General features: G+C 42.7%; 1 protein-coding gene and 1 non-coding gene across 2 annotated transcripts; both read right to left on the reverse strand.

Moving 5' to 3' along the window:
* Positions 1-841: 841 nt before the first annotated feature.
* Positions 842-31,782, reverse strand: LOC148842019 (putative carboxypeptidase X1). Its single transcript, XM_088921601.1, has 13 exons — positions 31,320-31,782; positions 22,105-22,214; positions 20,904-21,043; positions 20,424-20,508; positions 18,433-18,583; positions 18,215-18,303; positions 16,189-16,312; positions 11,281-11,477; positions 9,259-9,438; positions 5,743-6,037; positions 4,150-4,289; positions 3,313-3,415; positions 842-2,784 (listed from the first exon to the last, which is right to left on the reverse strand). Exons 1-13 carry the CDS (start codon positions 31,741-31,743, stop codon positions 2,504-2,506), a joined length of 2,319 nt encoding a protein of 772 aa, XP_088777727.1. The 5' UTR covers positions 31,744-31,782; the 3' UTR covers positions 842-2,503.
* A 34,629-nt stretch (positions 31,783-66,411) lies between these two features.
* Positions 66,412-66,575, reverse strand: LOC148842020 (U1 spliceosomal RNA). The gene has a single exon (XR_016091684.1). It is a non-coding gene; the product is annotated as a U1 spliceosomal RNA (small nuclear RNA).
* Between the last annotated feature and the right edge of the window lie 5,514 nt (positions 66,576-72,089).

A 72,089-nucleotide genomic window follows, 5' to 3' on the forward strand; every position in this document is an offset into this window, starting at 1 on the left:
ATGACCACAGAGAGTCAGGACCTTGGTTTTACGTCTCATCTGAAGGACGGCGCCTGTTTACAGTATAGTGTCCCCGTCACTATACTGGGGCATTAGGACCCACATGGACCGCAGGATGAGCACCCCCTGCTGGCCCCACTAACACCTCTTCCAGCAGCAAACTTAGTTTTTCCCAGGTCTCCCATCCAGGTGCTGACCAGGATCACACCTGCTTAGCTTCAGTGGGTTGCCAGTTGTGAGTTGCAGAGTGATATTAAATATTAAAAAAGAGTAGGGATTAAACAAGATTACTTAATCGATACAGGTTTTAGGAATTCATATTTCAGGATGTGTGCAATTAAGCACTTGGTATAAAATAGGGTATGCACAGTGTCAGAGAGGTTGGATATTTTGTGCAGGCTGATTTTATCTTTGGTCTTTTATAGCCTTGAAAGGCTGAAACCTACAGCCTCCAGCACTTAATTTAACGTCTCGTTGCCATCATGAGATTTTATACATGCAAACACTGGGACCGCCCTGGTAGAATAAGGGTCTTTCACAGTATGGATCTTCCACGAAGTACAATATTACAAAGAATGACAGAAACCTATTAAAGATATGATTTTAAAGATTTTATTTTTAACAGCTACAGGCAGGAGTCTCTGTTCAGGGTGCAGTCCTGACTATGTTTCCTGAACAAGCCCCGGGTCGCTGTGATCTTGAGCAGAAATAAGCTGAGGTTGGGTGGATGTAACTGTAACTCTTGAGAGTCTCTCTGAGTTAGTGTCAGCTGAACAAACAGTTGCATTAACCATTTTCTCTCTAAAGTAGGCACATGACACATGACAGACACAATACGACTTGTTTCACATAACACTTTTTATTTTTTCCATACAAAATAATAACCCCCTAAAGCAGGACTGACTTGGAAAGATAAATGCTTAAGGAACATGGTTGTATACGCTACCAAGCTCTATTAGTGATTCCTTTATAATACGCCACTTGACTCGCAAGGGACTGAGAATGCCAGCATTTTTATTTTTACTTGCTTAAAGTAAATGCACACACTAAAGTAACACAGACCTGTGCTGTCTAGTTGTTAAAAGGTTATATCCCACATTAAATGTTCTTACTAGTTCCAGACTGTAAGGATCGAGCACTCTTCTTCGTGTGTGCGAATTTCACATCTTTAAACAGACTTTGCTTTCTTTGCAACCACCTCGCATCTCTTTTGATTCACCAAATACCAATCTGTCACACTGGGACTTTTTCAGAGCGACAGACCGGCACAGTTAATCTTTCCTCCCACATTTTTATTCAATAAAAAATCAGAACTTCTACTAATTCTGCTATTCGATTCTAACTCTCCACTACCCTCTCTTTAACTCTTTCGGGCTTTTCTTTTTTAAAGTGGAGAGGTTTATGAATCATGTATCATTCCTTAATAAAAGGCCTGGGATGTTTTCGAGGAGACAGATGGGACATCCCAAGGGAGCTGTCCACTTCACATGAGTCCGGATTCAAGCAATATTTTTGAAAGGGATGAGGACTGGTGCTAAACTGTGTAATTAAAATGCAACATATTTCACTGTGTTAATTTTATACCGCTCTTTGAGACATGACATCATGGTTTGAACCATAATCATTTGCAGGGCTTAGTTTAGAGCTAAGGCCTGTTACTGAGGAAAGTCATTCCTTGTGGTGGCATGAAGAGCAGAGACAGACCCACAGGGACATGTGGTTCATGCAATCTACAGACAGTACCAGTAGCTGGTTGAATGTGGTGGTATTTCAGTGGAAGCTTAGCTAGGATGTCTCTTTGGGGACTGCATATCGCATCCCTTGGCCGAATCCCCCTCCTTCTCACACAGAGCTCTTGCTACTCTTCCTTCATCAGAGCCCTTTACATCTAATTAGCCTTTAGAAGGTTATTGACTGAACGATGATTTGGGGCAGGAGTGGGGGGGGGGTGGTGTAAGACTTTTGTCAGATCTGCCTCAACCAAGTGGGGCAGGAGCCCTCCTGGGTCTGGCCTCCACTTTGAGGACCGAAGGGCCGCTGGGACGTCCTACGCAAGTCTCCTTGGAAAAGAGGCCTACTAGAAAGGAACTCTACATGATTTCAGCTTCTTTTTTTTTACAAAAACAAAGTTTACAAACGAGACGGGGCCATTGGGCCCATCTAGTCTGCCAGGGTCTGAACCGAGGATCACAATGTTCCTTCCTGAGAGAAGCCAGGGTATCGGCTTCCACAACATGACCAGGTGGCTTGTTCCAGGCCCCCGCTACCCTTGGTGTAAAGAGGCGCCAAGGAAACGTTGGCCGCTGGGGAGTTCCCCTGCGTACGCGAGAGCCTCGTAGCTCACTAGCTGGTCAGGTTTCGACAGTGCATCCCATTTGATATGCCGGATTAAAGGTGTAAATTCCATAGCCCAGTTTCTGGTTCAATTTAAAAACAAGTAGTGGATGAGATGCAGCGTGAAGGTACCGTCGGCGTGTCCTGGGATCGGTCGGGAGGAGGCTGGCTACTGCCGGCGCCGCCGGTTTATGGCCTTGGTGGAGGCCCTCAGCTTGCGCAGCCGGAGCAGGCGCAGGCGCAGCTGCATGTCCTGGGGGACCTTCCCTCCCTTGGCCAGGATCTCCCGCAGCCGCTGCTTGAAGGTCTTGCTCAGCTCGAAGTCGCAGATGGTGGGGCGGCCCTCGTAGTTCACACGGCACATCCTCTTGGCGGGGATGTAGCCCTCCGCCCTGACCGTCACCTCGTACTCCCCGGGGTTCAGCAGCCGCCAGTAGTCTCCGTCGAAGGCTGGAGGAGAAACAGCAGCAGCAGAGAGGACAACATCCGGGCTCAGTGATAAAACAAACAAGCGATACGACAACCAAACTGACAAATACAACTGTTCCCTAAAGTTAAATCGGATGATAACACACATTACAAAAACTTATGAAAGACATGGTTTAAGATAAACAGTATAATAACAGTAGGACTGGCAATATACAGTACGTCTACAACCATATTATGTACTGTACAGATTCCATATAAATTCACTATACAGTAATTTCCACGAGCATGCTGAAGATGACTACATGATTATGTGTTTATTTTTTAATAGATCTGCATCTTAAATAACCAATGAAGCCTTAATATACCCAACCCTGCAAGAATCAGAACCAGTGCTGGATAAAATACTAAACAGGGTCAGGAAGCCTGTAAATTTACCTTAACTGACTAGATGCTAAAATGCTAAAAGGAAAGGGAATTTAGGCTGGTAATGTGTCACGGCTGTAATTTCTGAGACAGAAAAAGAAAATGAGAAAGATTATGACAGCGCACCGGTCCTGATGTCGTGGTCGATGTCGTCCACAGAAACGATGGCGTCAGCAATGCCAGCCTGCGTGTCCTTGTCTCTCACAACACCCTTAAGGCCCCTGTGCACCTGGGGGACAAGAGAGAGGGGGACAGAAGGGGAGAGAGGAGGAGAGAGGGGGAGAGAGGGAGGGAGAAGAGAAGGAAAGGGGAGGAGAGTGAGAGGAGAGAGGGAGAGAGCAGGAGAGGGAGAGAGAGGAGGAGGGGGGGGAGAGAGGGGGAGAAAAAGGGGGAGGGAGGGAGGAGAGTGAGAGGAGAAAGGGAGGGGGGGAGAGGAGAGAGGGAGAACTTGCCTCAGACTACTGCTGTAATCCAGGGAGAGACAGACTGCAGGACACCAAACTGACCATGAGAAAGACATGATCGATATTGACCACTTACTCTTTCCGCAACAACAAGAGCAACTCTGAGCTTCTCTCACTGCTGCAGAACAACGAGATTTATATCTAATTTATATCTAACGCGTGTGTTTCTGACCAAAGGTACTGCCGTCAACCCTGGGCAGAAGTATGTTTAATGACCCATTCTGTCTATTGTGGTAATAAAACTAATCAACAGGTAATTAAAACCCAACACTTTAAATAAAGATCTAGTGTGGAAACAACTGGCACAGTGGATGAATGAAGAAGCTAAGCTGCACTCGCTCCTGCCTCAGGTAGCTTACAGGAGGCTTCCTGAGCATCTAAATGTCGTGGTTTTCGTTCTAACTTTACTTTGCCTTCTGTGTAAATGCTATTGCGCCAGCTCTGGAAGGACGCCGCAGCCCGCGTTACGGCGCGACTCCAGCCTCTGTCCCAGGCCCACCTGCTCCATGTAGATCAGCAGCGACTCCTTGTTGTTCTCCCACTCGGTGGGCAGCTCGCTGGCGTGGGGGAACTTGTCGCAGGACAGCTCGACAGTCACCTCAAAGCAATTGGTGTGCAGGTAGCTGAAGTCATTCATACCTGCACGACAGCACAGGAGCAGTAGTGTGGACACCTTCCACTGGGCGCGAACATCCCACAGCACCAAGAAAACCGCAGAGGATATTTCAATTGCACAATACTGTAATACAGGGCATTCATATTTCTCTTCGGGCCAGAAAAGCTCTTCATTTTGACATGTATGATGATTTATTTCATTTACAGTATATCTCATGCATGTAAACTGTGCACATGTTTTGATTTTGACATATAATTCCAGGCTCAAGAACATATAATCTAAATAATATATACTGTATTCATATTATTAAAAGATTGGCACGGTGGCACAGTGGTTAAAATAGCATTGGGACCCTGGGTTCAATTACGGACCTGGGTGCTATCTGCATCCTCCCTGCGTTTCCTCTGGGTGCTCATTTTCACCAAACTTTGATGTGAATTCTTCATAAAAGTCAATAACAAATGTGTAAAAAGCATCCCATTATTATTTAGTAAAGAATCTATAGACTTTAGGAATAATAAACTATAAACACTAATGCAAAAAAAAAGGATTTAGAAAGTTCAGGGCATCCTAGATTTCCAAAAAATCTCTTTCTTCAGACCACTTTTGTCAAAAACAGCTGCAACACATCTTTATACCAAAAACATTACAAGATTGCATAGTGAGCATCAAAACAGATTAAGCTCACTGTGCATTTATATTCTCTAAACAAACTATGTGTTTGTGTGGGTTTCCTCCCACAGTCCAGAGATAGTGGAAGGTTAATAAATGGCTTCTGGGAAACTTGGCCCTGGTGGGTGGGTGGGTGTGTGTGTGTGTGTGTGTGTGTTGCCCTGCAATGGACTGGCATCCCGTCCAGGGTGTACCCCATCTCGTGACCACTACTTGCTGGGTTAGTTCCCTTTGAGAAGGCACCTTTATAGGAGCTATAAAATAAAGGTTTATTTTTTATCAGAAAATGGATGGATCACATACTTTTTCCAGCCTGGAATGAATGTTAAAACAATGTGTTCAGTACTGACAAGAAGAAGTACAAATGTTTGTGTGTGATTAGTTTAAGCAGATTGTATTTATCTATTATTGAGACTTAGCTGAAGATCAGACCACATTTTTCTGAGTAATTAATGCAGAAATCCAGGTAATTCCAAACTTTTTCTTGCAACTGTATAAAGTAATATGTGAAGTTAATATGTCCAACGGTATCTGATATGTATAATGTGACTGTACTGCCTGCATGTATGTGGAAGTGCATTTAAAAAAAAAAGGACAGAAGGCACTCCTTTACCCAAAGGGTTGTAGGAGCATGGAACAAGCTACACATCCGGCTTGGTGAGATCCTTGGATCAATTTAATACTAACTACCAAACCAGCTAGACAGGTCACAGGGCCTCCTCTCATTTGTAACCTTCCTTATGTTCTGTAGCGCTGCTGCGGATGCTGAGATACTGCAGGCAGGTCCGGTCGAACGGTACTCACTGCCCGGCACAGTGTGCCAGTTGGCTCCGTTGATGATGTTGTTGTACTGCTTGAAGTCCTCGTAGTGGCAGTCCCGGCGGTCTGGGTTGGCCATGACGCGGTTGGTGGTGGCGTAGACAGTGGCCAGCCAGCGGAAGAAGCTGTCGTCCGCAGTGGGCGTCAGCTCTTTCGGAGCCCAGTCGCGGGTCATGTCGAATGGGTAGGTGACCACCAGCTCTCCACCGTGAAGGTTGGCACTCAGGACGAAAGGAATTTTCTCCATCCAGTTAATCACCGCGCGAGTTTCTGGGGCAACCTGTGTTACAGAGGAAGACAGCCGCTGGTTTGGTTCCCACTGCAGTGGGGTGGCCTGTCACATGAGGTGCAGTGTTGGCTTAATTAGTTAATTGGTCAAGGGTTACGGGCCACATTCTAAAATGGGGATAACAGAAGAGTGGGATGTAAAGGGACTCATGGTGGCGGATGGCTGTTTTAAGCACTGTAAAAAGATCACCTCAGCCACTGTTTTTCCTTTTTAAATTTCCACATGAACTATAACTTTGAATTTGTGTTTTTATACTTCACACTACTGGCTTGTTTGTTGCATCCTGACTAACCGCCCTTCAGTGGAAATGCACGCAGTCATCACTGTAGCCCTGGTGCAGTCCTCGTTGTGACAACCCTAACAGCAGGTGGCACTCAAGAGTTCGTTTCCACATGCTGGCCCTCCACCAGACTTCAGGTCACAAAAAACGAGGGACAATTCTGGTCTTTTCAGAATTTATGCTTATCAAGAGCATACTTCACTAAACACTAAGTTGGCATCGTCTCCCAGTTCACCAAACACCAGAAACCCATGGATCTGACAAGTAGAAACTTCAGAATTTGCTGAACATACAGTTGCATAGTTACTAAATAGAACTGGCTCCAGGATGCAGTAAGGATGAGAAATGAATAAGCTTGATCAGATTCACAAAAGCCTCTCAGTGTGTTACAATCAGATCACAATATCCTAATGAAGGAAAATAAAGGGCTAGCAAGGGTAACATATTGGCTAATACAGTATATCATAGGTTTGAGTGAGCTGCTGTAGTGTGCAGACTGCAAAGGGGGAGGACTCTCTGGCCCAAATGTGGTGCTTTCTTTCATTATGGAATTAACCCTTTACTTATTCCTAATGCATCACATGCTGGTCAAATGTAATTACTTACAATAAATGTAAGTTGAAAACTATGCTCATATCATGTGTTTGTGAACCTTAAAGATTATCCTGCAATCTCTGACACAAATTCAGAGACATTATTAAAACAGATGCGCAGATGCGTTTTTGAAAGACAATTCCCCTGCAAATTAAGAAATGCTCCGCTCATGGGATTTGCCGTAGAATACTGTATGTATTGGACAATGGCATAACACATACTGGAATTACTAGGGACTATTTTCCTAATTATTCTTTTTAGTTTGAGTGCCGTGGTCAACTGTTTACAGATAAAAGTTAAATTCCAAGTTATTTAGGATAGACAGGGCCCCGTCTACAGCTGCAAGTTACTGTGCAGAATGGAAATAAGTGAATGCACAGATACAGCGACTGAGGCCGAGCCGAGTTAGTCGCCACTGTTTGCAAAGCAGACAAAAATATTGTTGTACAATTCTCAGAGAATGTAAAAGGGAACTATTTAGTGCTAAGCAGCTAGTGTGCACTACAAAATAAATCTTAAAATTACTTGAAACAGTTACAACAGATATTGCACAGACATGTAATTTGCTGCTGACCTAGGCACCACTTTAAAAAGCTCTATGCATTATATACAGTATGAAGTGGGGTTTTACTGCATAGGGAACTCACTTTGTCCACGCAAACATCCATTTCCTAACTGCTTCTTCCAATTCAGGGCTGCGAGGGAGCTGGAGCCTATCCTGGCAAGCAACAGGTGCAAGCCAGGTCGTACACCCGTGAATGGACACTCACTGTTTTGTGTAATGTTATATTCAGCCCTCAACACCACCCATACCGTGCTGGTTTTGGTGGCAGGTTGTCTCATTGAAGGACAGTAGTAACCATAGATCGGCCACTAGAGGTCGCCAAAACACAATCTCATATACTGCATATGTAGTTTCATCCTGGTGTGCATTATTCACTTATTGTATAATTGAATACTGGTTTGGAATGTGCATTTTTTTGAAAATGTTTGGAAAAGAGTGTCACTGTGATTGTGGCCATCAGGTTTAGCCTTTGTAAGTATATTGTCTTTAAGGTGTCTTTGTTTTTATAAGAGAGTAAGAAGACCTTTAAAATCATGCCAGTAAAATACCCCAGCCCATTATAAACTGCAGTCTTTTTGGTTATTTATATGAACAAATCCCCTGAGTTGTGCTCCCTAAGGATGGGATCTATCACAATACCTACACTTATGCTATACTTCCATTTTGCACATTTTCTGGGTAGAGCTGTCTGACCTTAACAGCAGTCTGTAACATTAGATTAAACCATTGTGTACGTGTCTTCAGTAAAAAGCAAAAAACAGATGCCAAAACAAAACACATCTTTGAAAGATGTGTGAGACCTCAGTTGCCCAGAATATTTCAAACCCGCCCTGCCTCAGACACACACACACAAACCTGATCTTTCTGGCAGCAGCACACTACTAACAGCCTGTACACATGGCACAGAAAAGCGAGTGGCTAAAGGTACCGTGCCAGCACTGCAGACAGGAAATGGGCCTTTATATACTACAAAATATTAGATTCCTGGTGTTGTGCACTTGGACTATAGTTTCATTAAATTTTAATGCAGTCCTTGCAATGAAACACAGGATACTTAGCAATAAAAAAGCATATAAAATGTGTCCTTGCAATCTTTAACAGTTTGTTGACCCCCAACATGTCTTTTTAAAAAGCTTTTTATTGGCAAATAAAAACATAGTTGTTGGCTGGCGATGACTCAGAGAGTATCATATGGTCTCTGTTTCACTTGGTTAAACCGCCTTTCAATTTCCTCACTGCTGGCACAGCATGCAGCTCGTTTCAATACGGTTATTAAGCAGAGCACTTAGGAAAACTGGATATTCTTTCCACTTCATCCAATTCTTCCAGCACTGCAATTCAGCCTCAGTGAAAAGATGGCTTACTATCATTTTCACATGTGTTCATACTCAGAAGCACTTCTATCATTATAAAATTGGTACCAGCAAATACCTTTTACCCTCCCCTGCAAATGAACATGACAAGACAGTGGTGTCATTTCACCCTTCAGCTGGAGCTGATCCAACAGCAGGTACGGTGCTGAACTCTGCTGGCTCAGCAGATACTCAATGTCCAGGAAATGCAGTGCCTGTAACGCACCAGTAACTTAGAAATCTGTCACCTCTCTGATGAATCATACACAAGTAATGAGAAGCAGAACACCGTGAAGGGAAGAAAAGAGTTCAGTGATTATTTACTTCATTAAAAGAGTTTAGCTAACGAATCAGAGTTTTAAAAAAATGCCCCTTTTTTGGCTTAGTGCCTTAGTTTTTTTCAAACCTCTAAGCTACTTACAAAGGCCGTCTCCGAAGTGTAGTATTCGGGAATGGGAATGTAATGATTGACCGCTTTCGTTTTGTCCTGCTCCCTCTCCTGCGACTCCCACATGACCGAATTGAGGTCCGCGAAGTTGTGGTTCATATCGATTCCCTCGACGCTGTAGCGGCCCAAAGCCCAGCCGGCCAGCTCTGAGCCCTGGAGGGTACAGTAGGAACGGAGAGCAGGGAGTCACTCAAGGGTCAGGAGCACCTGGCAGCAGGATCTTAGCTTTCCACCCTGACATTTCCTCCACAGTGTCTTCATATTTCCCATTGTTCACCTGACTGTCTGTTTCGTACCACTATGATAAACTAGATAGCCGCTTTCAGATTTTTTTTCTGATGAAAAAACAAAACAACCATAAAATCCGAGCAGCTGTGAGAGTTGTGTTAACAGAATTGAGGCCTTGAGTAGTGAAACCAGGAACTGAGTAATTCTTCTGGTTTCTCTTCTCTTGGTGGAAGATACCCTTTCTCTTCATGGTTATGCATACTGTCTTTTGTGCTCCACTAGTACTGACTATTACTAACTAGTAATAACTATTTTTGGACTTTATTTTCTGGTCTTTAAAATGAAACTAAGAAGATAATAGCACAGGAATGGAAATGAGAGGAGACCATTCAGCCCATCTGACCTTTAAGAGGTTGTAGCTTATTGGTCCAAATATTTCTCCCAGCTGCTCTTTAAAGAAAGCAGAGTTTCAGCTTCACCTACACTGTGGGTATTTCGACCAAGGCCAGTGACATTTCAGGTATTTTACTTAGCTGCCTTAATCACCAATAAACAGTTTCAAGGTACTGTAAATTTTGGGAACAATATCAGCAGTGTAACACCAGTTGGTTTCAACACAAGCTTCAAAATGAAGGAAAAGGTTTCAGGTTAAAGGCTGAGATGAACCATTGAGATAATGAAATAAATTAACTGATAAATAAAAAGCAATTCTGAAACAAAGTCATCTATATAATACAATGTTTCCCAATTCTGCTCAGGAGGAACACTGTGTCTTCTGGTTTTTGCTCCTGACATGTTCTTAATCAAAAGCTGATGGATTTCAGTTTTCTATCTGGAGCATACTGTATTTATAAATATGCTTCCAGGCTTAAGAGGTCAAATGGTATTTTTAATAAGCCTCAACTCTGTTCAAAGTTCTGAGTATCAGAGCTGCCCTCATTCAGGTGTGCTGCCTGACATGTATCCAATTCTGCAAAAGAAAACAACTTTAACTTTACAAAGAAAACTGTAAGTGTGTCTGATGCAGAGTCTCTCCCACTGTGGGTGTGGGTGTCTGATGCAGAGTCTCTCCCACTGTGGGTGTGTCTGATGCAGAGTCTCTCCCACTGTGGGCGTGTCTGATACAGAGTCACCCCCACTGTGGATGTGTCTGATACAGAGTCTCTCCCATTGTGGGTGTGTCTGATACAGAGTCACCCCCACTGTAGGTGTGTCTGATACAGAGTCTCTCCCTCTGTAAGTGTGTCTGATGCAGAGTCTCTCCCACTGTGGGTGTGTCTGATGCAGATTCTCTCCCACCATGGGTGTGTCTGATACAGAGTCACTCCCACTTTGGGGTATGTCTGATGCAGAGTCTCTCCCACTGTGGGTGTGTCTGATATAAAGCCACCCCAACTGTGGGTGTGTCCGATACAGAATCACTCCCACTGTGGAGTTAATACATCATTCCCACCTGATGTTCCCAAAAGAACTGTGTCTGTTCATCAACTGGTCATTTAGCAAGAGTTGTTTGATCAGAAACCACAGCGAGCAAGTTGAGGACATGCTGTGAAACGTTCCGTGTGCTGAGGTTATTGGAAGCAGCACCCTTGACGTCCGGTACATCTGACACTCAGGACTGACTGAAGAAACAAGGTAAATAAAAGCCTTAACATCCAAGGAGACCAGTCAGCACTGGGATGGGGCCAGCAGACACATGCTGTCCCGGAGCAGGCCCAGGAAGCTCCTGCAGGATTATCCCGGAAGCCCGAGCCGTCGCTCCCTTGCCTTTTCATGAGCGGCCTCGTAGCCGTCGGGGTTCATGGAGGGCAGGAGGTGGATGCGCGTCTCCTCGACCAGCCGCACGATGCGCGGGTTCCCCCTCTTGTACTCGCGGCACATGTACTGCATCAGGTTGAGCAGGAGCTCGCGGCCCAGCGCCTCGTTCCCGTGCATCCCGGCCACGTAGCGGAACTCCGGCTCTCCTGCAGGGACCCAAACACAGAGGCAGCTGCTCAAAACCCAGGACAGCAGAGCTTCAGGCTCAGCCCTCATGTCAGACCCCAGACACAGGGAGCGGGACTCCAGGAATAGTGTCTTTACTCCGTTATCAAAATCCTCACATAAATCTCTATCATAGATGGGAAAGAGATACTGTATATCCCTCCTGCAAGAAGACAGCCTTGGACACTATTGGGAGTAATCTGAATTTGGCTTCGAAGAATAGGACTTACTTAAGACCTCAGAGTCGGTTTCTAAAGCGTATTTCTGATGCCCCGAAGTATATTCTGTGTTCCCAGGGAGCCACAGACACATTGTTTCAGCTGGTCTGGGAATGAACAGATATTTGAGAAATATACCTGGTGGCACTTGCTATATCTTTTTTTGTGTCATGGTGAACAACATTGTTCACAAAATTCTAAACAAGAAGTTAGTAATACATTGTACAATTTGAAGATCTCATGCTTTGATTTAAATTCTGCACTATAATAATAATAAACTTCATTTTAAATAGCGCTTTTAAAGGTGGCTTCTCAAAGCGCTTTGCAGAATGATCCTAACATTTTGTATGCCTATTTATTGCTTCCTCACATTGACCAGACGATGAACATGGTGTGACAACATAAACATAAGTCTTTATGTTTATTATATTATATTATTATATTATGTGTGTTTATGTTTATTAATTCTTTATGCTTACTATACCAGAATCTAGGTCATTGATAAAAATTGGGAAGAGCAGTAGTCCTAGTACAGACCCCTGTGGTACTCCCCTAATTGTACTTTCCCAGGTGTAATATTCACCCACTAACTTGTACTCTGTTTTCTAATAATTAACCAGTTCTAAATCATTGCAAATACACACATTTCTTTGAAAGCCTACTGCCTGCAATTAGAGAATTAGAATTATTTTTAGGAGAAACTTTATCTTCTGAAAAGCTACACTAAACAACATATCCTCTGATTGTATCCATTACTGTTTGGCTTATTGAACAGGGGCAGAGCACAGCTCTTAAGCTGCACCAGAGTTAAACAGCTAATTTCTGTTGGTGTTTGATCACAGAAAGTTATTTAATGAAAGCCTGCATTTTCTAAATCTTTGTTGACAAACCCCCAGAATCTAATTTCTATATGAATGATCCTGTAGCTTAAGTAACCTTGTCAGTTTGGTTGATGTAATCATTGATACTGTACCACATTTTCTATTAATTTGTTTTCTTGCAAAAGTATAGTTGTTCAGGTCCTCGCAAGGGAGTTGGTTTTTAAAGGGAAATACATTTACTATATTATTTCTTATTAAAATTGTAATCCACTTTAATTTATATAAAGCCAAATATATTGTTCCACCAGAACCAGCCCACTGCCCTCAGTGTCTGCAGTAGGGTTTGCACAGAAATGTATGTCTGTCCCTTGTTGAAGCAATGAAAACTATGTTAGTCCTGTATACCCGAGATGGGTGAAGCTCATGCTGTTGGGTCATCACAAGGCAGTAGTGTGATACTTTCTGTTTGGAGTTATTTTTGGATTCAGAGGCCTGAAAGTTGCAGGTTAAACACTTTTTTGCTAGGGCCTCCCAAGGTTTGACTGCCAGCCTATATTCAGAATCAAAGCTCACTATGTATTCAATAGCCTTTTTTATTAGTTGGTTTTACACTAATCTCATTCCTCCACTGGCTGGCTGTTCTCAGGCTGGTTGGACAACTGGTTATGAACACATCTTTTCCTGTCTGTTTCAAAGGATGAAATACATTCATCCAGCTCAGTGAACATACAGTAACCCAGTTTTAAAAATAAAAGTTGTTTTTAAACCATTCTCTCTTCAATTTAAAGCCTATGCATGTTAAATAATAACTTCAGTGTTATCCATAGCTAAGATAACTTTGCTAGCCAAATTCAGCCTTTCCAGCAAGGCTAAAATCAAGATTCCTGTGTATTAAGGAGGGGAGTGCTTAAAAGCTTGTTTTCAATCAGTGTTAAAGCACACATGACTAATTCATGTCTATATTTTGACTTCATCTGGAACTGCTTAGAAATGATGTTGTGATAAACCTCCAGAAAGCTTGCAGCGGCTTAGATGAGTTCAGCTCAGCTGCCAGGGCACCCTCTTTCTGATCATGCCTGACAACACTGCCTGTTAGGCCTGCTCACGGCCATTAGCAAAAGGCACCATGTCCTCTGCTCTGTCAAACCATGTCCACTGTGGTCCTGACTCATTACATCCAGACAGGAGTATTGCTTGATAGTAGTAGTAATAATAATAATAATTCCAACAGCAATAACAGCAGGAATGGACAGAATTCCTGGAGACTGGACAGTGGGTTGAAAGTTTTGCTATCTACTGTACGTTTTTTTCTAACGGTTTTAAAATTCAGCTCCATTTCTACTGTATATGTTTGCTCCAGAAAGTGTTTGTGTATGAAGCAATACAAAGTAGCTTCTAGCAACCTAACAAGCACAATCCTCTCATCTGTAACCATTCTTATGTGCTACAGCACACCAAGGACAGAAGGAAAGCCTTATTCTGCAGTACCTGGATGTGGTTCATAAACCTATATTAAAAAAAACCTATATTACATCCGACAGAAGCTTCTTAATGCTGAGTATGAATTCTTCTTGGAGACAATGTACATGAAGCAGGAGTCGATACGCCATTACTGCACCACAGTCACTGCACCATGGTGGCGAAGAGGAGGCCCAGCCCGCACCTGCGCTGCAGTGCCCATGTGCAGGACGCAGGCCTCACCCACTTCTGGCTACCGCCACCGGCGCAGGGATGGCAGTAAAGACAGAGCCCGCATTCATCACAAGAGGAGAAAGTGCAAGCAAGAGGAGACCATTTGGCCCTTCTAACTCATCTGACCACTCGTAGCTAATTGAGCTGAACATTTCAACCAGCCGTTTCTTGGAAGGAGCCAGGACATCGGCTTGTTCCAGACTCCCACAGGTCTTTATGGCAAAGGGTTCTATTAATAAATCATACAGCAGGAGGTACAGACTTCTGTATGCCTGTATAGACCAATAGGCTGTCTATACAGGTTTTTCTCTTACAGATAAATGAAAAAAAAAGTTACTAGAAACTAACATAAATCTTTCAGCATGCAAATTTAAGAGTCTCTTACAACACTTCTGTCTACCCTTGGGACATTTTAATATAATAAAGAAAATGCACCAAGGAGGCAGCCAGACCCAGATTTTTATCATCTTGTCGTGATAAAACTAAAACTTCATCCACGAGCATGTACAGTAGAATCTGCCCCAGTCTTCTCCACAGGGACCTCCTCCGTGTACAGCTAGCTTGCCAGCCTCCTGCTTCTCTCTATTGTCTGTTCTGGCAAGGGGATGTGTTAACCGCTGCCAAACTGGCAAGCGGATTCTGCTCATATGCCAATTTTAGTTTGTACTGCAGCCAACAAAGACATGAGCTAGCTGGATTAGCGTGTGCATGGAGGTGTGGTGAGCTCACACGCAGAACAGAAAGGGCGAGTTCTCAACCAGAAAGAGAGTTCAATATAAACAATGAAAGAACAAGTGTCACTGTATACTAGTGTCAATTTGCTTCAGGCATATAGCTCAGAGTCTATATCACCCTGAAACACACCACTGAAGCTCAGCAGGTGTGAGCCTGGTCAGCACCTGGATGGGAGACCTCCTGGGAAAAACTAAGGTTGCTGCTGGAAGAGGTATTAGTGAGACCAGTAGGGGGCGCTCACCTTGTAGTCTGTGTGGGTCCTAATGGCCCAGTATAGTGACAGGGGCACTATACTGTAAAAAGCCACCGTCCTTCAAATAAGACATGAAACCTAGGTCCTGACTATCTGTGGTCATTAAAAATCCCAGGGCATTTCTTGAAAAGAGTAGGGGTGTAACCCTGGTTTCCCATTGGCCTTTACTAATCATGGCTTCCTAATAACCCCCATCTCTGAACTGGCTTCATCACTCTGCTCTCCTCCCCACTGAGAGCTGGTGTGTGGTGAGCATACTGGCGCACTATGGCTGCCGTCGCATCATCCAGGTGGGGCTGCACACTGGTGGTGGTGGAGGGGATCCCCATTACCTGTGAAGCGCTTTGAGTGGAGTGTCCAGAAAAGCACTATATAAGTGTGAGGAATTATTATTATTTTGGTAATTTGATAACAGTGTAAATGCGAATCTTCAAAACAAATGCTTTAATGGGACACTTTCACAAGGCTGTCAATGTAAAATAACCATATATAAATCTATGTAGTAAATATATCACAGTATGTATTCTAATATACAACAGTATGTAGTATTATATTGCTGGTAATGTCCCATGGAGTTTTTGCAAAAACTTAAAGATAAAAGGAGCACAAGCATTCTACAGCAGGATGTGGACAGAAACAGCCCTGAGAGCGGAGCCCTTGTTGCGTCGGGTTCGAATCAGGTCATGATAGCAGCTTCGACCTGAACTGATGCCACACAGAGAACCATGTCTGCCTGGCAGACTCAAACATGTCCATGTTGGCTTTTTACAAAAAGAATGACCAATGAAACTACATGTTTATGTTATGTTATTTCAACCCTTTTGTAAGCCCTGTGCAGAACCTAAACAGAATCTTCAGATAGAATTTAATAGGTATACAGTACATTCCGTATCCTGGCAATTCTCAAGTGCTAAAATTGCATTACAATACCACAAGCAGAGCGCCAGTTGTTCCTAAAACCCGTATCTCTCACCTAATTCGTGCTTCCCTGGGTTGTCAGAAATCTCCATGACGTACAGCTTGAAACCATTGTAGCTCTTCCCAATGCTGTAGATGCGAGTGATGTCAGGGCATTCCTCAGTCACTTCTTTCATGAGCTGGCAGAAGACAAGTGAGCAGATCAGGTACTTTCAATGTAGTCTACCCTTTCAGCACACAGACATGAGTTACATACTGTTCATCTGGGTTCCTGCGGCTTCTGCAATATACTGTAGAAACGCTGAAGTCACTGGTACTGGAAGGGTTAGCAGATATGCACAATATTTCACTTTATTTGTCAAGGAAACTAAATTGAGTAGATCAGGGCTGGTCTTAAAAACTGACCCAGTTATGCCTCAGTGTTAATACAATGGTCAAACAGGTCATGATGAAAATATGCTGAGCAGTGAAATTCCTGAGTCTTCATAATGGGAATTATACATACTGTATGGTTGTTCAGTAAAGATCAGTAAAAAAAAATCAATAGAATGCCCTCTTGTGGTCATTGCTGGCACAGGTAATATAATCTACACATTTGCTGGCAGCTCAATCCATAAGCAGTTGTTACAGCACCTTTCAGAAACAATCCTCATTTTTCAGGATTTAAGAAAGTGGGAAAAGGCATTACTGGTCTTGAAAACTCAGTATCTCCGTATGCAGTTTTGTTTGCTGAAAAATTCTTTGTGGATCCAAATGTATGCCTCAATATCTTTGAGCTGAATGTTTGCGTATATCAGCAGACCACATTTACAATAAGTCCACATAGCTCCCATTCCTGTTGATTTCCTGATTTTGTGAAACAAGTTGTTATTTTCTAAACTAATTTTCATATAATTATAATTTTGCAAACACTATTGTCCGAGGTGACTAACATAATCATAGTTTGTAAGAAATTTGATAAGACCTAAAAATTTCATAGTCAAATAACATACGTCCAAGAACGCAAGATTATATAGAATCAGTTACAAATATGTTGTTAGTACTGTCATCTGTATGAATCTAATCAGACTTCTAGTGCATAACACGATTACGCTGAGCACAGTTTAGTGAGGAAAGCTGGTTTTTAAAGCATGCCTATGAAAACAGTGGTCAAATATTTGGTCTGTGGAAGACCTCAGTCTCTGTTGATCCACTAAAGCCACAAAACACCTACTGCCATTGGGATTTGAGTTCTCCTTACCTGATTTTCTTTGCTTTAGCTGTTGTTTTGCCTTTCCAGTTGGGGCAAAATTCATACAGAAAGATGTTTTTGTGGCCACTGTTTGGTCAGTTCATCACAGCTAATACAAGATGAAGCTAACTGCCATAGTCTGGGGTTGTGGGAGTCTGGACAAAGCTACCCCACCAGCTAATACCCAGCCCTCCTTGTGGAAAATGCTGGGTGAGATCAGTAAACTACTAACTACCAAACAGGCTAGACAGGCTGGATGGCCTCCTCTCATCTGTAGCCATTCTCATGTTCCTGATTACAGTATGAAGGCCTATTTCATCCTATTAGGCTACATACAGCTGTTAGCAACAGGGCTAGAATTTTTCTTTTATGCAGTGTAGCTGAGAAACAAGACCAAGACTACTTCAGATCATAAAAACCGAAAGAAGCCATTATTTCATAAAGAAAAAGAATGTTGTTTGAATACTGAAGAGGGTGGCACGGTGGCACAGTGGTTGGTATAGCTGCCTTGCAGTGCTGGGGTTCCATGTTCAATTCCTGACCTGGGATGTTATCTGTGTGGAGTTTGTATGTTCTCTCTGTGTTTGCGTGGGCTTCCTCCCACAGTCCAAGGACATACTGGCCCTGATGTGAGTGTGTGTGTCTGTGTGTATGTGCCCCCTGATGGACTGGCATCCTGTCCTGGGTGTACACTGAGATAGACTGGCTCCCCCGTGACCCCGTATTGGATAAAGAGTTATGGATGGGTCAATGGGCTTCTTACATATACAGCATATGATCTAAACAAATTAAACACATCGGACAGTAGGAATCAGCTGAAATTCTCTACTTTTCTGTGAGGCTTCCTCACCTTTCTCATCTCCTTGTAGTTGTGGTGCCGGAAGTCCAGTTTGTCTGTGGAGCCCTGCTCACTCTCCCAGGTGTAGATATTGTTGGGATCTGGAGGGAAAGAGGGGAATAATGATTGGCTCTCGGTGTCGTTGATGACAGCTGCCAAGATGCAGAGTAACACAGCGTCTGGCAGCTCTCAGGAGGACACGAACTGGCCAGCGGGCGGAGAGGGAGTACCTGGCAGAGGGCAGCCCAGGACCTCCGCGCGCAGACACACCGTGCCGTTCTCGTACCAGGTCTGAGGGTTGATGCGGATGTAACGCGCCACCACTGGCTGCGGCAGGGCGGCCAGGACAGGCGTTTCTGCATCAACGTTGCCTTCAAAGATCTGGAGAAAGAAATGTGGAAATGGCTGATAAATACAGTATAAGGATTTAGGGACTGCTCTGGACTGCAAGTTAAATTTGGAGACAAACTTGACCCTATTTTCATAAAAGGGCAAGACCGTCTATTTTTCTTAGGAAAGCTTAAGCATTTTAAGATTGATAATCCATTTTTGATCATGTTTTTATGAGTCTTTTATTGAATCTGCTTTGTTTTGCCCTGGTCTGCTGGTTTGGGAATCTGAATCTGAGGAGTGAGAACAGACTGGGAAGTCTTGTCGAACTCAGAATGTCACTGGTGCTGATCTTTCGGCTCTGTCCCCCGTCTATGAGTTATGAGTTTTATGTGAAGCATATTCCACGCTGGAGAACCCTTCACACCCTTTGTTTAATGAGTTCTAATTATTCCTTCCAGAATGCAGATACTGTACATCCATCCATTTTCACTCCACTTTTCCTAGTGATGTCGCGGTTGCAGCAGGCCGAGTAGATCAGCCCAGACTTCCCCGTCCCCAGCAACAGATTCCAGCTCCTCCTGGGGGATCCCCAGGCGCTCCCAAGCCAGCCGAGAGAGATAAACCCTCCAGCAGTGGGACGTGCCCGGAACAGCTCCAGAGGAAGCCGACCGGGGGGCATCCTTATAAGATGCCCAAACCACCTCAACTGGCTGCTCTCCTTTCTTAATTTAAAAACAAAGAGGTTTGAGTTCTGATTTATAGCAATGGCCATTACTTTGCTCAACAGATGATTCTAAAAAGAGGCAAACTGCCTCTGGGGATAATACAGACTTTCTTTCTGTAGAAAACGATTACTGCCTGTTATGCGTAAGCCCATTCTTTTCCCTTAAGTGATGGTAGAAGTGACAGAGGAGGTGAAAACTCTCTACATGTGGAGCTCTTTTCCTGACTTCTGATGTTTCCTACAGACTCTGAAGAAGCCCATGGGGAAACAGAAATCTGACAGAAACCAGGCCTAATAAGGTTATGCGCTCTGTAAGTCAAGAAAGGGCTGAATGTACTGTGGTAAGAAAGCAACAGAAATCTTTTCAGATGCGCTCTGCCACAGTTATTGCTGAGCGCTGGCCAGTGAGACTCTCTGGCTGCCAAGGGGAACTGAGCTAATCAAACATCTAGCCTGTACCCAGCTGCTCCACTGCTAGGGAAATCAGAGCCAGGGTGGCTGTGCTGGTTGCAACGATTATTTCTGTATCAGAAGCACCAGAGCTGTTGGCTGATTATCCAATTATCCATTCAGCGTGTTCTTCTCAGACACTCCGCTTCTCAAGTGACGCGACAGCATGTCCATTCCAATGTCGAGTAAGAAGCCCCACTTGCAACATCAGACATGCCAACTCATTCTGGGTGGAAGCAGGCAGTGCTTACGTGTGTTCGTCACATTGAAATGTGGGTTTTATTATCATCCAGCATCATGATGCCAAAATCTACAATCGACAATGCGTCTTATTTGACAAAACTGACAAAATGTTATGCTGCAAAGGAACAAGTGAAGGTTAATTTCACTCCGAAAAGTAGAAAGCAGAGACACGAGGTTTCGGTTGTTGTGAATCCCTCACTTCACGCACACCTGAAGAAGGGTCAGCAGCTGAAACCTCGTGTTTCTGTTTTGTACTTTTCTTTTTTTATATTTCCAGCGTGGAATTTGATTTCACTTGCTCATTCGCCGCCGACACAGACAGGTGGAGTTCAACCCTCCAAAATATTAGGCTAAAGCCTTAATGGCAAACTTTAAAAAGAAAACAGACGGAATTTCCTATGTGATTCAAGCGCTTCAGAAATCCCAAATATCTGGTGAGGTGACCACTTCCCAAAAAGCCGGCGTACTTACAGCCTCCTGGGTGCCGTTCATGCTTGGGGTCCAGGTGTACGTGTCATTACTGAACTGGACCTTGTAGGTGTGGACCCAGTCCCAGCTACGACAAGTGGAAACAAGGCACAGACATGGAATCTGTCACATTTCAAAACCTATGCTCCCTCTTATTTTACAAACGCAAACTTCATGTACTCAAATGCTCACATTATGTTAAAGGTCATATACACTGTGTGCTGCCTGCTCAATGTAACCCTAGAGGGAAAATCTCAGGAGGCATACCACTTCTGAACATTGAAAGAACGTTTAAAATCTAAACCCACCATGTCTCCTCAGCAAATCTCCATGGAATCACTAAGTAGACAATATACTGTACTTAACATAACAGCATTCGTTTTTTGCACACCATTTTTTTTATTTTGCCACACAGATTACCCTGCTCTAGTGAGTTTTACTCAGTGGAATGAAAGTGTGTAAAGATGGACTCGACCTCCTCACCTCCAGATGGAATTCCTGCCTTGCAGAACGACCCCGGTGAACGAGGTCAGCCTGCGGGCGTCCACCTCCAGCCACTGCTCCGTGTCTTTGTAGGCAGCACACCAGGCGCCATCGTACAGATCCCCATCCTCTATACCTGACTGAGCACCGGGACAGAACACAGGACAGGCAGAGGTGACTGATCACCTTCCGACAGCAGGGCCAGCACTCAGACAGGCACTTTATGCCAGATCAGGTTCAGCAATACTTAATCTTTAGATAATCTTTTGGAATCTTCTGATCTGGACATCTATGCTTTCTTCAGATCCTCACTGCTGCAGTACAAAAAGCACACGAAAGGATGGGTCAACTTGGACAGCAGACGGCTGCTACCAGTATGCGAGACCTGGGCTGACCATCACTGACTTGAAAGGATTCATCTTAGAAGGTCCAGGAACATCATGAAGATTGGACATCGAGACGCTTGAGATCTATTAAGCTTAAGAACCACATTGAGCAGTCTCTTGCCTGTTAGGACAGCGAGACTACAGTTATGATGACTTGATCAAGTGATCAAAATCTCTTTGTTCTGAGGAATCCATGTCTGAGAACAGATCTTAGAACAGCAGAATGAAAAAAGAGAAAGACAACAGCACAATGTGCAGACTGGGGCAAAACGAACATTTGCAACATATCATGCTCATCATTGCCATCTTCAGCATTCATGAGTGCTCTGCTGGATGAAGGCTGTCCTGAAATAATTCCTCAGATTTCCGTCTTCGTCTGTGCTCACTCAGCTCCATCCTGTTGACTGACTTCCTCTTGTCATCCTACCGAGGGTCTTCGAGGTCACCCACTTGGGTTTCAGAATTGCGTTAGACGCTATTCATCACCATCTTCATTCTTTGCAATTATTTCTTTTAACAAAACAGTTTAATGGATTGATTAGATAATTATTGTTTTCAATTGTTTTATTATTTTCAATAAAATACCCAGGGTTATTATACAGACCAAACAATATGTACTTGTTCCCATGCTGCCAATTAAAGATGATTTATCTAATATATACTATTTCAACAACCTACTGTAAAACACTTTACAGTATGCAGGTGAAATTAAAACAGTCTGAAATGTGTTGAAATGTGAAATATGAATAAAAAGAAGTATATGACGCTGAACCTGGTTGGCCGGCCTGCTCCGGCGACGCAAGCCTGGGACTCACCTGTATGTTCAGCCTGCCCCTGTGAGCGCCCAGCCCCATGCGCTCGCTGGAGGAAGCACGCAGCTGGGAGTCCTCCACCCGCAGAGACTCCAGGCCCAGCGGCGGACAGTCTGAGGGGGAACAAACAGCCTTCAGAGCCATCGACACATCTCCCAAATCTCCTTTTTCCTCCGTGAGCTTGCGTTAAAGCAGCGAACATCCAGCAAAAACAAAGCTCTTCATGGAAGTCTGGTTACAAAAGTAATGTTTATAAACAGTTCTTTAACCCTTCACCTGCACGCTCACCTGTGTCCCCTCTCTCTCCCCCTCTCTCTGCTGAGGAATAGGGGAGAGATAGACCTCTTCCTGTCTTTTTCTTTGAATGACCTGGACGTGGGGGCTCTCTCAGCCCCTCAGTGACTACAGCGCGCCTGTTATTAAGGGCAGGAAGCTCTTCTCCTGGTTTGTCAACACACTTCCATGCAATCAAGGGACGATCGCAATATTGTGGTCCAGACAGCAGTAGATTTCACATCAAACAGCCTAAAAGTGAATAAACTCACTTCTGTTTCCATGTATATACCTACCTGTAAATACACGGATCTCTTATATATGTAATACTGCACAAGACATCAGGGACTTGGATGGAAGGTCACATACAATAATTGGCTTCTCTATAATTCACGCTCCTTATCTGAGTGAGTGCGTTGGTCCTGCGATGGACTGCTGTCTAACGTGCATCCTGCCTTGTCCCCATTGCCTGCTAGGATAGGCTCTGTCTCACCATAATTTTGTTATCAATCTTTAAACCCCAAGCCTGTTCGTAACTAACATTCAATGTTTAATGGTAAGAATGCAATGAAATGAATCAAGATACTCAGAACTACAGTGTAGCAAACTCATTAAGATCCTCAGACTGAAAGTGGATACCCTTGCTTAACTGCACATAGTATAGAATCGCACCGACTTTCAAAATCCTCTTTAAAGCATGACACAAGCTCAGGTTTTTTTAAATTAACACCGGGGAGACTGACCTCGAGGTGACATTGAGGGATTAAATCCATTGCCACTAACAAAAGACAGATAAAATCCGAAGTTATTGTTCTGCTACCATGAGATTCCTATGCTCCATATTTCAAACTACACAAACACTAAGTGCTGCAGTTCCAGCAAATGCTCAGTCTTTGCACTATAATAGGAAAGAGCTTGATTGCTTTTCTCTACTCCACTGAATGCATAATTGGAATAACATTAAGCTGTCAGTTAATACGGTTGTGCTTTAGCCCGTTGCTTACATAAGAAGATTAATATTTCTGGCTGGTGTGATTCAGGGTGTTGCTGTCAAGCAGTATTTGCTGCTTGAAAACCGTAATAGCCTGAGCCTGCTGGATCACAGCACGGCGTATTGTTCTTGATGAGCTGCAGCTCTCGTTGCACAAGATTTCGGCAAAGAATTCCCTCCAGGAAGGCCCCAGGACGTGCACTATTCATGTAGAACAAACGCGTGGTTTTTAAAATGAGGCTGTTGATTAGCCCTGCACTGCATCAGCGTAACTGCTCGGGACTGAAGGAAATGTTTGTTTTTAAGGATCATGATAAAGCGAAGTTTTGCGCCCATTCTCAGCCTGGGAGGAGGCAGAGCCTGGAGACAGAGAACAGAGCCAGTGAGCTTTCAATTAGTAGCAGATCAAAGTTGCAGCTAACTAATTCTGTTCAGATCTACAGTGTGGATGAGATTTGCAAATAAAAGCTACAATACATTGAAAAAGAACAGCATTGTTTTCAGCATATTTTCTATACAGTGAATTCCATTTGTTGTTTTTCCTCTAATTTTGGATTAATTTTCCAGTGGTGTCAATAAATATCTATACAGCTATGTTAAATACATACAGTACTGTAGGTTTTGATTTACTGCATACAGTACAATAATAAAGCAACTGAGAGGCTGTGAAATAATCCAGTAATTTTGGCAGGGGGAGGGTGTATCTTACCCATGGAGAGACAACATCAGCACAGAAACTGTAAAAAATTGGAAAAGTGCCTTCATAACTAATGGTTTGTTTGGGCAAAAAATTGACTAAGTGCAAGATAAGAGGTTTCTGCTCAAACTCAATTTATGCTGCTTTATCTGTTTATAAACAGCATGCTCGGAGCCTCACCCAGTCTCATAACATTCGCAGATTCAAGCCTCAAGTTTTGGCACATACAATATACTGGCCTGTAGGTACTGCAGACACATCTGGTTTTTATTGGCCCGGCTGCTCTTTGGTGAGGCATTGCCTCAAATTCTGCAGTCATCAGCAAAACGTCGCTTCCTCCCAATGAGGGTTTCAGAGCAATTCAGAATACAAAAGCCTCCTGGAGCCTAAGAAAGCCACCACTGCTTTTAGGACCAAAGGAAACAAGTAATGAAGTTCGATTGTTCTGTTCTGGCTTTAATCACAGAGCTCCGAGTTCTCTCTCTTGTCTCATGTCCTCTGCAGTGAGAATTCAACACAGAACACATGATAACTGGAACCATTATAAAGGCATCCACCCAGTAGCACAGTCACCTGCCGGACCTGCCGTTCTTCAAGAACACTGTTAACACACAGCCAAAGTCACAATGAGCTGGGTGCTCTTCACAAGGATTCAAATCACGGTTATTTTCGTAATGTGGCGACACAGCCCTGAGCCTTCAGAGGTGCAATGGACACTTCGATTCCACTAATTAAAACATTATGGATTATCTAATCGATCTAAATAACAGTCTCGTTAGAAAACATCCCCAAATTATAAGTACCATATGGCAATTAAATTAATTCATGAACCAAACAAAAAACTTAAATACATCCAAATTCAAATTCAAATACATCCAAAACAATAGTATGCAGCACTACACACCTAGTGTGCTGTACACAGGCAGGCATATTGTTTTTTGCACAACCTACAGCACAATTTGTCTTTATCTGAAAGGCAGCAACAAACTGACATTTAACATCTAAAGATACATAACAAACAAATGACAGACTGATGGCTACAAACATCTTTCAACATGAAAAGGGACAGATGTCAGGAATTCTGAAAGGATGTTATTTTTCTCCACTGGTATCACTAGCAACGTTCATTACTGGGATGGTCAACTGCGCCAGGGCAGTGTAGTCCCTTCGTCTGTAACTTTATAAGGAGAGCAGCTCTTGTCCGGCTGGTCCCACTCAAGTCCGAAAGTCGATTGTAGCCGTTTTCCTGAGCTGTTCTGAAAGATTCTGCTAGAGAAGACGACTAACATTCCACAAGGACCTGCTCTTTATAATTCCTCACGTGGAATTTCGGGAAGCAATTCCCCGAATTAGAGGGTATCAGCGCCCTCTTGCAGGTTAAGGCGAAACAACGAGATCTGTTTCACTGCCATCATGCCACAGGAAACTCTTCAGAATACACATCCAGTTAATCAGGGTTATACGTCAGCTGCACTGCACAACAATAAAAGATAACACTAATCATAAAAATACATTTATTGACAGAAGAGGCAGGTTTCTTCTAATGCACACCTACATCATCAGGACAAGGCAGAGTTTCAGAGCAGCCTTCAGGTGAAAGAAGTACATTGAGCTCTACGTATACACAAAGCTGATGCCCTGGGTACCACACATGATCTTGTTTTTCTAGTACTCCAGTTCCGAAACCTAAGGTACTGTAGAATCATTCAATAAACCTAAGAGAGTGAATCTGGAATTCTGTTTTCAAGAATACTTTTTCTAATTTCATAGAGCATTTTCATAAAAAAAAAAACTCAGCCAATGACATCTAACATCAACTATAAAACGGTGCGCCAGTAAGTTCCAGACAATTATATTATCAAAGTGGTGACACTACATGCTTCATTATTATGCACACTAACAATCTTGCATTGCTTTTAATTAATAGTACAAAAGCACTTCAGAGCCACTGTTAAACATACTAGCAAAAAGGGAACACTAACACGTGCTTGTAAAAAGGCGCATCTTCTCAACCTTAAAAGTGTTAACTTGAGAAATACGGTAATTTCTTCATGGAGCCTGAATGTCATAATAATGTGAATTTAGTGTGTGAAAGCTCTCCGAGGAAACAGTGTGGGGCAAATCCCACAGGATTCCCATTGTTGAACGTCAGGCGGGAAAAATGACGGACTCTTGTAAGGAGAGCTGTACAGCATTTATGTAGGTTAAGGTCAAGAAGGAGGCCAGCATGGGGCTGCAGTGGTCATTTGTATTGGACACTGTCAATTCCAAATTCAGAGACAGCAGGGAGACAGTGCTGCGAGAACAGCTGAATTTCGTTGACTAAAGTAATGCAGTCTCACTCCACAATGTTAATTAACTCCAGGCTATTCGCAACTAAAGGGACAAACTAGAAAGCTTGATCTCTGGCACATAGGTCCAAAATGTTGTGGTCCTTTGGTAACTCATTTTACAGTCAAAACAGAATCTGAAAACAAATATTCTGTTTTCAAAGGAAAAATTAAAACCACATAATATACCCCAGGAAAAAAAGTATTATTTTTCTGGCTTGAAACAAGCCTAAGTCCACAAATACCAACAGAACCTTACTTAGTATTCTGAGAGTCTATTGTGGTTTTCATTTGAGTGTTTTACATTTATTACACTAAAGTGAATGCAACCGATTTATAACAGAACAATCTGTTCACTGAAAACTTCATGCCTTTATCTTAAACTCAACTATATCTTACTGTGAAACTCTTTGAGACAGATGTTTCCTCCAATATAATATTTACAGAGCTTTGTTCACAAAATGAAGGCTGTGTCCCACAGAGCTTGTTTTGCACAGCTGTTCCCTGTCGGGATACGAGCTGCAGTTTTGTTTTTGACACGTGGAATCCCTCCTTAACTGACACTTCAGGAGATAACAATGTAGCAAAAAAATGGTGGGAGAAGATTACATCTGCAACGGCAAAATTAGAAAAATGCTACAGTAAAGAAAATTATTGACCTAATATTAATGCTCTAATTTAGCACATAATTCAATAATATAACCATGTAGTCAAAAACAATTCTGAAGATCCTACTGCCCCTGAGGGACAGAACAATACATTAAAAAAAACAACCGTTATCTGGAACAAAACTAATGTGAGCTTTTAAATACTAAGATGTTGAAACTGTGAACAACTGGTTAAATAACTGGGCTTAAGCTACGACCACAAAACAAACTTCAAATGCCTCTGCAGCTGTGGCCTGAGGCTCCTGCTGACTTGGAAATTATTCACCCGGCTCCTCCTCTCTCTCTGTCTCTCTGCTCTGACCCCCCCACTAACCCCCCAGTCCCCAATTTCCTCATCCTGCCTCTGGACTGTGGGTCCCGCTGGGGATCTAAGTCTCAGCTGCTCAGCCAGTGATCCCTTGCAGCAACAGAGAACTATGCCTGTGCCAGGAGAGGGACCGCAGAATCTCAAGGGCTTCACTGAAATGCAACATACTGACACACTGCACAATGACAGACCTGAGGGCCACACTCACACATCCATTATTTAACAGGTGGTGGTGCCTGTGTTCGGATCGCACAGTTCCCTCAAATTGCACGGGGATTTGTCTCAGCAAATTCTTCTCTGTTCTATACTCAATAGCGTCCCATGACTCGAGTATTATAGCATTTGAAAAAAGCACATTCAGAGCAGTTCAAATGTGGGATGAACTGCTACTTGAGCAAAATACAGCAACCAAGAAACTCAGGTTCTTATCTGTAAAAAACTTGTTTTGTCTCCAGCACAGACTGCATTTCCTTGTATAGGGGTTAAATTATCACTGATGAATCATGCATCTTTCTTCCTGCATTTTTCACCTGCATTTATTCCTTCATGATCTTTCTTATTCATCATTCTAAAGAGACTGAACCACAAGTAAACAGACAGAAAAACGGTCTGAGACACAGACAAGATGTTTTTGTTGTGAATGTCTGGAAAGGTTTTGCTAATTGTTACTGCCTTGACAAAGCTGTGATTCATCAGTCAGGACCTGCAGGCTCTTTGAATTGGACTTTAATAAACACAATAGGACTGAACAATCAGAAGTGAAGGCAGAGACCATAGTATTGAGATCAAAAGAAAAAACGATACGTTTTTAAATATACTGTAACCATGATGTACAGTATGATATACTTAATGAAGGCACCCACTGTACACCGCATTCTCATTAAGTCCTCATACTGTACACATCACCACTGTGTTGCATACATACACCTCTGATGTTTGTTCGGCAAGCTTGCTTTTTGGCTCTTGGGTTCCTTGGGCTGGGTTTCAGAATTCTTGCGTTCCCGTTTCCTCTGTGTTCCTACCTTAACGCTCCGGGCTGTTCTCCGGGTTAAACTGCCTACAGAGGTAAAACCCGCTTCTCAGAAAAGATGAGCTATTTTCTTATAAAAGCTATTTTATTATAAAGGAAAACAAATCCCGACAGGAAAGACATTCCTTCAGATAAAAGGGCCACTGTATGAAATGACCTGCAGAGAGCCAAGAAACACAAACAGCGAAATCAGAATAAATTTAAATCTCATGAAACCAAAGACTTGGTTAGAATGGACCTGGACTTCAGCCACTTCACAACTTGAACAGACCTCATAAGAACATCAGAAAAGTTACAATCAGGAGGAGACAATTTGGCCTGCTTAGCTTATTTGATATTTAGCAGTTAATTGATCCAACAATCTCATCCAGCTGTTTCTGGAAAGAAGCCAGGATTTCAGCTTCAACACCAGCTCTTGAAGTGCACGTCCAGGCTGTGGGAGTAGGAAAATGCTGGTAAAGAAGGAGATCCAGCTCAGCTCTTCTGTGAGAACGACTTTAAAGTGCAGCTCTGAACGCAATGGCAATTAATACTACAAGCAGCTTGGTTTACTGGAAGAGTGCTATTTCATTCTTCAGAGCCTTGTTTACAGTATATTCAGCACAGTGCAGCCCAGCTGAACTCACAGTTCCACCTCCTTGTGTTACCCCAAGAGCTCTCAGTTCATGATCTTTTGCTCGCTCTTTCCATTACAAGTGTACTCATAAAATGAACCCCAAAAAAACATTCACTGATAAATGGCTTCATCTGAATGTTTACCTTGTGTCCACTAAGGACAACTAACAACTTCAGCTCATTTGTCAGTAAGAAAGCAAGTGTCATGTTTCAGTCCAGCCCTCAGCCAGGATGATGTTTAATATTTAATGGTTAAATAAAGGCCCTAAGGAACCTTCATATTGAGGATTTCTTGTTGTCCATGACGTCCATTATGATTGCCTACAGAGGGGAATTCAATGCTTTCTGCATTTTTCAGATCCATCAAATCCCTTTCTTCCAATCAATAAACATTTTACCACAAGTGATGAATAACAAACACCTGAGAAAGGCACAGTATAAACAGCTTTGCCCATACGGGGTGGAATACCATACGGACAGCCAGCTCTAGACTAATCCAGCTGAAGCATCCTGTGATCCTCACACTCCCAGCTCAGGTCCTGCGCTTGCCAGCTGATTCCGATCAGGGCGCCCGGAACACATCCAGCAGCAGCTGAGGCTCCGGAGGGGCTCCGTGTTTGAGCGTCCCACCTGGGTGACTCAGGACTGCACCTCTCACCCACCCGGCCCAGAGACTTCAGCACTGATGATGCTGTCCGGATCCGGAACCTCATTCAACACATGCAGGCGGCGTGACAGTGATCAGGAAGACTAGGACTAAAGCAATACCCCTGCAGCACAGGAGACGTGCCTGTCCCACAGCTCATTTTCATGCCCTGCTGCTGACCTTCTGAAAGGCAGATGGCAGGAAAAAGACTGCAGTCCTGGAGAATTCCGGATCCGGAAATGTGTGTTTGACAAGGAGGAATTTTTCTGATTTTTCTGGAGGTCAGTGCAGAGAGGCAAAGGGTCTCATAAGAAGTCTGAGAAATTAGAGCAAAGCCTGGCACCGCTGGAGCCAGTCAGTCTGGTCAAGACCACCGTCATGGTCTTCCAGGAGAGAGCCAGGGAAACAGGTCCCACTTCACACTGAACACCAGTGCGCTGGAACACACCTTTCTTGCAAAAATTATGATGCAAAAGATTGGGTCTTAATAAAGTTTTAGATAAACGCGAAATCTCCTCTTTTTTGAGGGATTTTGTCACGTGACAGAGAGGTTTCTGATGAACAAACCACTTTTCTAGCAAAATATTGTGTGGATGTGCTGTGCAAAACACGTATTGCTAAGAAAACCTAAACAGACTTAGGCGCCCCTTGTTCTAGGAGATGCTGTTTCACTGGACATGGAAGACGCCGAAAACAGAGGTGCATTAGAGAGAGAGAGAGATAATACTTTATTAATCCCGTAGGGAAATTGATTATCCTTAACATGCTTTTAACGAAGCCTTCAATGATAGCGAGAAATGATTTACTTCTTGTGTTGAAATCACGTGGAAAAACTTGCGCCTCCGGTCAATCCTTCCAATTCTACACCAACGTTCGTGCCTTTCGGAGGAAATCAGAGAAAACGGCAGCAAATCCGCACAGACATGCGCCCCCTGGCGCTTGCGCTGTGAGGTGAAAGTGTTAACTACCACACCCCTGTGTCATACAATCCTTTTAAGAGCAAAACGGCTCAAAAGATAATAGCGTCGTTTGCGACATTAACTTTAGCTATCTTTAATCAAATTACTTTTTCAATATTTACATACAAGCCGCCAACATACTGTAGTTATCGGTTGGAAATACCAGAAAGGCACTTGCGTTCATGTAGTGACCAAGAGAACAAAGCATTAATTATGTTATTAATTTCAATTATGATATCACGACAAATGTGGTTAGAATTTCTGCAGGTTGGGGAAAAAAAATCTCTGCAAAGTTTTTACTGATCTTAAACCACAGCTGCTCAAAATCTGCAGCTTTAATTGTGAGTTACACATCTACATGCAGTAGTAGGTACGAGGCGCGAGGCCAAGCACGGGAAACGCGCGAGCTGGAGCAGGCGAAGTGCGCGCGGCTCTCCAGAGGCATTGTTTTCCATACATCAGACAGCCTGTGGAAGCGGCGATCCTAGAGCCAGCAGCCCCACACAAACTGAACCGACACTGGGCATCAGAGTGAACGCGTGTGGGAACAAAACCTCTCAGAGATCGTGCACGACATCCTAATATACTGAATCACAAATGCGTGCAAACACTGTGGTTGTGGAGAGAAATAACAGGCAGAATTTGCGCGCCAGCAGAAATGACAATTGCAACACTTAAGTGAAAAATGTAAAAACTGCCCACCTAATGCTTTCAGTTTTTTTGCCTCTTCGTCCTCGTCGTCCCCAACCTTTGTTTCAACTTCCTTTGCGATGTTTTCATCAAGATCTTCAGTGTGGAAGCCGATAACCGTAGTATTGTTAGGAGTCGCCGCAGTTGTCCTTAGTACTTCTCCAAACTCAGTGTTATTTTGCATAGATTTAAATGCTGGAGCCTGAGCTGTCGGTGCCGCTTCTTTTGCGCGGTCTGTTTTATTGACATGGGGTCCTGATTGAGTGCTTTCATAGCTCGGGCTCGCCGCGTTATCAATAGATGTTACTTCACTGTCGATACTGCTAACAAAGGCACGCTTAAAGAGAGGAAAGCTTTCAGCTGTCCGTGCGCTGAGGGACAAAATCAAACCCAGGGTGAGCGCTATCACAGCCATACCTTCGCTCTTGCACACCATCTTTCAAAGTCAGCTCACCCAAAAAAGTTTCTCCAGTTTGGACGAAGCTCCAGGGATGTCCCCCGTAAAACAGTCAAAAAAGAGGCATACCAAAGTTATGCCAAGGAATTCCATACGTATCTATTACCATATTAACTAGAATAGAGGCAACGTTAAAAATGTTCCGTAACGCACTGTGCGCTTCTGCACTAGGGACGCTGTGGAATGGGAAATAATGTTTTCAAGCTTCTTTACAGAACAGCTCTAGCCCTGCTCTCAGAACCACAGCCTACAGGACAGGGACCCAACTTCTGAAATACAACAGTTCTTGCCGTAGGGATTTGCGAGAGCCATGAACGACCGATGGGATTTGGAAAAGAGGTTAGCTCATACTAAGCATACAGTTTGCATAGTGTAAGCTACACAAGAGGCTATGATATTGTGTGGTACAGTACATTAAGGTTGGCCATAATAATCCATTAATTCACAGGCTGCAGGCAGTATACTTTCATGGTAGTGCTTGTACTTGGATTACATTTTTTTAATAGGAAGCAAGGAGACAAGTGTTCAAATTGAGATGATGTAATTAGTAGAGTACTACAGGAATCTGCAATGCTGTTCCTACAGTAATTCCTATGATCTAATTCTGGTTTACTTAGCACACTAGTCAAGTTTGCAGTTGACACCAACCTCTGTGGATTTAGATAAATTCAAGACTGGCCAAACACCTGGCAGCTGATGTTTAACATCAACGAGTATAGGGTGTTGCATGCAGGTAGCAAAACATACTGTGAACTGCAACTGTAAAGTAGGAAACACTGAGCTTGAAGAGTTTGCTTATGAGACAGATACAGGCACAACATTCCAGCTGCCAGGCAATGTGGGGAAGCAATTAAAAGCAAACAGAATGCTAGGATATTTATCACTTTAATTAAGTGTAGGATGTAAAGTATGGAATGTCACATTAAATAGGTACACTGTGCAAGTACAGTAACTGCCCCATTAAGAATATTATGCACAATTTTTGTCACCATTTTACGAAAAGCCATTTTTTGCTGTATGAGCAGCTTAAGGAAGCGAAGACAATTACTCTCATGTGCTGAAAGGAATGGCCTACACTGACAGGCTGAAGGAACTTAATGTTTTCTGTCTTGAACATGTAACCGCAGAGGGTTCAGGTCTGATTCCAGGCTCGGGCAGTTTCAGAGGTGTCTGGAGATGTCTGACTGTGGAAGTCTGAGCTCGATGGAGAAGCCTGAAGACTGAGGGGTCTGAGCTCGATTGAGAAGCCTAAAGACTGAGGGGTATGAGCTTGATGGAGAAGCCTGAAGACTGAGGGGTCTGAGCTCCCTGGAGAAGCCTGAAGACTGAGGGGTCTGAGCTCGATTGAGAAGCCTGAAGACTGAGGAGTCTGAGCTTGATGGAGAAGCCTGAAGACTGAGGGGTCTGAGCTCCCTGGAGAAGCCTGAAGACTAAAGACAATCAAATTAGTAAAAAATAAAGTATGCCTACACGAGACTTAAAGTAAATTTATTACTTGGTAGGATCTGCAAATAGATCATAGCAGTGAAGATCAGAGACATTTCAAAGTTTCCCATTTTACCTCTCTAGATCTCATCAAAATTACCCTTAAACTAAGGTCCCACCTTCCCCCATCTCTCAATGATCAACTATTTTGTTTTAAATTTGTCCATTCATTTACAGATTTCAGCTTGAAACACCTCTCCTAGATTTCACATCCAGGATTTAATATTACTTTGTTCGCTCTGTCTTTTGTTCTCCTTACCCATCCCTTCACGTCCTGCGTCTTCCCCTTCCTCTCTCTCCCTCACACATCTACAAGGCTTCACAGCAAAATAAAGCTCTTTATCTTCTCTCTGCGTTTCCATACATGTTACCCCTGCACACAGATATCCAGCAGGCAGGTATCTTGCAAAGTTGCTTGTACAGCTTATTATTAACATCAGTAAAGCGGACTGACTGACAGACACATGGAGGGAATCATGAGCTGAGAGTTGGCATCAAGTGTACTGATAGAAGCAACCCATTCACAGCATTGTGTTGTGACAGGCATGCACTGTCAAACTCCTCTGATGGTGAACAGGAAAACAACAAGAATCAGTAACTCTTCAGTAGGGAGTCCTGGAAAGAGTCATAGCTAAGACTGAGGGCTCTGAGCTCGATGGAGAACCTCGCAGCAGCATGACTGAGTGATTGGGTGCCTGAATGGTGGAGAGAGGAGCTGTCTGAAAGGTGGCCTGACCGCATCCATTGAGCCAGGGCTTGACTATGATTCCTCGTGGGAATGTTCCATTCTCGGATTGCAAGCTGCTGCTGCCCTAGGGCATACCAGTACACCCCCACAGGAGTGCCCTCCGGGCACCAAACATGAACCCCCAGGAGAAAGAAGGGAAGGTACTGGCCAGCAGTGGAGGAGAATGGAAGGAGGGGAGAGAGGTGCCTCACTCAGTAAGTACACTGAAGTGGGGTGTGTTTGCTTAGGACTGCGGGCAGGCCTGCCACCTGTGTCCTGGTTGCCCATCATTATGGAGGAACAGGTGCTCTTGCTGACGTTGATGGCTGCAAGGAATGGAGTTGGAGTGATCCCAGCCCTGGCTGTTTGCACGAGCTCCTCTCTGTGCAGGGATGGAGGGTTTGTTCAGGCCCCCCACCCATAACATCATAACATAACATCACTTTATTAGCCCTGTACAATTTCTTGCATTAGGAATTCATCTTTTCACATACCTCAGCTTGCTCTCCATGAGACACGCAGACAGGGTGAGAAGCTTGGGGTCAGAGCTCAGGGTCAGCCATTGTACAGCGCTCCTGGAGCGGTTGGGGTGAAGGGCCTTGCTCAGGGGCCCAATGGAGTAGGATTTGAACCAGCAACCTTCCGGCCACAGGCACAGATCCTTAGCCACAGATCCACCGCTCCCCAGTTCCCACAGGGGGCTCCCTGATGTTTCTCAAGTCAGCACTTCCTCAGGCAGGTGTCTAACCGGATAGCAAGAGTGATCAAGGCAGTACTGGCAGTTGTGAGGGTCTGCGCCATCTCCTGCAGCGGTGCCTGGAGATCCACAATAGCTCCCCATAGTTCCGCTGGGTTCTCTTCTCTTCTCCTGTGCCTGGTGAACCAAGATCTAGGAAACGTGCTCAAGCTTGCTCAAGCTGGAACACTGTCTTCTGAGTCTGTCATTCTGTTACGCTGAGGCCATGAAGGTACTGTAGCCACAGAGGGGTTCAGGTCAGATTCCAAGAGCTAGGGCTCAGGGCGTTTCAGAGGTGTCCGGAGATGTGGAGGTCTGAGCTTGCCGAAGAAGCTGAGACAGGCTGTGAAGCTCAAGCGACCTCAATGGACTGGTAAAGTTGAACAGACCACAGCAGGCTGGTTTGAGAGCTGGGTGTCGGGTTAAGGTGGACAGAAGAGGCAGTAGCTGTCACAGCTGAAGCAGACTGAGAACTGAAGCAGTGGCTGAGCCAGTCGTGGAGGAGGCTAGCAGCTGACGGAGGTAGTAGCTGGCTGCTGACTGGTGTGGATAATACTGGAAAAGCACCTAGATGTAGACCAGTACTGGGGTCCACAATCCTGAAAGACAATTCTTGGATGTCCAGTGGAGAACGTGCTGAAAAAGATACTGCCACTGGCAGAGTTAGTTTAATTATGGAGCACCCCTTCACTGGCACTTCGGATTAGATAGCAAAAGAACGATTGAGTGATTGGGTGCCTGAATCTTAGAGGGAGAGGCCACCTGAAAGGTGCCCTGACTGCATCCTTTGAGCCACAGGACACCCGAGATTCATCACAGGGATGTTCCAGTCTCCCGGGGCTCAGGGAACAGAACAAAGTGCCACTCCGATGGCAGGCGGAGTGACGCGCAGGTTGGAGTATTCTCGGTCGCATTTAATGGCAATGTTAGCTCAAAGATTTGGTTCAAACCACCAAATGGAGACGGGCGTGCTGACAAGCGGACCCTGCTGATGCGGGATTAACGCTAGGATGAAGAAGTTTGACCGGAAGTGTCCTAGAAAAGGATGCATAGTGAAGCCGTCTTGGGAAGGGTTTTTAGTCCCACTGACCATGTTGAAACGTCCACCTGTAGCACAACCTGAGCTCAAGGCACCAGATAGGCTCAACGTGGACATTTGATCATGACTCTTCATCCTCGCTTCTTCTTGTCCCTCAGAAATAATACAATAAACCCCACGGCGCCACTGAATTTTGCCCCTCTGAAGGCAAAAAGAAATTTTGCACCTGATCCCTAAAGGAAGGCTTTTAGTCACACACTGGGAAAAATGAGGACGAAAAAATGATCAACGTTTACTGATGTGTCTGTCGCGTTGCCCCCAGTCTGTAACGAACAGTTCCTTCCGGACCCTATGCGGACGACACAATTCGGAATAGTGAGGAAACACTGGGGGAAAAGCCATGCAGGAAACGGGGATCAAAACAGGGGGGCGTGTCCTTGGTGCGCTGGTGTTCAGGGGGGTGAGTCCGGGGCAAACAATCCTGTAGTAATCCAAAGGGAAATCCAAACACGAAAGGAGAAGTCCAAAACCGGGAGGTCCATCCAAAAACAGACAAGATAAAAACTAGAACCGGGTCGGAACCGGCGGAATGGGAACGGGAACAGAGATTAAAACCTTAACGGGACCAGGCGCTTCCAGGTCCCAGACTCGCACGATACAAAGATCAGATGCAGAGCCCGGATTAACGTCAGCGCCTGGCTTTTAAGGTGGACGGGGAACAGGGGACAGGTGCACGAAATCAAGTCCAAAGTGAAAGGGCCGAAGCGCCCTTAAGGGGGAGGGACTACAGTCGTGACAGGGTCTTCACTTGCATGATGAGGAATGATAAGAGGGTTCTGACCTTTGACCTTTGATACAGTGGGTTTGGGTGACGTTGGCTTGTTTTCCCTCACACCTAATGGGCTGCATTGCCCATTGAGAAGACATCTGAGACGGCAAGCGTTTGTTTCTTTAAATTAAAAAGAACGTGCATTACACATGACACCCCCACTTCTCTTAGAAAATTGATTGTCAGAGATGCTGAGCTATGACAGTTTTGAGAAATACAACACACAGCCATAGCTGTCTTCACTAAACCTCAGACCGTTCCTCTAAGTTTGCTTATACATATGTTTTTGTAAAACCAAGGATGTCAGTTCTAAAATAGTGATAACATAATGAGCTTGAGTTTCACTACTGTGCTTCAGTTAGTAGTCAGGTTATCGGTTTAAACAGCATGGCTGGACAGCTTGTTCTGTTCTCCCACAACCCTTTTGGTAAAGAAGTGCCTCCTGTTCTTGGTTATAAAAGCACTTCCACAGATTTTCCTCTTGTGTCCTGTGGTTGTATTTCACTGTTCATTCTGAAAATGGCCATTGCCTCTGAGCACCTGGATTACTTGCATCGGGTCCTCTCTTAGTCCTCTCTAGTCCTCTCAAGGCTAAAAAGGTTGACCTCCTTCAGACTGTCAGTGTAGGATATTCCCAGAGGCCCTAGTACGATCTGGGGGAGCACTTTTTCCGTTATTCCTTATTTGCAGCAAAAAAAACTATTCCAACTATTAATGCATTTGTCAGCAGTACTGCTACGGCATGGAGCTTTGTCGCCATCACCTGTCAGAAATTATGCAACAACACCATGCCACCAAGAGGAGAGATTCTGTTAGGAGCTCGGTAGAGCTGCGCATGTTCTTGCATGTCTTGCACAGTAGGTGGCACTGCACACAGCATACATGAGGCCCTTACAGTGTACAGTGGGCGTTATGGACAAATTCTGACTATGCAAAACCTGCAGTGTGGCCTAAAAAAAGTGGAAAAAAAATACTTTTCTTCAAAATCAATACAAAACAATTTTTAAGCTAATAAAATTGAGATCTCAACGAAAAGCTGAGACGTTTACCCAGCGTTCAGGGTCCATTTTTAATGGTATGAGCAGTGCTATATTTTTAATAGCAGAATGAAACGTTGTCCTAACAAACCCACCTCATAAATCATCGCCAAGCACATGTGCGCCACTCCAGGACCTGGAAAGAGACAAGACAGACATGAAAGTGCAAGGAACTATTGTAGCTTTCAGAACACCTTCACCTCACACCACGCTCAGAATCAAATACAGACAGCGCTGCCAAAAAGGCAAAAAGAGAGGTCATGTTTGTAGGAAACTGTTCTGAAGTATGCCTGAAGCCAGGATCCAGGGCCAACACAGTTGTACATCTGAGGTCAGAGTGGTCAGAGTCCTAGATGAGCAGGTGACAACCCAGTTGTTGTTGTCCATGTTGGAACAAATGACTTTGGTCTAGTCAGCACATGAAAGCAAGAAAAATGCATAACTTGCCAAACTGGTGGTCTTCTTAGTAATCCCTCCCATACCTTGCAGAGACAATCACCTGCAAATAATATTTATTATACAATTTATTTTAAAAATTATTTAAGGGCTGATGTTTCACTTGGACATTTTAAGGATGTCAGTCTTGTCTCTCCAAAAGAAGAAGATGTGAGGAACTATCTCAAAACTCTCAGCCTTTGTAAACATTTGAGTGAGAAGATTAGTAACGGAGATAACTGTGAATGTGGGGGTCTGTTGTGCTCTTACCCAGTAGGTGATGGATGGGAAATGGCTGATGTATTGAGTTAGAATTCCACTTTGGGATATACCAAGGAAGAAATCAACAATATGCACAGGCTGAGAAAGGACACAGGTACTGTAGGTGTAAAAGAATATTATCATAGAAAAGGCAGATGTTCTGCAAGTACTAGAAGCTCTGGAGATAAACCTCTAGGGCCCAATGGTATTCTACCAGTGGTATGCATACAAAAAGACAGACAAAACTCACTCACAACAGGTAATATCTGTTGGCTGGGAAATCGTTTAATTAGTGCCTGTCCATTAAAACAGTGACAACACTCAATCAAGTGATTATAGAACAATAAGTCTTACATTACATCATTGTCAATATGAACATAGGATCTGAGGAAATAATCAACACGGTTTTGTTAAAAAGACATTTTAACTAACTTGTTAAAGTTATTTAAGAATGGACAGTAATAGCACACGGACAATGCTCCATAGTCACACAGCCCTCCGCGTATACAGTAGAAATGCCTGCCGGTTTTAACTGCATTTAACCCACATAGTTTCCACATGTGTCCTCAGCACTGTGTTTCACTGTTCACTCTAAAGAAGAGTGAACAGATTGCCAGATTGACTTTGTCAATGCTTTATTGAATATATTGAGCACTTGTATCTGGTCCTCTCGTAATCTCTTTGTTCAAAACTAAAAAAAAGTTACAGACCTTAAGCCAGTCAGCGTAAGACATTCCTTTAAGACCTGAATGGATGTTTGCTCTTCTCTGGTCTTCTTCTTATAACGTGATAACCAAACTTGTAGACAAAATTCTAAATGTGACCTTAATAGTGCATGCTAGTTTTAACATAAAATTTCTTGATTTACATTCTGCACTATATCCAAAAGGCACTGACAAAGTCAACCTATTTGTTTCTCTACAAAATCAACAATGAAGCACGGAGTATGATGACACAAGGGAGAATTTAAAACTAAGGAGAGAGCTATTGAGGTTGGGAACGATTTAGCCACTAATGACCTCAGATTAATTAGCGACTAGAAGACAGGTGAGCTACTATAGAAAGGCTGAATGGCCTCTGGCCTTTTGTAATCCTTCTTGCAACTTTGTCCAACACAGTCCCTTGGAACTGGAGTCTATCCCAGCAAGTGATGGACTCAGGGCAGGATACATCCTGGCTGGGACACCAGTCCGTCACAGGAGTAACCTTTCTTATTTATTTAAAAATGCTCAAAGAAATGACAGTATGGGAAAAAGAGCATTTTAATTGTTAATGGCTCCCAGGCCTCTGAGACAGAGAGCAAATGTCTCTGTAGAGTGTGAGACACTCTGTAGACAATGAGAGAGGCATGCTCTGATTGCTGGAAAGATAAGGAGTTCACCTTTTGGTGAAGTGAGAGTGGGTGTTCGCTCAACTGAGATTTTTGTGATGAAACTTGGTCTGAGGACACATCTTTCGAACTGACAGAAGAAGACATCTCCACTCACAGATCTGCCCCAAGGACAAAAATAAAATGTAAACTAGTGGTTGACAAAACTGCTTTGTTGGAGGGATTTATTTGGGAGCTGAACTACAGTGACTTGTGGTGGGTTTGAGACTGTTGTGTTTGTGTGTTGTGTATTTGAATTTGTCTGTGTGTTGGAAAACACGCATGTACATTTGAAAGTACTATATAATGTACAGTACATGAGTCCCAACATAGAATTCTCTGTGGTGGCTGAATTGTAGGGAAAGTTAACTGGAAGCAAGGAAAAAGAAGATTTTAGCCAATTGAAAAACAAATTTGAATGAAAAAGCATGACTTTCAAATTTGATTTAAATTTTTCTTGGTATAACATTTCTTCAGTCAAATGGTGTGAAATACACCTGTACATGTTCAAAACATTCTGTCTTCTCCGCATCTCAGACAAGAGTAAATCTGCTTCCTGTTAAGTGTTAAAATAGCAGCCATATAGAAAGATTACAAAGGAATGCAGAAAGAGAAAACCTACAATTACTTTTGTTTTATTTAATCCAGCAAAGCTGTAACGTGTTAATTGACCCCATTAATTATTTAACAAGCTGCTTCACTTTATTTCAGAAACTGCTGAACAAAAGATGGTGCTGTAGTAGAGTAGGCTTACAAACTGTTTACAAATTGCAACTGTACGCCTTTGCAGTGAACGCTGTTTTTCTGCTTCAAAAATATGCTGTAGTAAACGGCACTAAATGTTGTAAATCTTTTGTTATAGAAATGTATGCTCTTGTTAATATGAAATAACAGCATAATAGCACTTCTGACATTTGTGAAATGCAGCTGCCTCCCAGTACCAGAAAAGACTCATGGGAATGTTGCAGCAGTGTTGTACCAAGTGGAAACACAGAAAACAATTAGTACAAAGTTTGTTTTTTAATGTGTGCCACTGTAAATACAGTATCGTATAGCTGTGTTGTGGTTATGATCGCCGTCTGGCCCGGGGTTCAGCTCCTAGAGAGCTGTCTGTATGGGGTTTGTATGTTGTCTCTGTGTTTGTGTGGGTTTCCTCTGGGTGCTCTGGTTTCCTCCCACAGTCCAGAGACATATGGGTGGGTTGGTGTTCTGGGAAAACTGGCAGCAGTAGGAGTGTGAACCCTGTGATGGACTGGTGTCGTGTCCAGGGTTTATCTGGCCTTACGCCTGTTGCTTGCCAGGTCTGGCTTCCCTGCAGCCCTGAATTTGATAGAGCGGCTTGAAGATGGATGGATCTGGGGTTTAAGGTTCTCTTTATGATACTTCCAGACTTCAGTATGTACTGTACCGCAAACTATGCTTTGTGCTGTGAGCATCTGCAATAACATTTTTTAAAAGATTTTGCTTGCACCGAACCTTCACACAGTCAAGGAACAATTCTTTATGTGTCTTTTTGAACATTCCCATGGCTTTTTGTTCCATTGAATAACATGAAAAATAATTTTAGAAATACAGTAATGAAAGAGAATCGGGAATAGAGCAGTCTTGTAACATGTTGTCTAAAAGCACGCTTTTCATTTAGCAAGGCGAAATATCTTTATTTGTAATAAAACAGTATTTTGAACTTCACCTCAGCACTGTGAATTCACCTACTGTATATCGATGGAGAGTCAGATTCTGCTTTGTATGTACACAATTGTAAAATCAATCCTCAGAACAATCGGTGATCAAAGGAATATGCTTAAGTATTGTTCTTTTTACAAACATTGCTTAAATAATTATTATTAAGAAAGAAAGCAAAGTTACATGCAAAATACCAGGGGTACTGCATATACATATAATCATGATAGAAAGTAAGAAATCATCTTTCATTTATAACAAAATGCACAAAAAAAGAGGCTTCTAATCAGTGATATAAATTCACGCCAATTCTCAAAGCTAAACAACCATTTGAACATTTATATTCTGTCCAGGTAAACAAGTCTCAGCTGGAAAGGTTTAATCAGCGAGGCTGCCAATTGAAACCATTAGACAATTGCATTTAATGATACACATATCCCTGTAACAACCGTGCGGAGATACTGTTGTTCTTAATTACAATAATGCCACCAGCTCTTAATTTTCCGCTTTTTAGAAGTCGGTGAAAATCAGAATTACATATGTGTAATTAGAATACCATATTTTATGATAGACACGCTGATCGCTACTTTCCCTGGTGATTTCCATCTCTTAACTTTGGGATCGGTTTGAGGGGTGAAACACCACCAGTCCTTCGGATTTTCATCCTCTGATTAGAATCTGCGTTAGGTCGCTAGGCTGTGGTCAGTAACATTTTTTTCGGTAGATTTATAATCCACAATTACTTGTGAAATTTGGAATAGCCAACTTGGGTCGCCGCAAGACCCCAACCACACCAGTAAAGAATGAGAACCTGCAAGCACCTGGATCACCGCAGGGGTCGCTGTGTTGCCGAAACCCAAAACACTCACACCTGGCCGAAGATCCCTCTCCGCCCTTGGCGGTGCTCAGTTAATTGCTGGCCCCCGCTTGGGGCGACCCGGTTACAGTCGGCCAGTGTCAAGACTTTATCGGTGGAGCCCGCTGTCTTTGAGAGGTGTACGAATCACCTAACGAAGCTCTGTGGGAGCAGATTTCCTCGTTTGCGTTGTATATCATGTTCCCCAAATTATGTTGAAAAAATAGTGTGAAATAATGCTTTGACAGAAAGTTGGGTCAGTACAGGCTTGTGCCTTTTTATGCATTGCTGTAGCACGGCTTAAAATCATTATCAGTACAATACGCATTTAAAATCTATCATCAGAACAGCTGAAAGAAGTGTTTTCGCTGCAGGTAGGAAATGGTTACGTTTTCGTGGCCTGTGCACGATAGTTTTCAATACTGGTTTGTGGAACTGCTGGTTTACACGTCCTGCCCACTAGATGGAGTCGTAGGATCATGTCTTTTATTAGCAAGCGCGTTGCCTACAGTTTTCATCATTTCGCCTCCTGTAGTGAAACAGCTAAAGGGCTTGACAGCGCTGGAAATTAGTCATTGTGAGCCTCATTGCAGCCAATTCCAGTAGCAGACTCTTCACAGGATTAGTTTTTTCTCACCAGTGAAGTTCACTGAGGCTTAATCTGAAACACGGCGAAGGGCTGTGAGACCATTTCCACACTTGCGGTCACTCCGTTCACCTGTGCCAAAGAGCTCTGTCGTGTGACGCTCGTGCTGTGTGAGAGGTGAGAAACGAGAGAAGGCCAGTCGGACCGCCCAGCCCATGTGGGTACTAGCTGGTCTCACCTGTCACTGCTTTTATGCTCCTTTTCTTATTGTTTTAACCCTTGTGAAAGAGGAGATTGTGATTTTATCCTCACTGTTACCATAATGCAATGCACAGTTTCCCTGCAACCCAGCAGTTAGTAAGTACTGTACATTGTTCTCGCATTAAACACGGCCTGTGAAATGATTTCGGTGTGCTTACCAAAGGCATCCATTTTATCACAAACACACCCTCCCACTCTCCACCCTGCCAATAAACAGATAAAGGTGAACTAGATAACAGCCCATCAAAGTCATTAAGATTATTTTTATAAACCTACTCTTCATCATGACATAAATCCATAAAGGTTTGTGTCTCAATACCACTTCATCAGTTAAACAAATCAAGAACAAATGTATCCTGACAACATGGGGAGAATCCTTATATCTTTCAGGAGTAGATCACTTGATTGTACAGTTGTAGCCTTCTGTCTGGGATTTGATCTCATAACCTTCCAGTTCCATGTTCAGAGCCCTAACTAGCGCTCCATACAGCTAATACTGTATAACAGATCCCCCAGAGCTGTAGGTTCTGAGTGTTTACGTAAAACATTATATTCTGGACCTGTGTTACACTACTAATGCTAAAGGTGAGTATAGAGCAGACATGAGTTCAGTATGGATTTGTACATCTTGATATTTGTTAATAAAAATATTTACAATAATGTAACCATCTTAACATTTGATGCAGTGTTGTCATCTGTTAATCCTTAGTCCTGAAGAAGGAATAATGAACATTAAAAAACTAATACAGGCACAGGAATATTTGAATAAAGCTTAATTTAAGCATACTTTTTTGTCACATTTCTCTTATGATGTATGGTTATGTTGATATAAAGATCCCCCTTCTCAGAAAGATTTGCACTGAGTGAAATTAAACTCAGAGGGGGCAATGTACTGTGGTAGTTTTTGTCTTTAGCTTGCTGATATAGGTAATTTTTTCCCTTTTTTGGATTCTGTAATAAGATAACTTCATTATTTCAAAACTTTACTATTTATTTTTTAAGAATAATCAAACATCTATTTTAAACATGCAATGTCTTGTCTAAAGAGTCATCAATTTAGGTATCTTTAGTTGTTCTATTTTGTGTTGCAATACCGAGTTATTAAAAGACAAACATGATTGCAGCAATGACATAAATGACCTTTTTGTCTGTGTAACGTGACATCACTGATGCCCTCAGAAATTTTATTTACAGATGATACACCTGAACTACAAGCACAAACACATTATTTTCCACAGTATTTTAAATGTATTTTATCTACATTTTATTGGTAAAGTTTTAAAGCTGTATGTAGAAATATAACTTTCTTACTCTAAGAGAAATGTATATGATATGTGACTGACATACTGTACTGTATGGGTCTCATCTTATGGCAATTTTCAGTCTTGACCCACCCTATATGAGAAAGACACTTCTCCTGGTGAGGGTTGTGACAAGGTGGAGCCCATCCCATGAGCCTCAGCTGAAGGCAGGCCTGACAACACATGGCAGTATTTCCCCCCAACAGGTCGCCAGCCCACTCAGGACTGGAGTGGTTCAGGACAGTCAGGTTAGGGCTAGGGTCAGGTCCCACAGAGGGAGGGACAGTTTAGAGCAGCTAATTAAACCTCACCAGCGTGGCCTCAGGGAGTTAGAGGAACACCAGACTAAAACAGAGAACATGCAGACTCCACACAGACAGATACCTGAGCCTTGAATTGATCCCAGGAGCCTGGAGTTATGAAGCAACAGTGCTAGCTGCCACGCTAATATGTCATCCCATTTCTGAAATAGTGACAAAAAATTAAAAACATATTTTAAAAATGGAAATAACACATTAAATATTCTTTTAAAATTCAATATTGAAAATGCAACATGTAAATAGGATATATAAATATTTAAATATTTATTGTAATGCAACAAACTGGAATGTACCATATATAAATACTGCATATAAAGTAACAGACTAAAAAGACATTGCAATGTTGAAAACATAACCAACAACTTGCATTCTAATTTCAGAGGTACTAGTAATAATAATAATAATAATAATAATAATAATAATAATAATAATAATACAGTTTGACTAAAGAGCTTTGCAAGAAGCTTAAAGTGATAGAGTCGTAGTTTCTGAATTTTAACAAGACTAAGCTTTGCAAATTTTCACCCATTTGCATGCTATTGCTTGCAAATCTTTCAGTTTCAAATTCAGAAAAAAAGTTGCTCCATTTCTGAAACCACTTGTATGGATAGAGAAGCTCCTCACTCCATCATAGCAGCTGCACTGTCAGGACGCAGGTAACACTATTACGAGCTCAGCTAGACAATATTGCGGAGCAGAGTTTAGGGGGCTGGGGGGTTCAACCCCAGGTGAGACTTAAGTAAAGTACTTCAGCTCAGCTCTTCCACCAAGACACTTTGGGTTACAAATACTGTATCCTAAAATGGGTTACAAATGAAAGTTTCTTTTGATAACAGCTTCAGCCAAAAACCTAGTAAAAACAAGTTATTGATGCTTTTAAAGCGTTCAGCTAGTTTATCATCTTTTGCAATCATACAGAAAATCTCTAGCAATGTGTGTTCTTGGAATCTTACATGTTTTTAAATTGTGCAAGTTTGTATTGGATCCCGATATGATGGATTTTGGGAGTGTTGAAAAATTTTCATAATTATTTAGTGTTTTAGAGAAGACAAATATTTTTCTGTCTTTAAAAAATAAGAACTTTGAGCTTTACCTTCTGCTCAATTTAATGCGTTTAGATTTCCATTTTTTTTCATCTCAGTGTGAGATATGAGATGAGCCAAAACACAGTGAAATCGTATATCTTTTCATTTTTAATGTTGTGAAAGATAAACTTGTTTCTCTGCAAACAGCATGCACACCCAGAAGCAACAAGCTCTTTACAGATCAGTGAGAAACAGCCTCACATGGTTTGAATCACTAGACATTATCCAGCAGTTTATAAAGCTCTTGGCAATTTGTCTGACTGTTATTTGTCAAACTGGTCCTTAATCATCACTGTAATCATGTACAGCGTGAGTCTTATGGCCCATGCTGATCCTGTCCATACTGTATACAGCATGATATTAACATCAAAAAAATATCTGGGGGAAAAAGACAGAGGAATTTAAATGTTTAAAGAATGTACTGTATGTTTCAAGTTTAAAAGATGGCCATCTCCAACAGGAAACAACACAAAAGCAAGTAGCGCTAATTCCTACTTATGAAACAGCTGGTAGGAAAAATTTACCGTGGTATTTTGCGGAAACAGCAGATGAGGATTTTAACATCATCGTGGGAAAAAGGAAGAGGGAAAGACAGCCACCCTAAAGGCTGAAGAACTGTATGTGGGGAGAGAGGAATTAATGTGCTAATATGACAACTGGAAGCTAAGCTGCATAATTGCACAAATTTACTATGGCAAACTTTTATGATGTGAAATAAAAAGGGTTATGTTTTATTTATTTGAAAGATCCGATTATAATTAGCAATTTAAATTATGGTGTTATATTCAAGAGAACTATTATATTAAATCCTCCTGCTGGGACACATAATGCTGGATGCATTTTTTTTAACATACAGATGTACACATCCGAGGGATTTACTCGGCTGAATGCTGCAATCAACTGTATTTTAGATTCATGGATCCTCACTGCAGGACCGTCTTCAAGACAATATGGCACTTCTCAGTGGTGTCATCAAAATGCCAACCAGGTATAAGCTGGAAGAGATTAAATGCTTCATTAACTCTTTCAGGAGGGAGACAGGTTACAACCAAACACAAAAACAGCTTGTAACTGTTTGGCTAGTATTTATAACCAGTCTGCTCTATTAATTAGTATTTTGCCAGCATTGCGGAGAAGTATGTTTTAAATCTTTGCATAAAAGGTCCGGCTGCTTTTTTCCTAACCTGCCACCGTTGTGACAACTATCTGTTTAGAGTTGCAGTTTACAGTATGTTAGCGCATTGGATAGCAAGTGGAAAAAAAATACAAATCATAATTGCTGACTGTAAATAACCTTTTGAAATGGTGAAAAGAAAAATCACAGAAACAAAAGAGCTCAGCAAAAGCTCATTGGTCAGAAATCATCTGCACAACAAATCTTCCTACAATATAAATCACATCTCACAATGCAAATTACACAATCTGATAATTACAGAGGAGTCCTCAGGGCTATACTCCAGCTTGGAATCTCAAAGCTTTATCTTTGAAACTTGTATTTCTCATTTGGAGTCTCAAGTCCTTGAGCATGCCTTGGTTATGTGCCAGTAGTTATAGGTGAAGGTTATTTGTGGTCTTTTGACAATTTAGTTTTGATGTTACTTGGCCAATGTAATCCAGATGAATAACATTTGATGACAGGAGTTCCTGGTGAAGGCTTCAAGTGAGATCCAATGCAGTTAGTCTGTGAAGTGTCACTGGCTGTGACAGAGGTGGTGAGTTTTAAGAGACATTTTACCTCATTGTGACACCAGAAACCAGGAGTTTTCAGTCTTGCTGCTATGGATTATACAGGGTGCATAGAGAGGAAAATTCTTTATTTTGAGTCCCATGAATAAAATGCTAAAAAATATTATATTCGATAGAAACATTTCTAATAATGCAACAGTTCAGTATCTTGCGGAAATACAGTAAAGCTGTGAGGTATGGGTACAGAGGTCACAAGCATTCATATTAGGAACAAGAAGAGGCTCTTCCATGCTGAATTAACCTCTACTTCACTTCTTGCGAAAATTATACTCTGCAAAATGTTTATTTTGCCAGCATTGCTGATATGTTTTTTTAAAAAATATTAGCATAGAAGAATAAAGTCCTAAATCTAGAGGTTTGATGCAGATCACTACTTAGACTCCTAGAATCTGTTGTTAAAGATTCTACATTTACTGTATGAATTAATTGCGTGTGTTTATGATATTCAAAATAGCTAACAATTCTCATTACATGCACCTTAGCAATGAATAATAAATGGAAAAACCCATAAAAAAACAGAATTGAAATGGCTTTCTCTTATTTCTAACGTAGTGATCAGAAATGCTCTGAAACACTGGGAATTAATATTAATTGTGAATCTGTTTTTCAGTGTTGAATGCTCATGAAAACTGCAATACAATACTCAGTCATCACTGCTCCTCTGTGCTAGATTACTTAAATGTAATTACAATTTCATTTTTTTTTTCAGATGTGAAAACATCCTCAGCATTAGCATAATGGCTGCTGTATTTCCATGTGTTACAGAAGGTACAAAGAAACTGTTCTCCACAAAGTTTGTGTCTTAAATCTTTGCTGCAATCATGTTTGTCTTTAAAGAAAGATTTGTTACCATAAAACAAAATAGGACAATAAAAATTCCTAAACTGATTAATCTTTATTCAACATATTCCAAACTTTTCCAATAGATTTTTTGGTGTTAGTTATACTTATAATATTAATAAATATTATTGAAATCTTAAAGTTATTTTATTATGTTCACTGCCTCTCCCACTGCAGTGCTGGAAGACTAGAGTTACCATTTCATCTACAGCTGTCGGTCACCTGGTTGTTATGACCACTGACTCAGACAGGAGATGTATTCCACCTGTGAGCAGTCAACATCCAGACCTGTCTCATCAGAAACAGGATATTTAAGACCGAGTCTTTGCATCATCTCCTTGCTCCATCTTAGAGTTCCATCCAGTCTTGGTGTTTGTTTCGGCTTTCCTTTGGATCTCCCTTGTGATTTGCTCCTGGTCACGAACGTGTCTTTGTTTACTTTGGCCTAGCTTGTTGGATTTGCCTGTGTGCTTTGCCCTTGCATCTGTCCGGCTGTGAACATTGCTTTTGTCTCTGACTGCGACTCTGGGCTGCGTTTGCCTGTCTCTTCACTACACCAGCCTGTCTCGGCTGCACCTGGGTAATCCTTACCACCTCGCTGCTCTCATCCAGGTATGATTACACTTTCAGAACCCAACAGAAACTGGCCTCTGAGTTTAATTCACACAGTGCACATGTTTCTGAAAGGGGTGTACTTTATGTCACCTGCCATAGCTCATACAATAACAAAAAATTGGACAATATAGAATACCTAAATTAAGTTTTCTTCAGAATTTTTCTTCAGAATTTATTCCGAAAAGTTTTTTGTTCTGGTCATTATACTTAAAGATGTTTTTTTTTTCACTTTGCTATTGTTGTTAAAAGTATAATATCATGTTCAAGACTTGGATTAACAAATGAAGATTGTGTATCCAGTGTTAAGATGGTAGCATTATTATAAACATTGTTTTATTAAAAAAAAGTATATTGTCAAAATCCATACTGAACTTATTTCCGCTCTTGCACTGTAATATACTGTAGATTAACTGTGCATTTACCTAGCATTCCATAAATTGAATGTTTTGCATAAGTACTAGAAATCTGAAGATTTTTTAACATTAGTGTCCATGTTTTGTTACCATCATGCAGATTATTCCTTGATATTTGTCATAAACGTGATAATGAAGTGTTTGTTCTGCTATATTAGCCATGGAAAGCAATGATCAGGGCTCTGGACCCGGACATTGAAGGCAGAAATGTGTGAAGAGTAGAAAGTGTGTGTGGGAAGAACACTCTCCACTCTGAACTACCCTGAAAGTAGCCCGTGGGATGTATGAGTGGGGTCGCCAGAGACATCGGTCACCAGGGATGTCGGTTGTTGGAGATGTGGAAGGTTGACTGGTTAGCAGAGGGTTGCTGGCTGCAGGTGCTGCTAAGGTCCAGAGACAGCAGCTGAGAGGTTGAGGTTCACCATAGATAAGATCGGGAGAGGGCCATGGAGGTCAGTGACGCAGATGTTGTCAGCCAAAGGATGATATTTGAGGATGGAAGGGAGAGAGTCCGGGATGCCTGCTGGTGCTCGGAGAGAGACCAGTGGAGAACAACCTTACAGGCTCCAGAGCCACCAGCTAAGTGGCAGGCTGTGCAGCTGACTCACTGAAAGTGTGTGTACGATGAGTGCTTGCAACTGGAAAGAGAGAATGGAGAGAGACAGGAAGTCAGCAGGGGAGAGTCCGTGCACTCTTCCCCTGAATGGGAGCAATGCCTACTAGCTAGCAGCCCAGAGGGTCCCTGACTGAAAGGATGAATGACAGACCACAGTAAGGTCATATGTTGGAGGGGTCTGGCATATGGTGCAAGGTGGAGCCGGCAGTGTTCCGCAGTGTTTTCCTCTGAATCCGTGTGGTCTTCTTTTCTTGCTGGTCGGGGGTGACTGAGACAGGAGTGTTAGTGTGGCATTGTGCTGAGAAGGAGAATCCTAGTAGAAAGGTGAAAAATGGAGATGTGAGTGTTATTAAATGTGAACGTGATAGTTTGCTGTTTATGAATGAATGGTGGTCACTGAGATGAAAGAGCCCCTGATTCTGTGGACGAAGGAGAAAAGGGGCTGTCTGTCCGGGTCCTGTCTCTGCCAGGTAAGACTGAGAAAACTGGAGAGCAGGAGACTCAGCCTCTAATCTCCGGGATCTGTGGAAGAAGAGTGGGAGGGGCTGATTGTCCAGCTCCTGGCTTCCTGGAGCTCAATGACATCTGGCTCCTCTCTACATCCGGATAAGGGAAGGACTTTGGCAGAGGTGAGTACACGCCAGACAGCTGACGTTGTGTGGAAATGAAAGAAAAAAGTGAGAAGAGTGTGTTTTAAATGGCAAGAAACAGGGTTGTGATGTGTTGACTGTTTTGGGAGGGCTGTATGGTTTGATGAGAGTAAGAAAAACGAATGGTGAATGTGGAATTCAGAAGAAAGTGTATTGTGAGTATGAAAAATGATGTTGCAGACATACCTGTAACCAGCTCACCTCGTGGGGTGGGCTGGGGTCTGTGTGGTACAGACCCTTCGTTTACACAGCCACCCCAAACTCCAGGCACATTCCATCCGTTATTGATTCATTACACTGTGTGGAACAGCTCTGTTTTTCTTAAGGAAAAAGAGCACACCAAGTCCAGTTTTTCCAATATCCAGAGGCTCTACACAGCACCCAAGACAAAGTTTAATTGGTATTGAGCAGAATGTTTCATATATGGTGCACACAATCTTTCTATGACCTTAGCTTGCCTCTCTCATGTCTCATTCACAATTTATGAGCAAAATCACTGTGTAGCGTTATTACCCTGGGATTCTGGGTTTCATTTTCTTCCTCCTATAATATTCTGTATCATGAGGCAATGTGAACGAAAGGGCTTGAAAAGCCTGGAATTTTACATGAGACTGTTGACCTTGTTTCAGATCAGGAGCTCATGCTAACTGCATATAGCAATCTTTGCCCTCAGCTGAGCTTCTGTAAAGGTCTCAAAATGTGTTCCTGAGGACGATGTGAGCAGAAGCAGTTCAACAAAGACAGCCCGTCATGAATATTGACATTTGTTTTATAAATCCAGCCCTTTTCCAAATTATTAAATCAAACTGCTGTAGCCTTCATAATGGGCACAGTGGTCTAGTGTCTCCTGCAATCAGGAAGTAGAGAACATAGAAACACCACTGAAAGAAAGTCAGGCACAAAAATCATCCATAATCAATATGATCAAATCTTTTATTTTGAGTGTCAAAGCGTTAGAGAAAAAGATGCTAACAAAGCCAATCTGTGTTGGACCTCTCATCTCATCTTTATCTCTGCAGAACAGAAGCGAGATACTGTAAATTGGGGTAACTTTCTGAACATTACTAGGCAAAAGTGAACAACTTCAAATGTTAATCCTTCAGCATGAGACATGGATGAGGACATGGTTTGTAGAAGAAGGCTTGAGTTTTCTTGTTCACTGGAAAACTTTTCAGGGTAAAGGCCATCTTTTCAGTTGTGACAAGACAGACACCAATCATCATGAAGCAAGGATCCACAAAGAACTCCTAAAACATTTCTGTTAAGAAGCGTCTTTCAGGACCCTGTGCAGGCAGCACAATCCGGAAGGCAGTGAACAGACACGGGGAGGAGACGAGGAACTGGGCTGGTAGACGAACAGGGGGGCGTGACGAAGGTGCTCGGGGGGGTGTGGTCCAGGCAAACAGTCCAAGGGGAGTCTGAAGGGAAATCCAGAGCAGGCAAAAGTCCAGAGCCGGGTGATCCAGTCCGAGACACACGAGACAAAGTTAAAAACCGGGGCGGGATCCGGCGAAGGGTCAGGGAGAAAAAGGGGAAATGGGACCCAGTGCTCCAAGTCCTGGACTCGGCTCGTTCGGGACGCCGATAGGAGGCGAATGCCTCCCGAGCCGCGGACGTAGGGGACTCGGTGATAGGTGGGCCTACAGGCGTCTGTCTTCCAATACGGAGCCCGGAACAGAGTGAGCGTCTGGCTTTTGTAGGGAGGCTGGAACAGGGAGCAGGTGCACAAAGTCAACTAAAATGTGGAAGAGCTGGAGTGCCCTTAAGAGGGGGGATTACAATCGTGACAATTTCAATACGAATGGCAGCGTTGAGAAACCAAAGATTAAACACTGAAAAGCAGGTTACATGGGGAACAAAGATAAAAGGAGAAATAAAGGACCAGGTAATCAAGTGATTATACCTAAATGCTAAAAGTATTAGAAACATCTCAGATGAGATAGAAGCTACCACATTAGTAAGGTGATTAAGATGTTACTGGTATCACGAAAGCATGGCTGACCAGAAATGATGGTGATGTATAGAGATGACTGTAACATTAGTGGATAAGCTCCATTCCAGAGAGACAGGAAAGATAGAAGAGAGAGAAGGGTAACACTATAAATTATAAAGAGCATTCAGAGTTAGGAACTAAAGCTTGAATAATCTTAGAATACAGTACATACTGTATGGGTCATGCTGATCAAACAACATTTTAAAGGTATAGTGTAAGGAGTATGCTACTGTATATACCACAAAATGCAGATGATAACTAGTTATCAAAGATGGTACAATGAATTTAAGAATTTATTTGCAAAAGACATACCGTAGTTTTCAATGTAGACCTCAGCTTTCCCAAATGACAAAGGAATATCAGAAAAAGAAATGAAATGGTGGACATGGTAAATGATCGTTTTCCTACCAAGTTTTCCAAAGCACCTGCAAGAGGAAATTCTTGGCTTATTAGAGAACATGAGGAACATTAGGTATTTTCTATCAATGTCTGATGCTGAGTGCCTGATTCATACATTTATAATATTAAGGCTTTATTTCTGCAACTCTTTACTGTATAGGCTCCCTAACGCTCTCCTCAGTTGCTATACATCCAAAACTCTGCAGCAAGACTTCTGACTCACACAGACATTGTCAGAATATCAGTCCTGCGCTTGAGTATCTGCATTGATTGCCTATTAAGTCACGCTTTCAATATAAGGTCTTGTTACTGACTCTTAAGGCTTTAAAACATCTGGCTCCATCATACAGTACATCTGCGAACCCCTTCATGTTTACACTCCCTCTCGTAGCCTCCGGTCATTTGAGTCTGGTCCTGTGCTCACTGCGCCTGGGACTGTATCTCGGACTTTCAGAGACTGCTTTTCTGTCAGTGCTCTATTGTCATGGAATGCTCTTCCTCACACTCTACTTATTATATGTAAGGTCATGGAAACAATTATTAGAACTAGAGGAAAACTTGTATGGAAATAAATTCCTTGGGAGTTCTTTTAACAAGCAGCAAGTAATAGATGCACGCAGCCCATAAGATATGATGTATTTAGATTTTCAGAATGCTTTACACAAAGTTCCTTATAAAAGATTTATTCTGAGATTAGACAGTAGAATTCAGATAATCATGAGTGTGTGGATGGACAATTAAAAATGAGAAAACATAAATATATAAGTAGAAAAATAAAATAAAGATAAGAAGTGCATACACAGTTTGAAGTGATGTAATTTTTTAAAGTAACTCAGGGATCTGTACTAGGACCACTTGATTAATAATTTATATCGATGATATAGATTCTGATATACTCAGTAATACAGATAGTAAACTAGTAACATTTGTAGATAATACCAAGTTAGGATGATAAACAACCATTGCAGAAGCAGCAGATGAAGTCAAAAAGGATTGAGATGAAATTCAAGATTGGATCAATACCTGTCAGATGATGTTTAATATACTGTACAACAGTGCAGAGTATTATATACAAAATAGGAAAACAATAAGCTTGAAGTGGCTACTAATGAAAAGATTTCATAGATGTTTTTGTTGACACATCAAGATAATGTGGGGAAGCTATTAAAAGGCAAACAAAATGCTAGGATATACTGTAAAGTATAGTAAAAATGTAAAGTTTAAATATAAATGTCATTCAGTGAAAGACACCCAGATACTGTATATTATGGGTTCTAAGGAATGTCCTACACTGTAGGACTGGCATTCTTAGTCTGATTACTCATTATTCTCTTGCTACAAACTACAGTACATGCTACCTTTGAAGCTAAAGTATAACAGATTTAAACTTTTAATCTTTAAATTTAACTTTAACTTCTTTAACTGTCAGTGAGTTGTTTTTAATGTTATTGTTAAGAATAAAAATAATATTATTTTGCTCAACACTTAAGCATTTCATATTCCACATCACATCACCCACAGTCCAATTGCAAACTGAAGGTAACAGAATTATTTATATTTGGGATCAAGGAAACCATGTTGCTGTCATTCCAACCATCGTTTTCTTGTGCGTTAGAGACTTGTGAGCTTGTTGAGAGAGGTCTGGGTTTGATTTGCATGGAGAGAGCTATAGTATCTTATCAGTGGCTCATAAACATTGAAGAAAGATTAAATATTCTGTTTACCAAGCATCCCTGCTGAGCTTTTTTATGCCAGGAGAAATGGAAAATTCTAACATTACACCTTGCAACTGTACTGTATTGTCTATAATAATGTCCTTTTTCTTATGCCGCCTTTTGAATTACAATCAACAAGTAGACATGGGTATACAAATGCAAATATCCATCCACCCATTTTCTCTCCACTGCCTCCAACTGAGTGTCACGGGGCAGTCGGAGGCAGCGTACTCTCTGTAGGGGGTGCTTGTCCATCACAGGGCAGACGGACACAAACACAGACACACACACACTCACACCAGTGCCAATTATGTCTTTGGACTGAGGGAGGAAACCGGCGCACCTGGAAGAAATGGAAACACAGGGGAACATATAGACTCCACACAGACAGCACTCCAGGTCCAGAATTGAACCTACAGTAGGGCTCCAGCACTGTGAGGCACCCAAATATAAATATACTCATTAAAATACACATACGTGTATACAAATGAAAACAAAATTCAGTTTAAAGAGTTTAAAGACAGGATTGAAAAGTGCTGGCTGACTTGGTGGAAAGTAGGTTTTTATAGTGGAAACTATAAAAGTCTGAAATGTGCAAACAGCATACTGGTGTGTACTGGCGTGAAGGGTGTATGGTGTAGTTACTAACCAAACTGCTCACAGACCTTAAAGGCAACAGTGTTTTGAGTTTTATTCTGAAATCCACAGGGAGTTAGTGCAAGTAAGCTAAACAAAGTGAGTTCTGAACATTCTTCAACTTGTTACGGGCACATTACATTACCATTATCAGGCCTGGAAAAGATAAAAACAAATGAGCTTTTCTGCATCAGACTGGGAGAGACATGTACCGGACAGGTATGTAGACTGCCTTGGAAAAGTATTCAGACCCTTCCTACGATGTGCCCTTTTGTTAATTTGCAAACTGATGCAGGCAGAATTTTTAAAATTGACATTTTATAAAGAACCTAAATATTCAAACTGAAGACTTCAAAGGGTAAGATAAGTTACAGTAAATGTCAGCAAAAAGCTAAAGAGAAATAACTGTGAGCTCAATATTTGGTGATAGCATGTTTAGTAGCAATTACAGCTGCAGGTCTTTTTGGGTCTCTACCAACTTTGCACATCACCTTCTCAATCTGTTCTTCAATCAATCAATCAATCAATCATTTATTTGCTATAGTGTTCTTTATGTTCTCAATCTGTTTTTCAGTATTGAATCAGCACCCATTTTAGCCTGAAAACCTACTGTTTCCTTCCCTCCCAAAAACATTTCTTCCTCCTCTGTCTCTCCCTCTCTCTCCTCATTAGAGTTCAGCCCTGACAGCTGAAGATTCTAAGCAGAATGAACATGCTGCAGCTCTGGGCCTCCTGTTCAGCTGGTGCAGGACGGCTCTCGTGGCTTTTTCAGCATGCTGGCAAATCCCCCGGCCGCACCAAGCCTCACCATCTGCTCCTGCCGCGTGGCACCAGCAGGGCCAGTGACGGGCGGCTGAGGGGGGTACAGACAGACACCCAGAGCAGAGATACCTGCACCCCTCCGCCGTTTCAGCGGCCCGGCACCTCCACAGGGGACAAGGGGACCAAGGTGCTCGTGATGTGAACTGCTCTCTTTTAATTCCTTTTCTAGTTCCTCTGCCCCACACTCTGCCCTTTTTGGATTCACAGTGGAGGCCCACACCAGTAGGTCACATGATAAGTAAAGGGAAAGAAGTGGAAGATTAATCTTGCACAATGATTCACTGCCTGGTCAGTACCTGGATGGGAGACCTCCCGGGAAGCTGTGGTTGCTGCTGGAAGTGGTGTTAGTGGGACCAGCGGGGGGGATTCTCTTTGTAATCTGTGTGGGTCCTAATGCCCCAGTATAGTGACGGGGACACTATACTGTAGTGGGCAGCGTCTTTTCTTGATAAGAGTAGGGAGTTATCCCGGTGTCCGGGCCATATTTCCCCCCTTGCCCTTTACTGTGGCCTCCACACTGTCCCCATGTATGATTGGCTTGCACTTGCCCTGCGATGGACTGGCGCCCTGTCCAGGGTGCACCCTGCCTTGTGCTCGTTGCTTGCCAAGTAGGCTCCGGCTTCCCACGACACCGTGTGGTATAAAACGGTTTGGCAAATGACATGACATGACATTCAGCTATCACTCCTTCGGAGCCTTATCTATCTGACCAGAACATAGGATAAACCCCCCAGTGCTATAACCACAGTAAGACATTCTATACATAAGACACCCAGTTTGGGACTATCTAGTGCCAACAGCTATTCAAGGAAATTCAAGGTACTATTTGGTACCTTTGAAATCACTATTGTGATCAATACTCAATAAAAGGAATAAATGGAATATTATTATTCTTATGTAACATGTTTTTAACAAAATGATCTAATTGAATGACAGTCTGAGGAAATACAGGTAGGTTAGCACCTACCATAGGTTAGGTTAGTCCCATCCAGGGAGGCTCCAGCTCCCACACAACTCTGCACTGGTTGGAGCTGTTCGGAAATTGATGGATGGATATTGCTTATGAAAAGTCATAAAATAAAACTCAGTTTGTGAAACTAGGAATGGAACCAAAAAGTCGCAATTCTTAGTAGTCAAGAATACCTACTGTACCTCCAGCACTGCAAAAAAAAATCTTATTATGTCTAAATATATGGTAAATATAATTCTAAACTTAAATGCATGAAAAAGAGCACAAGGGTTGATTTAAAGGGCTGATGACCTTTACTTGCAGTACAGTCAGTTTCCAAATCTCACTTGTGTCTATTTCTGTACAAATATACTGGTGTCAGAAAAATTAACGTCAAGCTGTTCGCTTTGTGAAGTGGACAAGAAAAACACAGATCCCCCCCCTCCCCAGAGTGGAAGACAAAGCCAAGCAGGAGACACTGGGGAGATGGGAGGATGTGGATATATTCACACACATGGAGAAAGACAGCAGGATCACTCTGAAAATCTAGCTATACATTGGACACTAATCAGCAGTTTTATTTAGCAACACAATTGGCTTGCTACAAAACCCCCAAAAGCTCCCAAACAAATTCCATGGCAGTTCAAGTACTTTCACACTGAAAGTGTGTTTTGTAAATGTGATATATAGAGACCAATGAAGGCAGAACCCTTGAATTATGAAAACAATTATCAAACTTAAACAGTTTTTTTCCATAAGGAGATTTCACGTTGAAAGCTGTTTTTTTCAAAGGCATGGTACACATCCGTAGTGACCTGTAGATTAAAACTCCCAAGTGCCGTTTTTGTTATTTATTAGGTGGGTAGCAAGACGATGCATGTTTATTTACACCAGATTGCTCCTCCAGATGTTTCTGGAAGAGCTCCCCTCTTGTCCAGATGGAAGTGATTTTTGTACTGCTTAATAATCCTTTCCTTTCCAATTTCATTTTCCACAAAATTCGGCTAGAAAAGTTATGATGGGATCTGGAAGCGCGCGAGGTCAAGGCCAAGTACAGCCAGTGGGAAACATTCAGTTTCTCTTTTTGTTATGTAAACTTAAGACCTTGTAAGACAGATTGGCTGCATGGAGACGTGACCCCTGTAGGAAAATTAAATCTTTTTCGGTTATCTTCCTAATTCTTTTAGAATTTGTCGTCTTTTATTTAGACTTTCCCCCATTAAACTATTGCATTCTGCGGCTGCAATTGAGCCGTGAAATTGAAATCAACACGCTTGCCAAATATAGAGTAAATCTTTCCAGGTGTTATTCCTTGTCTGAGGGAGCGCAGCTCTAGAAGTTTTTCTCCGGCTTTCCTTCATGTGTCACTTCCTCCTGGAGGAAGCGAACCTCACTAAATCAGAGGACAAACCCGCCAGTGAGCGGATCCACCCACCCCCTTCATTTCTTCACTTCACAGCCTCTACCACCCCAAGCTCACACTCGGCCCATTGGAACCCAAGAACAGTTCCAAAGCAGAGGATCCTGCCTGGCCCATCTAGCCCATTTGGTAGTTACTAATGAAAGGTTCTGGCTTCAACAACATGGTTGCTTAGCTTGTGCTAGACTCTCACAGCCAGTTCAGTAATAAGAAAGCAGCTCTGTGAACCATGTTGGCATTTTTCAGTAACATAGAGACAGGCCAGTCATGATCTGTGTGTTATAACACATACATCAGCTGCTGCTTGCTAAAAAGTAAGTGATCCAAATATGTTTCTAACAAGGAGCACTTCAAGGTTATGGTATTTTTTTAGGAGCAAGCAGAATTTGCTGTGAGTTAGGGGAATATTAAGTAGGTTTGATCATATTATGTGTCAGAACTGTCTCAACAGGATTTTAATTCCACCTTTACATGTATAATGTCACTGTTAACCATGGATACCTGTTTCTGTTACATACTAGAGTTAGTTAAACTTGATTACTTGTACTAGTTCTGTGCTAGCTACTGCAGAGTTCACTGAATATGTTGAGTCTGCTGAAGCCACTGGTTATTTTACTTGTTGAGCTAAACAGCATCTTGGCTGCACTCCCACTAAACATATTTATGGTGTCAGATGTCTCCTGGGACCAGAAGACTTGTTCGGGCTGCTTGTCCAGGTTTAAAAGGATAATCATCCTGTTCCATCCAGGATATTTAAAGCCTGACCCAACTATGATCCAATGCTCTGTCATTGAGCTTCCTTCCGCTAGGAAGGTGCCGGCAGCAAAACAAGTCTGAGACGCATAACGTGCCTGAAGTCAGACCCAGTACCTGTCCAGATCCTGAACCGCACTGCCAGCCGGCTCCCTGTCCATCAGCCACTGCACCTTCAGCCTGGCTGAGCACCGGAACAGCGGCGTCATGATGAACTTCCTGCCTACCTCCGCCCTGTGAGCTGCATCTAGTCATCAGTCTCACATCAGCCTGATTACTTACTCAGCAATCAATCTCCAACCGCCAATTTAAAATAAAATAAAAAACAGACATGTCAATATAAAAAAAAACATTTGCCAGAAACAAGTGCGCTCAGCATTTCTATGTATATGTGTATAGTGCCTTCTATCCCAAAAGAACCCAAAATGCTTTGCATGTAGGAGGACACTCACTTCATCCACCTGGGTGGCGGAGAGAATCACAGCACAGCAGATCACCAGTAGACTTCAGGGAGGCCTTTAGGGAGACCAGAATTTTCAAGCCCAGAACTGAATTTAGTCAGGCACTTTAGTGAGGTTAGCACCTCTAACCTTTCACAAAAACTTTGATTTCTGCCTCATTAGAAGGAGGCACCACTTACTGGTTGATGGACATCACTTGCAGAAATGCTGAAACCTAATTTTCCATCTCAGTAATGTCCAGAACAAGTCTAGTTTAACTTTTGAGATCTGATAAGATCAGACTATTGGGAGATAACTATTCTGCCACAAGGCAGCTGTATATCTTATTATCCAGCCTCATACAAACATAGTGCTGACTTAAACTACATTAAATGAATGTTTAATATCTTTTTTTTTATATTCTCAAAAGACAGTGCTTGTAAGTGTTTAATTAAATTGGAAAACAGTGGAACCCACCACACAGGACCAAATTGTAGATTATGTCCCTACAGAAGGTGGATGAAACTCAGCAGTTATATATGTGTTAAGACAGCTGCTCAAGAGAAATGGTGTATAAAACAGGGAAGCCACACCGAGGGAAGTTCATAACAGAAGACAAATTAGCATGGAAATCCTGCGCACCTCTCATTGCAGAACCCCTGCAGTTTCTCTTCCTGGTAGTGCAGTAAAATCATCTCGCCATACTACCAAAGAATTTTCAGTAATGATCAGTAAGGGGTTGTTATTCTTCTTCAGCGTTTTCTTTCTTTTTCTTTCACTGGTTTGTGTCTTGGGTAATGAGAGTGCCTGATCTGGATACTAATTAGCCAGTTGCTTTCAAAACTCTACAGATGATGAGTAAAGGGTCACTGGTCAGAACTTGCTTACAGGAGGGCGCAGCTAACTGACCACAGTACTGGTGTGTCATTAGAGGGCACCTAACCTGGCAGACAAGGGTGGTAAAACACCCCAGGCAAGATGTCGGTCCATTATACAGCACAGACCCATGTGTACACACACAGACAAATGAGGGCAGTTTAAAGACACAACTAGGTTGACTAGGAAATCAACTAGGAGGAACAGCACATGGATGCAGGTAGAATATATCAATTTCACACAGAAGGTGCCCCAGCTCGGAGTCAGCAGCACTAACCACTAAGCCACTTTGCCATCCAATACAGTGACCCGTTGTCCGATGAAATGGCTTTTGATTTCCCTTACGTGCACATTTGGTCCAAGAGTTTGCATTGACAAAGAGTTTCAGTCCTGCCCAGGCCAGGGGAACAGGGCTCCAGTACCGAGTGGGTTTCAGAAGCGACATCCCCACTGCCCCTCCCTGCTCCTCCCGTGTGGGACTGTACCCCAGCAGATCGCCGGGTCTTTTGGAGGGGTGGAGCTGTCTGAGGGATAGAGCTACACCCTGAGGCCATGAGCAGCCAGGACCGCATCCTGGCAAGGGCAGAGAGAGCCCCACACACTCACATGAATAGCAGGAGCTTCTCAGACTCTTTGACTTTTGGAAGCCCACCTTGCAGTACATTGCAACAGGACAGAAAATCACGTTAACAATCACCTCTTGTTTTCTCAATATTGTTTTCATTACCTCAAAGGAGCGCCACCCATGCTCTTCACTCCAGTTATTATTCTCTTATAAGGACCTCCAGCAAAGATGGAATGGGGCTGATTAATTTTTTTGGTAATTTCCAGACAGGCTGTAATTAATTCCTACATTCACAGCCATGTGAGGCGCTTTAACATTGCCTCAGTCGATCCTCTGAGAAACCCTCTGGACATTGTTAGAGCTGGTCAGTGTATAATAGTGTGTGAGGGACAGATCAAAAGATAAAAAGCCAAGTTCTGAAAAATTAGAACATGGAGAAATGGAAAAATGAAAGGTTTCCCAGAACAAAACAGTTAAAAGAGCAGGTTATTTATTTAACGTGGGTAAAGTAGATCTATCCGTTTTCCGTCAATTTGGCCCGGTTGTATAACTGGGGTGTCTTCCATTCATAACTGTGGTTTTCAATAGTTCCCCGGCACTCCAGCTTTCAGTGTTATCACCCTTGATTTCCATAGCCCAGCTGTGGAGCAGTGTGAGTGCTGGAGAGATAGTCACGGGATGTTTCATTAAGCACGTGATGTGACCGTGCGCGACCCTATCATTGCCATATGAGTTTTCTCCGAGCCACAGACGTTTGTGTCATTTCCTATGCTTAGCCTCTGCCTCCACAGGTCATGAAAATCACTTTCTCAGGCCTTTTTATGGACTGTTTTCTGCATCTGCAAGCGGCAGCTCACATGTTATTATTCCATTTTCAGAGGTTGCTAACGTTTATACATGATTTATTCGGTGTTGTCAGTTTCCCACAAGTGTTAAATTCTGCAGTTGTACATTTAATGGTAACACAGTAAACATGTTCTCAAGGCTGGAGGAGACTGTTTTAATTAAAGCACACTAATTTATGGCTTGTCTCCGTTTCACATATTTGTGAGTTTTCTCTGGATGTAGAGTACAGTATACTTCTGATCATCATGTCTGAATACTATATATTTTCTGATGCTGTGCTGTGTTAAAACATTAAACTTTGTATTTTTAAATTGTAATTGACAATGGTTTACACTTTATCTTTTTATCATTTCCATTGGTATTCTATAGAACTTTGTAGGGTAAATGCTGATGCAGGTTTTGAGTTGCCTTTATTGTCAAAGGTTGTGCTTTTATCATCATTGAAGTTCATAGTTTTTCACGGCATTCCACAGATTTCAATTTTTACAAACAGGGAATACTAAGGAATCTGGTTATTATCGGAGTCTTTTGGACCGCTCCCTAACATTTGCAAGTTAGTGTGCGTTAGCTGACAGAATAGGTGAACTACAAGACATTACCCATTCCAGTTCAAGAGATGAGAAAATGGACTGGGCATGCCAGGCACACACCCATGGATCCAGACCGTAAATTACATTACAGAGACACAGCACAAGATTTCTTAACTTCTGCTTAGCAGGCTTTCAGGATAATAAACCCCAAAAGAAAAAAAAACATCACTATAAATGAAAAAAATAGAAAAATAAATCACAGATGAAGAAGATAGAAAAATCCTGTTGCACTAAAGACATGCTGTGGTAGCCCAACCCCTATCAGGACAGACCCAAGGGTTTATACAGTACACACAAGAAACACAAATTAGCAACAAGAAGCCCAGGAGGCTAGATTTTCTGCCAAAACAGCAACCAAAAACATCAGCATTCAAAACACCTCTATCTCCTTGCATGCCCCTTTAAAATACCAAAACAACAGCATATTTGCACCCATGTAAAACTGTGGAATTCTTTACCAATTCATAATTACAGACAGTAATCCACTTGAAGTGAGGTTCTGCAGGCAGATGAGGGAGAGGGTAACCCCTTCTTCAAGAGACCAGGAAAGATTCAGAGTCCAGGCTACAGAGGTGAAGCGATTATCAGGTCTTTGTTTCATATGAAGTTCAGGCTCCATACAGCAGTGTGACAGGAAGAAAAAGCTTTTCTCTGCCCTTTCTTTCTCTGCGTGTTTCCCCTGCCAGAGCTGTCTTTACAGCCCGGTGACAAAAGTCACAATCTTCATGTCCACACAGCCTCCTCTTCCAGCAGCTGGGTGACTTTCCTTTCTCTCCTTTCTGGTACCAGAAACTGTGTTGGTACAGTAGCTGCCCGCAGTCTGCACATTACGTCAGAATCTCAAGGATGTCTGTTTAAACAAAATGTTTTATAGATGCAAGGTATCTGGTGCTTCCAGTAACCACAGGGTTACACAGAAAGTACAGGCACAAGGTTACAAGTGTTATGATTGCAATAATTTTGAATTTATCACGGTGTTATATAAAAGATATCTAAAAACAATCCTTCAAATAATGATGTAATCCATCTCAAGTGAGGCTATTTACACATAATAGGGGCCTTGAAGTGGCCTGTAGTAGCATGCTGCTGTAATTACAACCCTTCCTTCAGCTGGGCAGCCATACAAGCACTATCCCTCCGCCAGATGTGTACCTTTGCACACGCGTGTGAGTCACTGAAGATGGATGGCAGTATGGGTAGAAAAAACACAACACAAGACAAACTCAAGACCGGGCCTCTCCAGCATCAAAGCCAACAGCACAGGAACCAAAACTGGGGAAACGAAACTGGGGAGAGTGCATTTAAAGGCAAAGGGCAATTAAAACTGAGAACAGGAAGCACATTACAGCAAGGGCTGTGGGAGTTTGGAACAAGCCACTTAGCCTTGCTTTGGAAGCCAATACCCTGCATTCATTCAGGAAACAACCGGAACCTCAGTTTAATTAGCTACCAGCAACCAAACAGACAAGATGGTCTGAATGGCCTCTGCTCATTTGTAACTGTTTTTATGCTCTTCTGTTCTTAATGAGGAATCAGTCTGTCCAGCAGTGCCACCTGTTGGGGTTGTTAAGCCCTGACACTGGAAGCTGTTGTGTCTGCTGCTCCCACTGCAGATGGGAAGTTCAGAAACAAGCACCTGGTCTGGTAACAAAGTGAATGTGAGCATGTGTTGTTTGTTCATCCTACACCAGTGAGGAAATGCAGTGGGGATTCAAGGTGAATTTGACACTGAACTGCAGAGGGAAAGAAAGACTTGAGAACTCTTAATAGTAATAAGGAATAGCAACCAGTAAGCAATCTACAATGAAAATGTCAAAGATTCTTGCTCCAGTGCATAAGTGAATCCTTATCATTCTGACAGTAATCTCAAAATATTAAATCTGTAACTCTATACAAAATATTTATTTTTATTTGGAGATGGAAAAAGATAGCAACATGTTTTGTATTGAATTAAAAATCTGCCCACCTTTCTGAAAGATTTCTGCCCACCTTTCTGAAAATTCCAGTTGGGCTGGTACAGTATGTGATTATTACCTTAAAGTTTATAGCAAAGCCCCGTGTGTGATGAAACAAATTACATTTCATGACGTAAAATAGATCTAAAACAAATTAGAAGGGGAAATGACAATGTCGTGGATATAACTATTACTGCATCATCAAGACAGAGTTACGTGAGGTTCTCACTGTATTGGCTGCAACAGGAGAAGCTCCGCGCAGTAATGCGAAGCCAAGGTTAGTGAGTGGCACTGGAAAACACAAAAGCAGGCAGAATGTTGAGAGAAGGCCTGTGGCCCCTGAAGTCAACCTGTAATTCAAATGAAGGAAAATCCTGTGAGAGTTAACATGAGCATTGCTCCTTCTCGGAAAGCCGGGTACCCTTGACAGAGTTTACCAAATGCTGAGTGAGGTGAGGATGCCAAGCTTGTGTCACTTCTGACGTGGGGCTGGATCGAAGTTCTGTTCCCTGGAGATGTGAGACAGGCCATCGCCTGCAGAGCCAGTCACTCGTGTACAAGGGTGAAAATGGTGAAGATACCCACTAGCTCAGCTGTGGCTAGAGGTGTGGCCACAGACACATGGTTAGGTCCTGAATTGTTAGAGTTTTTGCAAGTCATGAATCATTGTTGAAGGATTTCTGCTCTTCTCCTTCAAAGTCCCTTTTCTAGGTTCACTCTCGCTCCAGTGAAAAAAACAAATGCTGATGCGATTTTAGAGTGACAGAAGAGATATAACATTTCCAAAGAGGTTCAAGCCAATGAGCTAACTAAAATAAGAATAACCCCGGGAGCTGCTAAAATTCAGGTTCATATCAAAATGACTTAATTATGTCCAAGGTCCATTACCGAATAATGACATTTGTGATTACAGGGGGGTTTTCTGAATCTTTGACTAAGCAAAAAAATTATCGCTATTTATGTGCAGAAGATAAGATCACCTTATTGGTCGTATACAATTTCTTGCATTAGGAATTTGTCTTTTCGCAGACCCCAGCTTGCTCTCCATGAGACACACAGACAGGGGGAGAAGCTTGGGGTCAGAGCGCAGGGTCAGCCATTTATACAGCACCCCTGGAGCAGTTGGGGTTAAGGGCCTTGTTCAGGAGCCCAACGGAGTAGGATTCCTCTGCCGGCTGCGGGATAAGAATGTCATGGCAGCCGGTTTTGACTCCCATGGAGTGCGTTATTAAAGACCCTATGTGGACGGTATAATCCGTAAAAGACAATGGAGGAAGGTACAACGGGGTTGGGATGGGTGGACAAGACAGGGAGCAGTGGCTGTATTGAGCAGGTGCATCCAAGTCCAAGGAAATCCAAAAGGGAAGTCGGGGCGCAGTCTGTACTCCAAGATCCGCGAGATCCATCCAAGACAAACGGTTAAAAAGGGGAATCGGGTCGGAACCGGCACAGAAACAGGAACTAAAACCATAACAGGACCATGTGCTCTGAATCCCAGACCCAGGTGGTCAGGACGCCGTGGAAGAGGCCTGCCTTCAGAGAACCCGGAAAATAGGCCAGCCTTGTGGTGTCCATCTTCCAATACTGAGCCCCGAACTGCAGAGACGCCAGGCTTTTAACCAGAAACCAGATGAGACGCACCAGGAAATAATAGAAATTAATCATAACCGAAAGGGGTAGGAGCACCCTCTAGAGGAGGGATGTGGAACATAACAACAAACTGACAACCTTCCAGCCACAGGCACAGATCCTGAGGCACAGATCCCGAGCCACAGAACCACCGCTCTGCCCCCCAAAAAATCAGGGGAGAGCGCGAACGCAGTCCCCCTCTAGCAGCAATGCTGCAGTCGAGATTCCCACACTGGGGGAGTTCGCAGGGCTCAGCACAGCCGGAGTGCAGTGGCTGAGCTTCGCCCCGGGCGCACCACCTGCGTGATCATGGTGTCGCCCCTGCCAGGTAAGCATGTGTTCTTACTTCAGTGTTTTCAGATGGAGACAGAAGAAAGACAATCTTGGTTTGAAAGGTTGTGAAATTAGTAAAAGAATGATTTTTTTTACCTGTGATGGTCTCTTCTGTTTTATCTGATAGGAGTTAAATCAAGAAGACTTGGTGTAAACACAAACCACCATTGCATGATATGAATACAAACTGATGTAAATGTGTGAAGCAAGACCTCGATGGAGTTATTCAGAAAATACTACCAACCAGATGAGCTGACTGAGCTGTGTAGACTCCTCTTAATTTAAACCTGACTTACAGTATGTTTTTCTATGATGCTGGTTATAATAACGAGTAAAGGAGAGAATGAGAAGAAGAACATTTGGCCCATCTTGCTTATTCGGATAGCTTTTTCTAATTGATTTCACAACCTCATTAAAATGGCTTTTGAAAAATCTCACTGAATTAGCTTCTGCTACAGTATTTGCAAACCGTGTAAAATCTCTTCCATGTTTCCCCTCTGGTTTTATTTTTTTGCTGAGGTTTACTTGTGGGAATTAATTCTAGTCAGGTCTTCTGTCTATAGGCATTATTCCAAGAGGAACAATCTTTTGGAATTACACCTGTAATGAAAAAAGGACTGTCTGGTATCTCCAGGTACTAACATCTTCCTGTAACAAGCCTGAACGGAGATCACAGTCAGGCAGCCATGTAGAGATCACAGGTAGACAGCATGCAGAGATCACAGTCAGGCAGCCATGTAGAGATCACAGGTAGACAGCACACAGAGATCACAGGTAGGCAGCCATGCAGAGATTGCAGGTAGACAGCACACAGAGATCACAGTCAGGCAGCCATGTAGAGATCACAGGTAGACAGCACACAGAGATCACAGTCAGGCAGCTATGCAGAGGTCACAGGTAGACAGCACACAGAGATCACAGTCAGGCAGCCATGCAGAGGTCACAGGTAGACAGCATGCAGAGATCACAGTCAGGCAGCCATGTAGAGATCACAGGTAGACAGCACGCAGAGATCACAGGTAGGCAGCCATGCAGAGATTGCAGGTAGACAGCACACAGAGATCACAGACAGGCAGCCATGCAGAGGCCACAGGTAGACAGCACACAGAGATCACAGTCAGGCAGCCATGCAGAGGTCACAGGTAGACAGCACACAGAGATCACAGGTAGGCAGCCATGCAGAGATTGCAGGTAGACAGCACACAGAGATCACAGTCAGGCAGCCATGTAGAAATCACATGTAGACAGCACACAGAGATCACAGTCAGGCAGCCATGCAGAGGTCACAGGTAGACAGCACACAGAGATCACAGTCAGGCTGTCATGCAGAGATTGCAGGTAGACAGCACACAGAGATCACAGTCAGGCAGCCATGTAGAGATCACAGGTAGACAGCACACAGAGATCACAGTCAGGCAGCCATGCAGAGGTCACAGGTAGACAGCACACAGAGATCACAGTCAGGCAGCCATGCAGAGGTCACAGGTAGACAGCACACAGAGATCACAGTCAGGCAGCCATGCAGAGGTCACAGGTAGACAGCACACAGAGATCACAGTCAGGCAGACATTCAGAGATCACAGGTAGGCAGCCATGCAGAGATCACAGGTAGGCAGCCATGCAGAGGTCACAGGTAGACAGCACACAGAGATCACAGTCAGGCTGTCATGCAGAGATTGCAGGTAGACAGCACACAGAGATCACAGTCAGGCAGTCATGCAGAGATCACAGGTAGACAGCACACAGAGATCACAGTCAGGCAGCCATGTAGAGATCACAGGTAGACAGCACACAGAGATCACAGCCAGGCTGTCATGCAGAGATTGCAGGTAGACAGCACACAGAGATCACAGTCAGGCAGCCATGCAGAGATCACAGTCAGGCAGCCATGCAGAGATTGCAGGTAGACAGCACGCAGAGATCACAGGTAGGCAGCCATGCAGAGATCACAGTCAGGCCGCCATGCAGAGATTGCAGGTAGACAGCACGCAGAGATCACAGGTAGGCAGCCATGCGGAGATTGCAGGTAGGAAGCCATGCGGAGATCGCAGGTAGGCAGCCATGCAGAGATCACAGGTAGACAGCACACAGAGATCACAGTCAGGCAGCCATACCGAGATTGCAGCCAGGCAGTCATGTAGGGATCACAGGTAGACAGCACACAGAGATTACAGTCAGGCAGACATTCAGAGATCACAGGTAGGCAGCCATGCAGAGATCACAGGTAGGCAGCCATGCAGAGGTCACAGGTAGGCAGCCATGCAGGGATCACAGGTAGACAGCACACAGAGATCACAGTCAGGCAGTCATTCAGAGATTGCAGGTAGGCAGGAATGCAGCTGAGGTGGAATAAGAGTAAGCACCAGGAAAAATTAAGCAGGAGAGAGGTCCAAATGCTGGAGAAAGTTCAACAAGGTTGGGCAATCCAGGTTGTTTCCAGGAAGATACAACAAAACACGAAGAAGACCTTGGTCAAGGAAACTAGCAAGAGCAAGGCCTGGGAAAAATTCAAAACATGGGAGATATTCGGAACACAAGGGGAAACAAATGCTGAGTCAGAAAAGAAACCCTAAGAATGAACTTATCTTGTGTAAATTGCACTTGGATCCTTGAATGTTAGATAGGACTTTCAAATTCTAATGCTCACATGCTGTATAAAGCATCGAATGCTCTAACATCTTTAAGACTTACTGTGTGAATATAGCCCAGCTCTTAACTGTACAGCACCTGATTCTGACCTTCTTACCCAACAGGGGGTGACAGAGCTCTCTCATGTCTTTAGAACACATTGATGAAATCCACAGAGACTCGGTGGCATTGCCATTTTTAAACCACACGGAAAGACCTATATTAGTATTCAAGCTTTTAATTTGTAATCCAGTCTTATTATTGGTGTCACAAAATGAATTTACCTTTTTTATTCTTTTGGAATCTGTTGTGTATTGGGTATGCTACTGATATAAGACCATAAGAATGGTTACAGACAAGAGGAGGCTAACCATTTGGGAAGTGAAGTGTACAGTGCTTTGAGTTTCTTGAAAACTGGTTATATATAAAATTCTATAATAACCTCCTCTTATTTATATATTCTATACAAACATGGAAGAAACAAACCTAGTGAGAAAAAGAATATTGTATGTAATATTATAAATTGTTATATATTGTGCTTGGAAGTAAAAAGCTACTGTATGTAGTCCTTAAGATTAAAAGGATTTTAGAACATTATTATATAATTACAACCCCTCATCAAGCCCTTGGATTGTTTCCACTTCTTTATGTCAGCAACATTAACAACTATTTGAGAGACAAACTAAAAATACACAGTACATGATTTCTATTGACAAACAAGTCAACAGTATTTCTTTGCACTGGACATATTGCTTCTTTGATTGCTTTGATCTGGGGATCTGTTCAATAAATGTATTTCCTTGGATCAATTACTTGTCATCTGAGGGGTGGAGGGAGGGACATGTATTTGCACAAAGAGTTGTGGGTGCCCAGTGATGTCACTGCAGCTGATACTTTGGTATTTGTTCACAATCTGGTATTTTTGATGAGATCCTCAAATCAATTAGACACTTGCAGCCAATCAAGTTAGATGGACTGAATGTAATTGTCTTGTTTTTATCCTTCTTGTAGTCTTATGCTCGCATGGTTATCTTTTATGTTCATACTGTAGTTAATTCTATTTTAAGCTTTGATATTCTGTATAAAATACTTCAGCTACCGCAATGCCACAGATTGCTTTCATTAAACCAACTTGAGGAACATATATGTTGTACTACCAAATACTGTAAGAAGCAGAAATTTTCTTTTCATTTTTGACATGCCTGATGCTAGTACTAGGAGCTGTTGTGCCATCAAGCTTTTTAAAAAGCTCCCCTACACCCTCATTGAACTCAGAAAATGATTTAACCAAAACTAAAAACACTTCAAGGTGACAAGGAAAACACATTTGAAGAAGAACCTCTTTTTCTGAAAAGAAAAACACTGATGACGCACCCAGCCTCCTGGAAAGTAAACACTCTTTGAGGGGGTTTATAGCTCCTCCCATCTCATCTAGACCCACCCCACCTTGGTCTCATCACTGAACAGCATTCTTCACAATTTGGATAAGCATAGTATGCAGGTGAATGTCTTTGAGCTTTCAGCACCATGGATAGCTCTCAGACATGTAGAAAAGGGACTCTATGCAGTGCTTCTTACTTCTGAAAGAGAATACTACATTTTTCTCAGTTGACTTGATGAATAACGTAGGGCTTAATCCTTTCTCTGTTTTGAAATTCCACTTATCAGGAACAGGTTTTAAGTTTCCTCACTAGGCTAATACTGTTTGAGGAAATACATGTGAAAAGTTTCAGACTATTGCAGTTTTCACATTTTAATGCTTGCAGACATGACAATCTGAAGGAGCAATTAATGTTTGCTACTGTATATACTCAAACTGCTCCACACATTGAAAGCAAAACTACAAACAAGAAAAAAGCAAACAGATAATTAATATTAAAGAAAAATTAAAAACATGATATTATTGCATACGTATTAAAACTCATTGCTGTGGCAAACCATAATTAATTTAGGTGCACAAAATTACCTTAATGAGCAACACAATCAGTTCAGTGGCCCCCATCTGTGTGCAATAATAGTGGTTCACATGATTTTCGATGATGAAATCTGAGTATCTCTACAAGGTCCTCTGCAAGTCAGTTAGTGAATTTCAAGCAAAGATTCAATAAGGGTAAAAGACACAGTTCAACAAAAACATTCTTAATGTTAATCAAGACTCTTAATATCTTTTTGAGTATGGTGACACTGACCATTAAGGAGGGGAAGGAACCGAGACACTACCTATGTCAGACTGTCCCACCAACCCGAGCAGCCAGGAAAGGAGGAAACTGGGGAGGGATGTCACCTTAAGGCCAACATCAGCACTGATAGAGCTACAGAGTTGAGTGGCTGAGATTGGAAATGTGTCCAATGATCTCAATGCAAAGTGAACACAGTGCATTACATAGTCAACACCATCCCTACTGTTAAACACCATGGCGGCAGCTCTGTTTTCCATCGGCAGGGACTGGGAAGCCTGTCAAGACTGATGGGAACAACATAGATGGAGAAAAGTACTGGAAAATTATAAAGGAAAACCTGCTACACTGGGACAAAAGTTCGCAAACCCAAAGCACAAGGCCAAAGCTCCACTGGAGTGGATTAACAAAAAGAAAGTCTCAGTCAAACTTGAATCCTATTAGGAATATGTGCAAACACTTGAAAATTGACTGCTCAAGGTTAATAATAATAATAATTCCTTACACTTACATAGCATTTTTCTGGACACCCCACTCAAAGTGCTTAACAAGTAATGGGGACTCCCCTCCACCACCACCAGTGTGCATGGAGATTATTAGGAGGCCATGATTGGTAAGGGCCAATGGGAAATTTGGCCAGGATGACGGGGTTACACTCCTACTCTTTTCAGTAGGTGGGGCTGCACACTGGTGGTGGTAGAGGGGATCCCCA

This window comes from Atractosteus spatula, chromosome 1, assembly GCF_055471065.1.
Source record: "Atractosteus spatula isolate fAtrSpa1 chromosome 1, fAtrSpa1.hap1, whole genome shotgun sequence".
In the NCBI taxonomy this organism is placed as follows: Eukaryota; Metazoa; Chordata; class Actinopteri; order Semionotiformes; family Lepisosteidae; genus Atractosteus; species Atractosteus spatula.

Excerpts from the sequence above, each read along its gene's own strand:
- LOC148842019 (XM_088921601.1), bottom strand. The coding sequence starts at position 31,743 with ATGGTGTGCAAGAGCGAAGGTATGGCTGTGATAGCGCTCACCCTGGGT. Across the intron at positions 20,509-20,903 it reads GGCAGGAATTCCATCTGGAG|CTGGGACTGGGTCCACACCT; the intron begins GTGAGGAGGTCG and ends CACTTGTCGTAG. Across the intron at positions 16,313-18,214 it reads ACTACAAGGAGATGAGAAAG|CTCATGAAAGAAGTGACTGA; the intron begins GTGAGGAAGCCT and ends GTCTTCTGCCAG.